The sequence below is a fragment of the Pagrus pagrus genome (assembly GCF_965226575.1).
Source record: "Pagrus pagrus genome assembly, chromosome: 16".
Lineage (NCBI taxonomy): Eukaryota > Metazoa > Chordata > Actinopteri > Spariformes > Sparidae > Pagrus > Pagrus pagrus.
This window is the reverse complement of record NC_140200.1, coordinates 8,556,256-8,617,203: the sequence shown is the minus strand read 5'-3', so window position 1 is coordinate 8,617,203 and position 60,948 is coordinate 8,556,256. Positions and strand designations below refer to the sequence as shown.

The 60,948-nt window shown below is 41.7% G+C and overlaps 3 protein-coding genes across 5 annotated transcripts; 2 read left to right on the top strand and 1 right to left on the bottom strand.

Moving 5' to 3' along the window:
• Positions 1-959: 959 nt before the first annotated feature.
• LOC311271349 (zinc-binding protein A33-like) lies at positions 960-13,380 on the top strand (the record flags this gene model as incomplete). Its single annotated transcript, XM_084376964.1, has 7 exons — positions 960-1,069; positions 8,906-9,215; positions 10,268-10,363; positions 10,450-10,680; positions 10,775-10,797; positions 11,516-11,634; positions 11,792-13,380. The coding sequence occupies 7 exons, from the start codon at positions 960-962 to the stop codon at positions 12,304-12,306; spliced, it is 1,404 nt and encodes a 467-aa protein (XP_084233090.1). The 3' UTR covers positions 12,307-13,380.
• Positions 13,381-14,152: 772 nt separating this feature from the next.
• LOC311271754 (zinc-binding protein A33-like) lies at positions 14,153-21,209 on the top strand. Of its 3 annotated transcripts, none has more exons than XM_084377573.1 (6): positions 14,153-14,670; positions 14,801-14,896; positions 18,684-18,914; positions 19,001-19,023; positions 19,480-19,598; positions 19,786-21,209. In XM_084377573.1, the coding sequence occupies exons 1-6, from the start codon at positions 14,272-14,274 to the stop codon at positions 20,292-20,294; spliced, it is 1,377 nt and encodes a 458-aa protein (XP_084233699.1). In that variant the 5' UTR covers positions 14,153-14,271; the 3' UTR covers positions 20,295-21,209. The 3 variants fall into 3 exon arrangements, with proteins under 3 accessions (XP_084233699.1, XP_084233700.1, XP_084233698.1); XM_084377574.1 differs by lacking the exon at positions 18,684-18,914 and adding an exon at positions 14,983-15,213; XM_084377572.1 differs by lacking the exons at positions 14,153-14,670; positions 14,801-14,896 and adding exons at positions 17,624-18,366; positions 18,502-18,597.
• A 20,820-nt stretch (positions 21,210-42,029) lies between these two features.
• On the bottom strand, positions 42,030-43,618 carry tcf21 (transcription factor 21). Its single transcript, XM_084377334.1, has 2 exons — positions 43,133-43,618; positions 42,030-42,532 (listed from the first exon to the last, which is right to left on the bottom strand). The coding sequence occupies exons 1-2, from the start codon at positions 43,544-43,546 to the stop codon at positions 42,443-42,445; spliced, it is 504 nt and encodes a 167-aa protein (XP_084233460.1). The 5' UTR covers positions 43,547-43,618; the 3' UTR covers positions 42,030-42,442.
• Positions 43,619-60,948: the final 17,330 nt, after the last annotated feature.

Genomic DNA, 60,948 nt, shown 5'->3' with positions numbered 1-60,948 from the left:
AAAGTGAGAGTGGAGTGAAAAGGAGGCTGTCATATTAATTTTCTTACCTCAGCGCAGCTTTTACCCTCACTCCTTTCATTTCTCTGTCCATTCATTTTCTTTTTCCATGTGTCTGTTTAATTGGGTGCTGGGGAACATGGATTCAGTATTAGTGATGTCACCCGCACATTAGTGGCTGGATTTTTTGAAGACTCAACTTTGGGCTGCCACTATCTTGTCAAATATTGGGAGAAAGCGAGTTCGAGTGCGGATGGAGACGAGGCTGGGTGAGTATCTCGCAAACCACATGGCGTTAGGCAACAGGTCCTTCGAATTAAATGCCAGAATACATCGTTCGACCACAGTGTCTAGACTAAGACATGGAGGAGTCTTCTGATCATTCGTCCCTGCCTTTCAAAACTCTCACTGTTGAAAAAAATAAATCAGTTTTATGAGGTGACAATGCGATGGTTATGTTTTGGTTGGGTTAAGGCGCAAAAACCATGTGCATGTGTTTGAGGGAAGATTGTGGTTTGGGGTAAAATGACGAATCTGTTAAGGTTAGTGGAGCTTCGTTGTCATCCTTCCCATGTGCGACCCATTTTCGCTCTGTGGCCCAATAGCAGTCAAGTAAGCTTTGTACTTGGATGATGTCCGGTCAACGTTCCTGTTTCTTGTTAAACTTATGTGTGCTTGTTTATGTTGAAAAGGAAAAAAATTAATAAGATGGTTCAAAGATGTTAATGGGGGATCTCTAAAAGCGACACGTGACACCCTGACCATGTGGAGGGCGTTGTGTTTCCATAACCGGAGAAAACTTTTATCCATTCTGTGGTAGTTAAAAGATAACATTGTGATGTGAAGTCATAGTATATTGACACCACAATCTTCACGGACACATCCCATTGTATATAGTCACATCTCACGCTAGCTAACTCGCTACCTAACTGGCTAGCTAAGGCGACGTAACAGTCAGCACCATGGTCTGTGGTCAGGAATACATAGAGTTTCTCAAGAAGGGCAACAGGGGACCTGGCAGTGCAGGAGCGATGCTGACTGATAATCTTGTCATCCTTGGCCTCTACGCAAAGTATGTGTGGCCTCTCCCATTTATGTGCAGACTGAAATGACTTGGCCTCAATTTGCGTCATTTAGCCTTGTTCATAAAACTTAATATTGTGACGATATGCTTTCATTGCATACCGTAGTCCTTGCTATGGGCTTCTTGAAGCTATAATGTGTGACGCCCTGAAAGTATCTAATGTTATTGTTATTTTCACGTTTGTCCGAACTAGCAACAGTAACCAGGGTAGGGGGGGTTGGTCAATAATAAACACGTGGCTAAGTTTCAGGATCAGCTTCTGGTAATGCTAACACCTATTTTGACTGGTGGAAACAAACAGCGGTCTCCGGTGTTAAAGTCTGATGTTACTCTCGCAGAGGACGAGGTAGTGCGTGGAAATGATCCCTCTCTGGCTTCCCACCACGATGGAAATAGGCTTTAATAGCCATTAGGTGTGATGAGCGAAAAAATCAACGTAGGTATCAACTGCTTCCTTTGTAAAAAACAATATTATTATCACATTTGCAACCAACCCACACATAAGTGAAAAGTGAAATTATGTACAAATGATATCGCCGAATGGAAATAAATATTTAGTTTGTAATTCCAACTAAAGCATTTCTTAAAGTCAGCGTGAAGCAGCCATCACAGACATTAACGGTGAGTTCTGCACTGGGTGGAAGGTGACAAAAGACGGGCTATCAGCTCATCAGCAGACACAGGCTGAGAGAATCACTTTGCATCGCACAGCTGTCTTTGGACCCTGAGAGGACGACCCAAGTGAAATTAGGGAGGGATGCACATTCCACACAGAGTCAGCAGAGAACTGAGCTCTGGTCTGTCATCCCACGAGGTGACACTGCCTCACAACTGAGCTTCAGCGCGTGGAATCGCGGAGGATAAGCTCTGTGAAGTCATGTGATGCCACGCGTAGTAGGCATGACATCACATGGTGACTGACGTGTGTGTGTTTTGGCACGACGTTCGGAGAGTCGAATTCACACCAGTGGCATGGCCCGTGGACAGACACTGGTATGGCAAACAGTCAAGACAGAGAGAGGGAATAATGATCAGTGTATTCACTGCGCACTGCTTGAACGAGCCTGTCCTCATCAGGACCGTATAGGTTGAAAATGAAAGCAGCTCCTTTCAACTCATACATTGTTGGGTGGTGACCTCTAGCAGCTGTAGTAATCATTACAGCTGCAAAGGAGGAAGTGAGGAGAGGTAGTATAAAGAGTGATAAGTCATGTAGGGAGGAAGGAGGGACAGATGGTCAGGTTAAACAAGTACAGGACTTTCATTCAGTGTGAAACCAGAAGTCAACGGTAAGTTCATTTAACCTAATAACGTTATGAAGTCACGTCACACACAGAAGGTAAAGTAGGGTGCATTTGTAATAGAAGTTATAGCAGTAGCTTGGTGATTTTAACCCAAACCACAATGTTTTCCTAAATCTAACCAAACAGCAACCGCACAACGAATTTCCGGGTGTTGCTGTTACGCTGGGAACTATTATATACGTCGCTGTGTGAGACGCTAACAATCGACTTATGCAGTCGTTTACGTATGAAGATGTGTTGACTTGAAAAATAAATCAAAAAGTTACTGAGACTGTCTTCATCCAACCAGTCTGGTAAAATGGCCCCAGATGCTCATCTGGGATTGTTCCATTAAGTTGTTGATGGAGTAGTAAGTTAATTTGAAGTCCATCTTCATGCAACACACTTTGAAATTCGACTCATCTCATGTCCACACTAGTTTATCACACTCATTTAGAGTTTTTGCAAAATGGAAATGTAATATTATGGCCTTCTTTTTACAAGTCTGTCAAGTCAAATAGATGAATGGGACAAGTTCTCTTTCAGCCAGAGATGTTTTTCCTCTGTGCATTATAAGTGGCTGCAATGGGACCCCTAACCACCAGGGGGCTCCGTGCAGCAGTGTTTTTTTTTTTCACTTGAGCATTTGATAATGCTCAAGTACTGTTTTTTATATTGCATTGGAATAATCTTGTAATTTACACAGAAAGGATTTGTGTCTCTTTTACTTATAATTATTTGTATTTGTGCGATTTCATTTTCTTGAACATTTTATTGAAAATAGTTGTTTATTGTCTTCAAATTAATCTGTTTTGTTAATAAAAAGCTTGTGATAGTGATATATAGTGATAATAAAGTATGACAAGTCATTCATTTTCATTCTGGGATATTAAAATGATGGGGGGGGGGCTTGAGGAGGTAGCCAGAGCGGTGGTGGTGCCCCAGTGTACAATGTTGCTTGGGGCCCAAAAAATGTTCAGAGACGGCCCTGGTTACAGCCGCATTTTTAATCTGTCATCTGTCTCACGCACGTCTCATGGAAGAGTTTCCTTTCTAATCATTGCACCTGTCCACATAGGGTGTATAACGGGTTGCATTTAACCACAATACGAAGCCTCTTATAGGCATCAGGTCTATTTTCTTCCATTTTATGCTCATATCTTCCGTGACTGTGTGTTGGCCTCTGAGCAATAACAAAATGCAAGTGACCTGCTGTTCCTGAACGCATCCTGTGTGAACTCTGATGGAAGACTGAAGCTGCTGCTCTGGTAACACGCTGTTTTCAGTATACAGCCTGTGTAGACATTGTGTTAAATTACTCGTACGTGCCGCCTAAAAATAACTCTTTTAATGAGAATGTTTCTTGCTTTAGGGCCATTAAACCTGCCATCAGTGAGCGTCACGGAGGGGGCATAACATGCAGTAGCCCCGATGTCCCACCCAACTTTCAGGCAAATGTCACAGCCATCTTATAGGAGTCACTAGGGCTATACTGGCTTCCAGCCTTAAAAATAAGTTTTGCCTGCTTCTCAGTATCATGAATACATTTTGTCAACATGGTCAAGAAGAGTTTTGGAAATTCCAATAAGTAGATGAGTTTCCGTCATAACATCAGCGTGTTTTAGTCCTGTTCGACTCTATCAATAAGGTCTTCCTCCCTCCCTCTCCCTCCTGCAGCAGACCTCAGGCCTGAACCTTGCTGCTCAGTGATTGACACATTCTGGCAGAATAAATTAAAACCTCAAGCTGTGACAGAGCCCGAAATAGCAGGAAGCTGTCGCTGACCTGCAGTCTCTAGTGCCACATGTCAGCAAGCTTAAAAAACTTGGCAGAACATTCTGCGCAAAGGAAGCATGTACAGGTGTTTGTGCATTTCTGGTGTGTGTGAGCGAGTGTGTGTGAGCATTTACATGAGTCAACAAGCACTAATCTATACTGATGCTTTAACTACAGCTGCAGTGTCCGACATGAATCCTACAGGTTGTCGTAAACCGAACCAGCATGTGAATGTTTGCCTCTTTTTAGCAAAACTTCTGAAAACCGATTTCAACTCGTTTAATTAAACTGAAACCACTTTGGAATTTGAAGGCAGTGGCAGATGGATCTATTTTTTTAGCCAGCTGTTCTCTGGAGGGTGACGCCGGGGTGGGGGGCTAAGCCCCAAGATGTTTAGTGGCGTAGGACTGTGGGTCCCTTTGCCAAGTCACAGAGCTCCTGGTTCTTGCCAAGCAGGGGGTGGGTGATAGAAAATGCCATTTAGCTGGCTGGTATTTATAGATATGTGAGGAACTTGTGCTCAGGCCGGGCCGAGGTGCTGACTACGTAAAACGAGAGGACGCTTCCAGAAGTCGAGTGTCAGGGCACACAGATAAAAATACCCGGTGAAAGATGGGGCTGGTCATTAGTGGCACAGTCTGGCATGTGACATGGCAGCATTTCAGAGGTGATTTATGATTATTACTACAGCTAACCTATACCTCTCCCTTTCCTGCCCCCACCCTCCATCCCAAATGGGTTTGCCAAATGGAATGGCGCAAGGGGTTTATTTCAGGGGCCGAGTATGCAGAAAAAAAGTCTGTTGGCATTTTGGACTTTGGCAAAGTGCCACGGTTGGGCTTCAGATTTTTACCACAATATTGAAAGGAAAACAAAAGTGATATTAAAGCAATCTCTGGTTTTAAAGATGGCGGTGCACGAGTGAAATGCATGCCTCTTTGTGTTTCCGTAAGCAAGACAAAGATCTATGAATGAGAATGAATCTGTGAACACGTTAAAATGGTGTTGATCACGTCGCGTATCGTATGATTTACCGCAGGAAATATGAATCCGTCAAATAATTCTGCACAACAATCATGTTGGATGAAGACACAGAGAGAGGGGCGGGGGGGATAATGAGCTCATTGCAGGCCGCTGCCTTCCCTAATTGCCAGAGTGAGCTGCCACAGGGAGGAACAAAGGAAACATTTAACACATCGTAAATTCCTGTAATGTTCTGCCGAGGAGCTGCCGCTCCGGTTACACTTACAACTGTTTTTCGCTGACTCTCTATTAGTGTCCGGTGACGGAAAGACACAAACATAATACAGTTAAAGACAGTTATAGCACAAATATTAACTATGTTTTTTCCAGCATGTTAAAAGTTTCTTTGTGGGCCTCCTGTGATCGCTGCAGTCAAATGATCTCTTTATTCACCCAAGGGCATCAGATGAACAGACAGTGGTTTTAGTCCCAGGTGCTTCTAACCTTCAGGAAAAGCTGTTTAAATTTCAAATTAGGACATTTAACTTTTTAAAACCATGACATATGCTTTCACAAACCCCGTTCAGACATAATCGGAGAAATTTATCACATAAAGAACACAACTGATGTTTTCTCCTCTTCATTCGAAATAGTGTACGTTGAATATGGTGTCCAGATTTGGACTTGTATAGTGTTTCTTCTGTTTCACAGACAGGAAAGCTGTGCAGCTGAACGCTAATACACGGCACTTCTCTCCAAGAGTCTGCAGAGAAGTGCTACAGTGTCTCGCTGAATTTCTTCCCAGTCTTTTGTCCCTCAAGGCAAATGATGGAGCATATGCCTTACTCTGTGAGATGGTGATCAAGTGAGTGTGAGAGCAGTTGAGGGAAGAGATGGAAAGAGGGAGAGAGAGAGAGAGAGTGAGAGATTTGTCCCACATTTACCGTCCTGAGAGACTCCTCACGTACTGTATAATATGTGTGTTCCACACTGTGTGTGTGTGTGTGTGTCAGTGTGTGTGTGTGAACACAACACGTACCAACAAAATTAGTTTACCATCAGCTGTGCTCTGGCTCTCATTCGGTCCCAGCCTCTGTCCAGTATTTCTTCCAGCTCCCTCCACCTAATGGCGGCTCAGGGCGGTTTTACTGCGCCACCCTGGGGAGGCTACTGTGGCCAGATCCAGAACACTTGGCTTTATGTGGATTGAATGTTTTATGGTTATGGACATAATATTTAAGTATAGGAACAGTCTCACAAGAATCCACCCCCGCACCACTATCCACAGCCCTAATAATTACACCAGCGCAGGGAATGTAAGTGGGAAAAGTCTATATACTGTACGAGCGACGTTATGCAACTGAGCTGTCTTCTGTGAGAGATATGGATCGACTGTAGGTTTGATAGATAACCCCAATACTGATGGTGGAGGTTTTTACACACTGACAGCAAACCACATAGAACCAAATTGAACCACTGAGAACCACTTTTCTTTCTTTGCTGTCTTTTTTTTTTCTTTTGCCAAAAACACACAATATTTTAATAGAAGTGTGTTGGAAGGATACAGAAAACTGCAAAATGCTGTTTCTTCTTCTGAGGCAACTTTCAAGTCAAAAGTCAAAACAGAAGTGTGTCTAATTCCCTCTTTTTGGTGCAGAAACGATAAAAATAATGTTTAACAATTAAGCTTTTATCTATATTGATTATATATTTGTCATGCATTCCTTGTTGTGTTGGTTAAGCAGACTAAAAGAGACCAGATTAAGACTAAAAGAGGAGAGGAGAGAAAGTAAAGAGCAGCAGGCCACATGGTGGTGTGTGCTGTCATGTTAAACCAGTCAGCCTTTGATAGCTGTCGCTGCAGCGGTCAAAGGTCGAATCACTTGTGATTTTCGCCGCTGGGAATTTGATGTGTGTACCTTATGCGTGAGAGTACTGTGAATAAAAAGATGCACAAATACGGTTAAAGAAATGTACTGTGTGTGTGTTAAAATGAAACAAAATCTTCTCGCATTTCCCCTTTATAGTTTATCTCCTCAGAAACATCCGGTATGATGTCCTGCCATGAGGAATGTCCTTTACACGTAATGCTGTGTCAACAGGATTGTAAAATGAACTTGTAAATGATTCATGTGGTGCGTTACAGGTGCGTAATGGACTGATTTGAAATCCTGCACTCATCTGCTCCTGCAGGTTATTTGACCTTACTGCCTGCTACAGCGAATGTACCACCCTCTCCCACAGCTCCGCGTTGATGAGAGATCTTACAAGAGTTGAATACCAGGAACTGAGGAATTGCAGTATCTCATGGGAATTCTTTGGTTAAGGTTAAGGTCACATTTTTCTGGGAAAAAAACCTGCTGGAGTCTGCTTTTTTTTCCATATGCAATAACTTTCACACTACTGGACACCTCCTGCAGATATACTCCACACATACATATCTGTGGCTGCAGTAAACTGACTGATCACCTTTCACCTGCAATGGTTTCTTCTTCTTTTTAAATCAGACTAAAATGTCTGTCTGCGGTTTTTTCATTGTGAAATATTCAAAATGTGTAAACATAAACTATGCTGCTTTTCATATAAGCTGATCGACTTCACGATTCAGAGCTAGAGCTGATCGCAGAGTGACATTCAACAGGTGGAATCCAGTGAAAACAGTGATATACTATATTTCTGGTAATACTGACGGACTCAGGGGGCTGCAGGGTTTCAGGGAAAAAGTTTTTTCAACTCTTTTGCTGTTCAATAAGTAATTTAAAGCACCATTATATACGTTTTTAAACTTAAAATAACAGCTTCAAAGTCATGTTGATGTTACAGTGTCTTGTAACAGGGTGAATGGTGTCTCTGTCTCAGCCACTTGGCCCCCCCATCACTTGTTTCTGCTCTATGTAACTTCAGTGAGAGGGTTGGATCACAGCGTTACATACATGTTTACTTCAGGACATAACATTGTTATGATGTAATGAGTTTTGTTTGCAGTCAGCACCTACATTACGTCCGACAAATTGTCACAGACCTGGGATTTTAATTTACGACAGGAACTGTGGGGGGCGCCAAAAACGCACAAAATGTGAAATTCTACACAATGTTGCTTTAAGTAGAGAATAAGTCCCAGGAGAAAATGTCAGATGTGTCAGAAGTGATTGAGAACATTTCTGTTTGTGAATAAAAAACGTTATTATATATTCTCGTGACACGGTTGCGCTCACTGTTGGTTTCCCCTTGAAATAAAGTGGAATTTGGCATACACGTTGGCTTGTTTCCAACCTGTCTGAATAGTAAAATGTATAAAACAACTGAGAATACTATCCCCCTTCTAAAAAAAAAAAATATTACCATTGTCTGAGCTTCGTTAGTCATTGAACACCTACAGAAAAAGTGACCTTTCACACTGTTTGTGTCTGCACTTTTCAGGTCACTGTTGCTTCTACCATAAACTAGTTCAGGTGTTCAAAGGTTATATATGATCTATAAGTCTGCCATTTTATGACACACAACTCAATTAGATAAGCAGTTTTTCTCTCTCTCAGATGAGTGTGTTACTAGTCATTGCACAGGGTGGAGATCAGAAAGCAAAAACTCCTCCTTGCTCACTGGGAGAAGTGACGGGAAGTCTGCAGCTACCTGCTTGTGGTAATGTTTTTATAGGCAAGAGTAAAGATGACAGTTTAGTAAAAGTTCAGACAGCCACAGGAGAAATGAACAGAATGGCTGCATCACCGTCTGAAGTGGAGTGCACCTGCCCTGTGTGCTGTGATATCTTTAAGGATCCTGTTCTCCTGTTGTGCGGTCACAGCTTCTGTAAGTCCTGTCTTCAGAACTGGTGGAGAAAGAGTACACAGCAGACATGCCCGGTCTGCAAGGAAATCTTTCCAATGGGTCAGCCTCCACGTAATCTGGCACTGAGGAACCTGTCTGACGCCTTGAGACAAGAGAGGAGTCAGAATGCCGACTCTACATCTACAGAGATCTGCAGTCTACACAGTGAGAAACTAAAGCTCTTCTGTCAGGACGATCAACAGCTCATCTGTCTGATCTGTCGGGATTCACAAAAACATAAGAAACACAACTGCGTCCCCGTCAAAGAAGCAGCAGAAGCCCAAAGGGTGAGTGAGCAAATATATGTGTTGTTTTTAGACTTTTTAATGAGCACAAGAAATTATCACTCTTAGATTTTGAGCACAAATTTGTTAAATCCATGTTAGTGAGCACTTCTCTGTCAAGATGAGTCATCCACCTGACAGGTGTTGCCTATCAAGAGGCTAATTAGACAGCATGTTTATTGCACAGGTGTGCCTTGGACTGATCTCAATGAAAGGCCACTCTGAAGGGGCAGTTTTGTCGCACAGCATAATGCCACAGATGTCACTAAAGTTTTAAGAGAGCGTGCACTCGGCATGCTGACTGCAGGAATGTCCGCTGGAGCTGCTGCCAGTGAACTCAATGTTCATTTCACTGCCATGAGCTGTTAGCAATGACATTTCAGAGAATTTGGCAGGGCATCCACCGTCCTCACAACCGCAGACCACATATAACTACGCCAGTGCGTCGTCTAAGACCAGCCACCTGGACAGCTGATGCAACGGTTGATTTGCACAGCACAAGGAATTTCTGCATGGGAAAATGCTCACCTATGATGCCGCCTTGCACTTTCGAAAAAGCGCTCTCTTCACTGATGAATCCCGGTTTCCACTGCACCTTGCAGATGGTAAGGCGTCGTTTTGGCGATCGGTTTGCTGATGTCAGTGTAGTGAACAGAGTATCCCGTGGTGGCGATCAGGCTATAGTATGGATAAGCACAAGCTGCAGACAACGAACACAGGAAATGTGAATGCAAAGAGATACCATGATGAGATCAAGAGACCAACCATCCTGCCACTCATCCAGCGCCATCCCTTGCATCATGCATCATCTGCATAAGGCAAATTGTGGTCACACCATACACTGATCCATGCCCCCTTCCCACCCAACTCATTGTTCTTCAGTGCGCACCGGTGCACTAATCATGCAGTTTAATTAGCATCTTAATATGTCACACCTGTGCTCAAAATCTGAGAGAATAACTTTTTGGGTGCATAAAAAAAGTCTAAAAACTTTGACTTCAACTTCTGACAAACTGTTTACCATATAGTTAATTATATGTCCCTTTTATCTGAAGACCCAGCTCAAGTTTCAACTGATGACCTTACAAAGCAAACTGGAGTCATGTAACAGAGTAAAACACACGTGTGATAAAATGGAGAGCCACATCAAGGTAAGTCACAGACATAATGGTCGTGGAGGCAGAAAGCAGCATGTTGCTGTATGCTTCGATCTAGAAGTCAAACTGTTTCTCCTCAGCTCCAGGCGCACCAGACTGAGAAGACGATCAAAAAGGAGTTTGAGAAGCTTCACCATTTGCTGCGAGCAGAGGAGGCTGCTCGGATTCAAGAAGTGAGGAAAGAGGCGAAGCTCAAGACTGAGGCGATGAAGATCAGGATTGTAAATCTGACTGCGCAGATATCTTTGGTCACGCACAGAATCAAGACCATAGAAAATCAGATGAGGGTCGAGGACGACTCATTCATGCTGGTACTCAGTAATCAAATATTCTGAGCTTTATAACGAATACTTAACAGAATTAGAGGTGTTGATTTGTTTTCTCTTTTTTCTCTTTGTTTGACAGAATATCAAATCCACTATAGAGCGGTAAGTTGCTTCCCGTTCACTATCGAAGCATAATTGAGTGATAGTCAGCATTTCAAAGTGTCGACTTCAAAATTGCCGAAGCAGGTTGATGGTAGTCTGAGATTTTCTCATCCACTATGTTGGGAAAAAGTCCTGGATACATCTCCAAAAAAGGTATAGGGGAGAGGGGAACTGCTTTTTCCCTGCTCGACTGAATGTAGGGAAGTTAACCCGACACAAATTAGATAAGTAAAACATCCAGTTTGAAATCTCTTCCAATAAATATTAAAGCGGCTGTAGGTGATATCTTTTAAAGAAAATAAAATAAATAAATCAAAGTAAGTGTTAAATGGAGTGTTTGGTCTGTAACACGTCTCTCTCCCCTAAAGAGAAAAGACATTTTCTGGTATCGCTGCCCACTTTATCCAATTAGGATAGAGAACTCCATAAGCAGAGAAGCAGGATCCCTGTTTGTCTGCTGTGTCTGGAGATTGCAGCCGCCCGTTCATGTAGTTACGTGAAGAGGAGCGAGTGGATCGCAAACTCCAAAATGCACATGAAGTTAGCTAAAATGATGACAACGCTGTCAAAAAGTATAAGTCATCATCTGTAAATACATTTTCTAAGCAGAGAACCTTAAAAAGCCATGAATAATATAGAAAATTGTTTTGATGTGAGCCATATTTAAAAGATTATAGCTGTGGAGTGTATAAAAAAAATTATATTCTTATTCTTTCAGATCACTGTGCAACCTGCCAGAGCCGGAGGCTCCTTCAGGAGCCCTGATTGATGAGGCAAAACACCTCAGGAACCTGCTGTTCACAGTCCTGGTAAAGATGAAGAATACAATCCAGTACAGTAAGCAATGTTATGTTGGCTATGCATCGCCATGTTTGGACATTTTAGTGTACGGTAACATGTAGAGGCAACTGATAAACTGTAATGACTTCAGTAAAACCTTTACGGTTGCTTTATTAAACATCTCAATAAACTTTTGTTTTGTTTCTATCTGAAGCTCATGTGACTCTGGACCCCAACACTGCCGACTCGCTATTGACTATATCAAAACAGGCGACTTGTTCAACAAGAAGTGACAAGAGTCAGCCGCTTCCTGCGAATCCAGAAAGGCTGGACAGCTCAGACGTTCTCGGCTCCGAAGGCTTTCGCTCTGGAAAACACAGCTGGGATGTGGAGGTGGGGGGTTATTGGGCTCTCGGCGTGGCTGCTAGAACCAACAATCAAACCTCTAAGCCCTGGGGCATCTATATATGTAACTGCCATGTCTGGATGCATGAACTTACGCCAAGAGATGGTAAATGTGGCGGAGATGTTTTATCAAAAGACTTATTTCCCCAAAAGGTCAGAGTGCAGCTAGATTATGACAAAGGAAAACTGTCATTTTTCGACCTTGATAGGAAAAAAAATTTACACACTGTGAAACACACTTTCACAGAAATGGTCTTTCCGTACTTTCGTGAGAATGCAAAGATCCTTCCAGCTGAAATGTCATTGATCATACAAACCAGATAAACATTCTGTATTACTGCAGAGGTCGAACAATCGACCTGCCTTAGCAAATGTTTAACTTGTTGCTATATTAAATGTGTCAGTTTATTTAATATTTCTTTTCATTTTGAGTTTATGTCAAATCAAATCAAATCAAATCAAATTTTATTTGTATAGCCCAAATTCACAAATCACAGTTTGCCTCAGAGGGCTTTACAATCTGTACAGAGACGACACCCTCTGTCCTTCGACCCTCGATTCGAGTGAGGAAAAACTTGCCCCAAAAAAGGCCCTTTTAACAGGGAAAAAGTTTGTCAGATTTCACTATAAATCTCGGCCTATTGAACGTTACCTCCGCTTTTGGGCTTCAATTTCTAACAGCCTGCATTACAAACTGAAGGGGTGGAGTTTAAAGACACAGACAGTCTGATGAAAAATGCTCTTGATTTGCATTATGGGAAATGTAGGATCCAGTGCTTTTTTTTGTTTCACCCATACAAGGAAGTGAACTTCTTATTTTAATGTTGCTCTTGTGTGTACCCCAACTTTATGGAAGTATAATCACTGAAGTATATGTATTTTAACACATTTTAACCTATTTTATTAAATGTTTTAAATTATTTACAGGCTTGAAAAAATATGGCCAAATACATGGATCTGTTGAAAGTTTGACTTTTTTGGCATCATTTCTAGTTTCATGTCATGATGTATTGTAAATGTATAAAATGATTGATTTGATTCTATGCATCAGCTGTTTTTATGGCTAAGGGAATAGACTTTTAGTGATTAATTATGTGAATATTTTTAATAAGAGTTAGAATAATTTTCCTGTTTCCATAACTTTGATCTGTTTTTTTTTCATATCTTAACTGAATTTCTACAGAGAGAGGGTCCAGTGATCGAAGAAATATTTTGAGGCAAATGTTTGATTTTGAGTTTTGTTCATGAAAATGATTGTTTGCGCTTCAATATCAAAATGTATATCAAGTCAAATGTATTTTACATAATTTCTCAGAGAGCTGACATTGTTTTTTCAGGTTCATGTCGGTTTAATTTTTGTGAAGAATGAATAAATATTAAAGTTGTGTTATGCTTTCATCTTATGTGCTATAAATACTGTAACCAAACATGCATGGACTCCATAATTACTATTATTCCCATAATGCCTCATGTGGCTGATGTATATGCATAGCACAATGATGAATCGTCAGTTATTATGAGGCAAAGCATCTATAATAGTGGAATCAAGAATTCAGCAACCATGGTCATACAGCCATCAGTAAACATTTCAGCAGATTAACTATGTAGTGTCAGCTCAGCTACCCTCGTCAGTTACATAATCCTCACCTTGGAGGTTGCAGTAGTCACTGGAGACTCTCCCTCACAGTTACAGACTGATTTCGTGGTTCACATACCTAGAAACTGGAGAGGAACCGGTGTTAACAAAGACGACAGGCAAACGAAATAGTTCCTAAATAACTACAGGGTGGATTAGCGATTGACTTTGGAACAAACAGGTCAAAAGAAAAGAGCGTGGTCATGAACATATCTGGGTTGATTTGCACAATAGCCAAGTCAAAATGAGATAAGACAAGTTATGAGTGATTTCAAAACTTTGAAACACAGCATGTGACAGGAAAAATACTGCGTTCACTGCGCAGGACAGGACTGCAGAGATAAAAAAAAAAAAAAAAAGGGAATAAAAGGAACAACTCCTCCCTCTTTTACCAGAGAACAGGAAGAAATCACAGGCAGTCAGCACCAAAGGCCGCTTGTGGTGAAGTATTTGTAAGCAAAAATAAGGAGGACAGTCCAGTAAGTAGGACTTTTATTTTTGTCACTTGGAATTTATGAGTGTTTGTTGATTTGCAACAAAAAGTACTGAACCTGAGCACTGGCTGAGCAAATAACAGACTATCTGTGAAAGTGAAAGTAAAGTTGTCTGTCTGAGACAAGAAAGACCTGACAGCCACTGGAGAAATCAACAGAATGGCTGCTAACACGTCACCGTCTGTAGTGGAGTGCACCTGCCCTGTGTGCTGTGATATCTTTAAGGATCCTGTTGTGTTGCTGTGCGGTCACAGCTTCTGTAAGTCCTGTCTTCAGGAGTGGTGGAGACAGAGTAGACTCCACACATGCCCGGTCTGCAAGGACATCTTTCCAATGGGTCAACCTCCACGTAATCTGGCACTGAGGAACCTGTCTGACGCCTTGAGACAAGAGAGGAGTCAGAGAACTAACTCTAAAGAGATCTGCACTGTGCACAGTGAGAAACTTAAGCTCTTCTGTCAGGACGATCAACAGCTCATCTGTCTGGTCTGTCGGGATTCACAAAAACATAAGAAACACAACTTCATCCCCATCAACGAAGCAGCAGAAGCCCAAAGGGTGAGTGAGCAAATATATGTATTTTAATAAAAACAACTGAGAGAGGAAGAATTCTTCATATTGCACATATATTGTAGCAGGCAAATGTGTTGTGTATCTAACTAACTGTATTATTGAAATGTCCCTGAAGGCCCGACTCAAGGTTCCACTGATGACCTTAAAAACCAAACTGGGCTCATTTAAAAAAAAAAAACTCAACTATGATAAAATGGAGAGCCACATCAAGGTAAGTCACTGACATAATGGTCGTGGAGGCAGAAAGCAGCATGTTGTTGTATGCTTCGATCTAAAAGTCAAACTGTTTCTCCCCAGGTCCAGGCCCAGCAGACGGAGAAGACGATCAAAGGGGAGTTTCAGAAGCTTTACCAGTTCCTGCGAGCAGAGGAGGCTGCTCGGATTGATGCAGTGAGGAAAGAGGCGACGCTCAAGACTGAGGCAATGAAGATCAGGATTGTAAATCTGACTGCAGAGATCTCCTCCCTCACACACTCAATTGAAACCGTAGAGAAGGAGATGAGGGCTGAGGACATCTCATTTATGCTGGTACTCAGTGATTAATTCATATTCTGACATTCTTAATATTGCATATTAAACAAAGTTAGAGGTATTAATGTGTTGTCCTTGTCTTCTTTTTTTGATAGAATATCAAATCCACCATGGAGCGGTAAGTTGCTTCCTGAATGACTTCATTTGAAAGTGTCGACAGCATTGCAGAAGCAGGTTGATGGTAGTTTAGGACTGTGTCACCCACTGTGTGGGCTTTGATTGACTGAAGGTGGGAGAGTTATCCTCATAACATTTTAAAAGTAAAACACTAGTTTCCAATAAAGCATTACTCTATTTTATAGCCATATGATAAAATGACAGCCCAGATTAATACAGGAAAATACTTAGATATGATGAAAATCCTGAGGATTGTAACTTTGAGATATTTGCAGTTTAGCACCAAACAAATATGCTCCAATTGAGGTGTAGAAAAAAATTATATTCTTATTCTTTCAGATCAAAATGTAACCTGCCAGAACCGGAGACTCCATCAGGAGCCCTGATCGACGAGGCAAAACACCTCGGGAACCTGCTGTTCACAGTCTGGAAAAAGATGAAGAATAAAATCGAAACCAGTGAGAAACCTGCACGTTGTTTCGGCCTAAATTTGACATTTCAATCTGCAGTTGCCTGTACTGGGAGCACGCTTATACAATATTATCAGTAAAACCTTTAGATTAATAAACATCTCAATGAGCTTTCTTTTTTGTTTCTATTTTTTCTCTGAAGCTCCGGTAACTCTGGACCCCAACACCGCCAGCTCACGATTGACATTATCCAAACATATGACCTGTTCGACAGAAAGTGACAAAGATCAGCCGCTTCCTGAAAACCCAGAAAGGTGGCATGATACAGACGTTCTCGGCTCTGAAGGCTTTCGCTCTGGAAAACACAGCTGGGATGTGGAGGTGGGGGGTTTTTGGGCTCTCGGTGTGGCTGCTAGAACCAACAATCAAACCTCTGAGCCCTGGGGCATCCATAAAAGTCTCTGTGTTTGTATGCATGAACTTACACCAACATATGGTAAAAGTGGTAATGGACATGTTATATCTGTAGACACATTTCCCGAAAAGGTCAGAGTGCAGCTAGATTATGACCGAGGTACTCTGTCATTTTTTGACCTCGATAGGAGAACAGTTGTACACACCATCAGACACACTTTCACAGAGCCAGTCTTTCCATATTTTGATGCAAATGCAAAAATCCTTCCAGCTGAATTCTCAGTGGAAATAAGACAACCCAGATAAACATTGTGTATTACCACAGAGGTCAACAAGATGAGGCTTTGAAACCTTAATGATTCACAATGTGACCTACCTTAGCTAATCCTGGACTTGTTGCCACATTAGGTGTGCCAGTTAATATTAATGTATAATATTTCTTTTTCACATTCAAAACTTTTCCATATCTAGTTTGTGAAAATCTTGGTCGATCTCTGTAACGTTTTGGTGTCATTGACAGATAACATGAGTACTTTAGACTTCAGACCTTTGAATTTTGAATGTAAGATACTGTTGAGTTGCATTATGGGAAATGTAGGCTCTAGTGTTTTTGGAGGTTCACCCATACTAGGGACTGAAAGTCTTCTTTTAATGTAGTTCTTCATAAAATTAATCTAACTCACTGCATCATCATATATCATGTAGTAACATATTCTAACATAATTCATTGTACATATGAAATGATTAACAGGCTGGTGGATGTAAGGCCTAATATATGTATCTGTTGGAAGTTTGAGTTTAAACTTTTTTTTTTCTAGTTTCATTTTATGACATCCTGTACATGTATAAACTGTTATGTTATTCAGCCGTTTTAAAGGTTTAAGAAATAGTCTTGTGGAGTTTAACCATGTAAATATTTTTGATCAGCCTAATACTAAGAGTTTTTCTGATGCTAGAGGGTGTTCAGATTGAAAATCTGGGGGCGAATGTGTGATTTCGGGTTATGTTAACGAACATGACTCAACTTGTATATGCTTCAGTATCAGCCAAAATGTATATCAAGTCACATGTATGTGAGCTGTGGTGTTTTGCAGGATAACTCAAAGCTGACATGAAGCTGAGGAAATAGTCAAAGTTATTATGTTATTGTGCAGTTACCAATCATGCACGGAGTCCAGGGTGTCTGCAGTAATATGGCTCTTCTGATGTATGTAAATGAAATGTAAAAAATAAAAAAAATATTGCAGCACACAGTCAGTCTGAACATCTTCATTAGGAATCACCAGTTTTCCCATGATGCCCCTGTGTGGCTGCCTACATGCACACATAGCATAGAGATTAATCATTATGAGGCAATGCTAATTGTCTCCAGTGTACTGCCATCTCTCTCTCTCTCTCTCTCTCTCTCTCTCTCGCTCGCTCTCGCGTCAAAATGAGACAAGTTATGAGTGATTTCATGACTTTGAAACTCAGCACGACACTGGAAAACTGCTGCAGGACATGACTGCAGAGATTAAAAAAAGGAAAAAAAGGAACAACTCCTCCCTCTTTTCTCGGAGACCAGGAAGAAGTCACAGGAAGTCAGCACATGGTGAAGTGTTTGTAAGCAAAAATAAGGAGGACAGTCCAGTAAGTAGGACTTTTATTTTTGTCACGTGGAATTTATGAGTGTTTGTTGAAACTATTTGCAACAAAAAGTACTGAACCTGAGCACTGGCTGAGCAAATAACGGACGATCTGTGAAAGTGAAAGTAAAGTTGTGTGTCCGAGACAAGACCTGACAGCCACAGGAGAAATCAACAGCATGGCTGCAAACACGTCACCGTCTGAAGTGGAGTGCACCTGCCCTGTGTGCTGTGATATCTTTAAGGATCCTGTTGTGTTGCTGTGCGGTCACAGCTTCTGTAAGTCCTGTCTTCAGGAGTGGTGGAGACAGAGTAGACAGCAGACGTGCCCGGTCTGCAAGGACATCTTTCCAATGGGTCAGCCTCCACGTAATCTGGCACTGAGAAATATTTCTGACACCTTGAGACAAGAGAGGAGTCAGAAAGCTGACTCAGCATCTAAAGAGATCTGCACTGTGCACAGTCAGAAACTAAAGCTCTTCTGTCAGGACGATCGACAGCTCGTCTGTGTGATCTGTCGGGATTCACAAAAACATAAGAAACACAACTGCGTCCCCGTCAACAAAGCAGCAGAAGCCCACAGGGTGAGTGAGAAAACATGTAGTATGTATACTTTAATAAAAACAACTGAGAAAGGATGTGGAATGATTTTTTATGTTGCACATAGCAGGCAACCTGTGTCTAATCCACTGTTTAATATGTTTATTATGTCCCTGAAGGCCCGACTCAAGGTTCGACTGATCACCTTAAAAAGCAAACTGTGCTCATTTAAAATAAATAAACTCAACTGTGATAAAATGGACAGACACATCAAGGTAAGTCACAGACATAATGGTCGTAGAGGCAGAAAGCAGCATGTTGTTGTATGCTTCGATCTAAAAGTCAAACTGTTTCTCCTCAGCTCCAGGCTCAGCAGACGGAGAAGACGATCAAAGAGGAGTTTCAGAAGCTTTACCAGTTCCTGCGAGCAGAGGAGGCCGCTCGGATTGATGCAGTAAGGAAAGAGGCGACGCTCAAGACTGAGGCGATGAAGATCAGGATTGTAAATCTGACTGCAGAGATCTCCTCCCTCACACACTCAATTGAATCCGTAGAGACGGAGTTGAGGGCTGAAGACATCTCATTTATGCTGGTACTTATTGTTCTTATCTTAATATTGAATATTTAACAGAGTTAGAGATGCTGATTTGTTTTCTCTTTTTTCTCTTTGTTTGACAGAATATCAAATCCACTCTGGAGCGGTAAGTTGCTTCCTGTTAACTATCAAAGCTGAATGTCAGCATTTCAAAGTGTCGACTGCAACATTGCAGAGCAAGGTTGATGGTAGTTTGGGACTGTCTCATCAGCTGTGTAGGAAGAATTCCTGGATGTACTGGGGAAGTTAACTGTTAGGCATATCTACTGTTCTCTGTTTCCATTGTTTTAATTGTAGTCAAGCCCCTTTATCAGTATGAGTTTCTAAAGCATAAATGTCACTCCTGTGTGGCTTTTCAAAAAATACTGGTCATGACTATCAAAGTAAATTGTCATAAAATAGTGTTACCCACATATATATCAAATGAGTTTGATATGATGAAAACCCAGTGGATTGTAACTTTAAGGTACTTGTAACCTTCTGCCAAATAAAAACCTTTACAATGTGGGGTATTTTAACATACTAGTGACTAGTAATGTGTAGCTGCCTGATATCCTTTCAGATCACAGTGCAACCTGCCAGAACCAGAGACTCCGTCAGGAGCCCTGATCGATGAAGCCAAACACCTCGGGAACCTGCTGTTCACAGTCTGGATGAAGATGAAGAACAAAATCCAATACAGTAAGAAAAATTATTATGTTTCTGCCCAAATGACATCTTAATCTGCAGTAACAAGTTCAGGTAACTGATCAACTTTTTCGTTAAAACAAACCACCAGGCAGTTCTATGAGCACACTGCAATGCTTTCAGTAAAACATATAAAAAACCAATATATTTTCTCTCTTTTGCTTCCATTCTTTGTCTGAAGCACCTGTAATTCTGGACCCCAACACTGGCAGCTCACTATTGACTATATCAGAACTCATGAACCGTTCAACAAAAAGCGCAAAGAGTCAGCCGCATCCTGAAAATCCAGAAAGGCTGAGGTCCGAAGACACTCTTGGCTCTGGAGGATTGAACTCTGGTAAACACTGGTGGGATGTGGAGGTGGGGGGTTATTGGGCTCTTGGTGTGGCTGCTAAAACCAAGCCAATCTCTCCAAAAATCTGGGCCATCTACATGTGTGTTTGCACTGACATTCTGCGTGAACTTACTCCAAGGGATTATGTGAAAATTGTATCTGAAGATTCATTTCCCCAAAAGGTCAGAGTGCAGCTAAATTATGACCAAGGAATACTGTCGTTTTTTGACCTCGATAGGAGAAGAGTTGTACACACCATCAGACACACTTTCACAGAAACGGTCTTTCCGTATTTTAAAGGGAATGCAAAAATCCTTCCAGCTGAGTTGTCAGTGGGAATAAGAAAACCCAGATAAACATTCTGCATTACTGCAGAGGTCAAACAACAAGCTGAGGCCATGATAGCCTTAACGATTCACAATGTGACCTCCCCTAGCAAATCTTTAACTTGTTGCCACATAAAGTTTATATTATTGTGTGATATGTATATATATATTTGAACTTTTCCATATTACGTTTATTTTTGTCAGATTTCAGCGCAGACGAGTAAAAGTTGGCCTATCTCTGTAACCTTTTGATGTCTATGATCGTTGATATGATTTTGCACATAAAGTTCAGGTTACTTGCCATGAGGAGTACTACACAGCGTATTAAAACAGAGTTATAATTTTTGCTTTAGTTCTGGAGGAGTTTTCTAAACTCTTGTGACTGCCCAGACATTTTGGAAGTGCAGTATAATTGTACATCTGTTTGATATAATTTAAAATAATTCAGTGAATGTTTTAAATTAATTACAAGCTGGCAGATGTACAGCCAAATGTAAGTATCTGTTGAAAGAGATTAGTCATGTAAATATTTTTGATCAGCCTCATATTAAGCTATCATATTTAATTCAATATTTCTCGTTTTTTTTATGTTTACTTGATTTTTTTTTTTTTTTCCCAACCTGAACTGTTTGTTAGATGAAAGAAGGTGTTCAGTTTGACAATTCCCTTTGAGGTAAATGTGTGATTTTGGGTTGTGTGAATGAAAATAATTGTACATCCTTCAATACCAGCCAAAATGTATATGAAGCCAACTGTTGTTGAGCTTTGGTTGTTTTTCAGGTTCATGTCAGCTTAACTCTTGTGCAGTGGAGTAAATAGTTAAAGTTATTATGCTATCGTGCAATTACCAATCAGTCCAGGGTGTCTGCAGTAACATGGCTCTTCTGATGTATGTAACGTGAATGTAAAACTAAATAAATAACAAAATAAAAAATATTGCAGCACTCTGAACGTCTTCATTAGGAATCATCAGTTTTCCCATGATGCCCCTGTGTGGCTGCCTACATGCACACATAGCATAGGGATGAATCATTATGAGGCAATGCTTAATGTCTCCAGTGTACTGCCATCTCTCTCTCTCTCTCTCTCTGTGTTAGCCGCTGACACACACACACACACACGCACACACTCACACTCAAACACACACACACACGAGTCCGAATCCCCACACTGATACTGAATCTCACTGGTATTACAGCTGGAATGCCTGCTATGTTTTTTCAACTAATGAAAGAATGAAGAAAAACAAACAGAGGGGCCAAATTAAAAGAGAAAAAGGACAGAGAGACGAAAACACACTGAGGGAGGAAAGGAAATAGAGGGAGAAAGTGGCGCACAGGCGTCTCTCATCCACTCTGTATTCCTCTGCATGTCTCACATGATGAGTGTTTCTGAGGGCAGTTTTTCTCAGGACTAATGAATCAGAGGCCGACTGACTGACGGTGTTCGCTCAAGCGTGGTTATGAGGGCACTTTTCCTCTCCTTAAGACAAACTTCAATCTTTAGAGAGAGCTAGAAGAGAAAGAGTGACACTCATCCATGAATTTAATTTTACCTCTGTCCTAGATTGAATTCATGTCAGCTTAATTTGATGTTTGTGTCATTTTATATGGTGTTTAAGTCAAAATTGATCCCTGAGCGGGCTAATTTTAATGCAAGTGAGCAACAATCTGGCAGATTAACCATGTTGGAATCACACCCGTCTTCTTGCCGTTGTCTTTTTTACTTTTCTGTCTACAAACAGTCATTTGTCTTGTATAAACCATTACTTAAGCATGAAGGAATGACGGCAAACCAGCATACCCAACTTTCCTTTTTTCCCCTCAAAATCCCCTCTAAATGATCAATCACTGGATGTTGACCAGAGAGCACCAAGGAGCCGCTGAGCACAATACGTCAGATGTTATTTTACTGAAAATCCCATTTTTCTCCTAATCAGATGAAATAAACACATTCATCAGAGGTTTTCTCAAAGCGCGGGACATTGTTTTTGTTACCGTGAGGAAATCAGTTTTGTCCCGAAGCTTTACAAAGAGAATCAATCACATTTAACATCAATGATTTTCAATCCATGAACGAAAAGGCCTAACAGCTATTTGTGTGTACGTGCTGTGTATTCATGTGACTGTGCTGCGCATAAATCACAGGAGTGAGTGAGGAGGACGCTGTAGATGAACGACAGATGAAAGGGCGGAACATCTCCTGTTATGAGAGTGCCAACATGGCTGTGAACTGGAGCCAGAACAGTGAGCAGATATCGAGTTAAGACACTGTTAGAGAGAAGACGAGAGACAAACGGGACAGGAGAGATGTGTCAGTGGGCCAAAGGCTTGAGGCAGAACAAATACATAACACAGAGAGAAAAAAAGGGGATCGTTACGGGTTCTCTATAGAACCCTAAGGTGGAAGATGGAGGTTGATACAGGCAAATGGCTTACTGTATGTTATTAAACTTGTATATATTATTATTATTCTATTTAAATTAGCCGTAGTGGAATTAGCTTAATATCATAGCAACTGCAGAATTATTAAAACATAATGCGGCCAACCGTGGCAATAAAGGGTTTGAGATATTTACGTACAAAGCTACAGAACCCTTAAAGGTTCTATACAGCACCAGTTGTTCTTTGAGTTTGTGTGTAGTGTGACTTCTGAGGGAAACTGTGTGTGCACATGTTTGTGTCTTTTGGCTTGTCGAGAAAGGATTTGCAAACGCAGACGTGGGACTGTGGAGATATATGTTACATAACGGTGAAAACAAGCATAAAATGTGATGAGCGTGTAATCAGAAATGAGCACGACATGCTGCATGAGTACGCCGTGATCATTACCTAAATTAGCGCGGAGTGATGTATAGATACAAGAACACACGCATGGAAACACACACGTGCACTTTTATGTGGCTGTTTCTCCATCTGCTCCTTGTTTTCAGGTCCCTTTTGGTCACTTTTTGCTCATGTTATTGCGGTCTGGATATCTTCAAGAAACGGACTCCAAGTATATGATGTTGTAATTTCTCTCTCTCTCTCGCTCTCTCTCGAAGGGTTTATTGTTGTGTTTGGCGTTTGTGTTGCGTTTGGAGGCAATCATTGAAGAATTTGAGCAGCACGTGTCCTCCGCAATCATAATCATGAAATCCCAACTGGTCTCTCACACACACACACACACACACACACACACACACACACACACACAGACACACTGACACACACATACACCAGCACTGGCCAGCCTAGATGGTCAAGTGCTGTGATAAAGTGCTGTCTAGTGTTCTCTCACTCTCTAAGCCCCCTGAGAGTAGATCAATACTCACTCAGCATCAAGTTACCACTAATGTCTTCATGTTTTTAACCAGTCAGTGTGTGTGTTGTTAGTGAGCCAGTGGGTGTGTGTGTGCATCTGCCCCCGGTGTGACCCAAGTTATAATTATCATTAAATGTCAATGAAGGCGATAGGAAGAGTTAGACTCGACAGATAAATCCCAAAGCCCTGACTCACAGCGCCTCCTGAGGGCGTTTATCAGGAACTGCAGCTTCAGTAAAGGATGCACTTACTTCTGTGACAGGTAAGAAGATGGATCCAGTGGCGTGAAGAAGCTGTGATGTGTGTGACTCACTACCTTCTGACATGCAACGTGTATCATTAGTGAGAAGAAAGCCTTTACCTCATACAGCCCCGCATCAGCCTCCATCAGCTACTATTGCACATCTACAATAATGTTGCTGAGTCATACAGGATAGTTAACACATAAATAATATATGTCTGTCCTGCTGAATCAACAGGTATACATTAAACTTGAATGGATACTCTAGATAGCGATCAGTGTGGTTAGTGGTTTGCAGGATTTAAAAATGTGTGTATGAGTCACATTCATGACTTAAAGGAGCATCCCACTTTTTTTTCCCCAACTTGGCTCTTATTTCTAGAGTTTTGGCCGTTGTTTCTGTCCATTATGACAACATTGTGCTCACATAAGTGATTGCAGAGATCTGGGAACACAGCAAAGAAGTTTTGAAAGCACAAAAATCTATGGTTTAGCCAAATTATCCAAACTGCTTTCACTGGTGGAGAAACCAAAAACAGGAAAATATACATTTCTTTAAGTATGGGAAGTCAACGTCGAACAAAAACAAGTCTGTCTGTCTGTAAATCACATTTTGAAGCAAACTGTTTTTCCAGTCCAGGAAGTGATACAGTCTTGTTACACTTCCTGGTCAGCCTCGAGTGGGTAGTCAGCATACAAAGTGCAGGACTTTATCTCTGAAGACCGGGGTTCAGGAGTTTGGGTAGATGTATGTAGTAGATGTTGTAGGAAAAAAGGAAATTAAAGGAACAGTTCACCCAGAAATGAAAATTTGGGTATTATCTGCTCACCTCTCTCTACTAGGCTTGATAATACACTGTTCTCCTGCTTACCTGCTTACAGATGATAGCAATGATGACCACAGATACAATATTCAAACTCAGGTTGTATAAACCTGTAATTTCCCATTGAATGTAAAATATTTAAACATAAAGTGTTACAAATATGTAGAGAGATGGAGGTCAGACAAAAACAGAGAGATTGAACAAGAGCTTGAAAATCATTAGGCAGCTACACACAATGCTGAAAACAAGAGCATAGATCATTATAACAAAAGGAAAAGTGCTTCACCCCGTTTCACCCCTCCTTTCTCTCACCTCCACCTCTCTTTATCCATTCCCTCATCTCTCCATCCCAATCAATCTCTCCCTCCCCCCTCACTAATGCACTCTTTCATGTCCTCTCCTATTTCTCCCTCTCTCTCCGCCGCCCTCTCTCCCTCACCCTGATGTCTCATGGCCCTTTTGTAGGCCCTCTACATTTTTGGGAGTAACGTGATCCCCCCCCGTTTCTCCCCAGGGTGGTCCGCTCCTCTCATTCAAACAACAAGCTCGGGCTGAATGGAGCTGGCGATGAGAGGGGAGACGGAGAAAGAGCGAGAAGGAGGGAGAGGATGGAGAGAAAGTAAAGTAATGGGCACGTCAAACAGCAATTAAATCTCACCCGTGATTCATTCATATCTCACACCAACAGGTAACGTGTTCATAGCTAATGCTTCACATCAGGTGAGTGTGAGCGTGTGTGTGTGTGTGTCGTACCTGTGTGCCATCTGTTTGGTCAAATCCTGCAGCTGTTCATCCTACAATATCAAGGCTAACCCAATATTGCCTCGACATTTCCAGTGAAATCCTCTTTACTTTTATTCAAAAACATATATCATCAAAGATGTCAGCTATTTAATGTCTTCAGAGAGGTATTTAAAGCAGCATAAATTAACTTTTTTGTGCAGGTTGAGAAGGGAGGCCTTAAAGAGACAGACACTAAAAGAAAGCTTTCAGACAACAGGTGAATAGAGGTGCTGCAGCATCAGACAGTATGAGAAAAGTGTTTTTTTTGAACATTAAACACATTTTAGACGAGCTCAATATATGTACATATCTGAAAATGAGGATTGAATGTTTCAAGATCATACGATTGTAATGACACGCTTAAGATTTGCACAATTTCAAGTTTCTTAGGCCCAGAAGCAGCTGCAGAGACGAAGGAAGGAGGGAAGGACGGAAGTGATGTGCTGACCAATCAGGATCCAGTGCTGTGACTCTTCATTTAAGACTTGAAACTTAACTCAATAATAATTCATTTTGCAACATTGAATTCATTCTGATATCTATCATTCTGAAGTGTTGGTGCAGTAGTAGTGGGACACACTTTATTCGAATCTGTTCCCTTTTTATGGCTGACGCATCGTGTTTCGATGTTCTGCTGCCCCTCTCATCATCTCCTCTCTCTTTCATGCCCCCAAATTCATTTCACCTCTTTTCCTGCCTCAGGCTGTCATCCTCCTTTCCTGTCATCCCTGAACCACATTGTCTCTTTGTCAGGGGATGCGCACTCACACACACACACACACACACACACACACACACACACACAAACACACACACTCACCTATGCATACCACTGCGGTGCCCCAGACAGCCCTCCACAATGTGGATGCCCCAAGGGAGCTTGGGTAACTTAGTCCCCTCTATCTGCCAACTGCTGTGTCACAAAGGGGCTCTCATTACACACACACACACACACACACACACACACACACACACACACAAGCACACACACACTCGTTCACTCGTTCACTTAATTAAACACAGGCTCATTCAGATGCACAAGCACATACTCAATATTAAGGCATGCAAATGCTGTTGATCATATGATTCACACACACACACACACACACACACACACACACACACTTTCAGCAGATATCAGGCCTAGTCTCTTTCATTGCCAGCTTCAAATGGGAGCTTATATCGAAGGAGAAAGAGGATTAAGAGGAGGGGGAAAAAGTGAAACTGAGCTAATGTCCTTACATACCAACAGGAAAGCTTTAAGGCCTCACACACACAGACACACACACACATGCACGTTCAGTACTACACACTCACTCACACAACCCAAAAAACACTTTCGCTCTCCAACAACGCACACTCAACGTTATTCCAAGGACACGGTCATTTTGTCACCCTGGATTAGCTGACTTTTTCATCAAATATCTTAAAAAATTGTGTGTTCAAGTGAAAATCATTTTATCCTCACTTGTCACCTCTCAGAGTGCAAATGTGTTTAACCAAGTCCGTGCGTGTGTGTGTGTGTTTGTGTGTGTGTGTGTGTCTGTGTCTGTGTGTGCGCGCTTCAGTTAGAAGTTGTTGTTATTGGCTGCAGGACTGAGGTTCAGCTCCAGTTTGGCTACGAGCTATAAACCTCAGATCTGCACACATTCTCACACACACAACCACACACACTCAACCACACACACACACACACACACACACACACACACACACACACACACACACACACACACAGTGGTTTGTTAAAGTGTATGGAGGGAATGCTGTGGTCACACCTGGGAATGCTCTTTCAGCTAACCTGCCTAACATTTGCTCTCCCTCCATCATTTCCTCTCAAGAGAGGTGGAAAGTAACAAATTACATTTACTGATCTGATATTTACTTCTACATTGAGGTCGGCTTTAGTTATATGAATAACCATATATAGCAGCTTTAGTAGTACAGAGGTCTTCATAAAAGCTGTGTTAGGATACATTTTTGCTAATTTCTCTGAAATGTATTGGCTTTCTGAAAACTTTTACTTAAAACCACGTTGACCTAGTTTGGTTCTTATCATAAACTCTATATGATTCGTCATTTTGGGAAATTGATTTACTGGCTCTCTTGCCAAGAGTTAGACAAAAAGATCAATACCACCTCCACGTCCGTGCAGCTACATGCAGCAGCTGGTTAGCTTGGTTTGGCACAAAGACTGGAAACAAAGGGAAACTGTTAGCCTGGAGCTCTCCAAAGGTAACAAAATCTGCCTTCCAGAGCCTCTAAAACTCACTAATAAACACGTTATATCTTGGTTTTGACAACTTAACTTTTTTTAGTCTCTATGCTAAGCTAAGCTAGCCTGCCGCTGGCTCCAGCCTCATGTTGATGAGAATAATATGTAAATAGTGGTATCAATCGTCAAGTCTGTCAGCAGGAAAGCCAAACAGCTGCTTGGGGTCTCTCAATCAAAATAAAGCAAAAATACATATCAATGGTCTAGTTTTTTTTTGTTTTTTGTTTTTTTTTGAGAAATGTTACATATTGTATCTTTAAGTCTGAACTTTATTGGTAATACGATCGTTTCTATTAAGGGTACTCAGTAATATCTCTCCTCCCTCAATGAACGGATTACACCATCTAGAGGCAAACAGGAGAGATTATAATGTTAAGTTACCTCACACACACACACACACACACACACACACACACACACACTTAGTCAGACAGTTTAGCACACAGCACGCTGCTGTCACAATGTGCAGGGTGCACAGTGTCTCACAGTGTGAATTTTAATTCTGATTTGATTGGAATTAAAGTGGTTTTAAGCCAGAGTTAATGGGTTTAGTCTGGCTCTAATCCTGGTTTAATGAAGGCCTTGGTGGGCTTCTTGCCTCTTTCATCATCCTGGACTTCAGCCCATCATAATCCAAGTGGTGAATTAATCAACCACTTTACGGTAAGTGTAGCACGTGTGTGTGTGTGTGTGTGTTTTGTAAAGCACATAGGAAACAAATACCTGCTTTAACAAGGTTGTCGCTATTAATTTTTTTGGAAAGTTCTGGTCTCTAGTCACTTAGAGAATAGCTGGGTCATGTTTGACTTTCTTTCTCGGTTGTGTCCATGCTGTGTGTGTGTATGTGTGTGTTCTTCAACGTGCACACTCGGGTGCGTGCACGCTCCCCCCGCTCCCCATCCCTATGTAACTGGAGCCAGCCCTCCCCTGTCAAAAATAAAAATCATTTGTCCGCTGCACGAGTGTGTCCATTAAAAATGCATGGTGGAGGGAGCTGGGGGCCGCTGGGGAAGAAAGCTGATACTCGGCTCTCCGGAAGGGCATCAGAGTACCAAGGTGGACAAATGGCATCTAGAGAGAAAGAAGGGGATGGAGAGGGAGAGCGAGGGTGAGGGTGAGGGTGAAGTGAATGGGTGAGGATGTCTGTGTTCTTTTCTTTTTTTTGATGATGAAACTCAAGTTGTGGGGTTGTATAAAGTCTCTCTCTCTCTCTCTCTCTGTGAGCCTCATACACACACATGAATATATTAATCTCCAGATCTATCACAGTGTGAATTTAATACAAGGATATGGGAGTAAATTCGTCTTTATTTAGAATATAATCACGCGGACAAGAAACCCTCACGGTTTTATTTTTATCTCGCAAAACTAGCAACAAAACTTTTCTACATTTGGAAATACATGAGATGATAAGATAATACTACTCAAAACAATGATTTTCTTCTACAGTCTCACTTAAATCAATTTCTGGGAGGAAACTTGTATCTGTGTTCTACTTGTTAGCTGTCATAAGATGATTTTACCAGCAATGTAACAGTCACAATGTTGATTTAAACACTAGAAGTCAGACGGTAAGTATGTCCCCATATGTGCAGGTGCCATTGTAGCAAAACACGTAATATTTTTAAATGAATACCAAGCACCACAAAAAACTCACAAGAGCATAAATCTAGATAAAGTTTAAGAAGTTTAAGAAGTTAAAATAACAACCAAGCTAAGAACATGCTAGTGCTAGTCAGTCACATTAGCTCTCTGAGCTCTCTGCCTACTGGGTCATTTACTCACCCCGGCCTTTTCTTTTTTTCTTCATCTCAGGATTGTCCATCATGTCTTTCCATACAAACCCCTGTAGGTGTATTCAATACCTAGATGGCAAGTTTGTTAGCTCGGTCGCTGTTAATAGGGTCACACAGTTTATTCATATCTGCACCACTGATTCCTGCCTCAGTGCTGCAAACCATTTAACCAACCATCGCAGTACAGCTGATACGTTACAGACGCCTATCTTCCTACATTTCACCTCACGTTCACTTCACTCAGCACTGAAACACAATCAAAGCTAGCTGTTTTGAATGCTTGTGTAACTGAAAGCTTGAGATTATGGCTAATATTAGCTTCATACCCGCTCTGCGACCGCTGTAAGAGAAGGCAGGGGATTTGTTGGACAGCTATAAACATGGAAATGTTGCTGACGGGAAATTTTGAGTGAAATACTGATTAAATCTGCATGAAGGCACTGCAGAGTGTTTTTCCTACACAGGAACAAACTCTTTTATAGTGTTTGACCTTTCTGCTCAGTTTTTATTGAATCTGTTTTAAGTTTTGGATCTGCATCTGGTGGGAAACACAAACATGCTGTGGAACTGGAAAACCAACGCACAATAAAAACCTCGGTAATAGTAAAGAAAAACAAGGCTGTTCCTGAAGTCCTCGTCAGTGTTATGTGTTGATGCCCTCTTAACTCCAAAAGGATCAATTATCCACCTAATTTGCACGTGAAATAAGGCGGCATGTGCGAACTTTTGTTGCACTCTTGATGCAATATCTGCACTTATTACAGTGGTGGACGGAGGATGTTTGAGGGACAGGGGCGAAACAAATAAAAGGGGCACCACATGTATGTGGGGGGGGGCACCAGTGCACAGAAAGTCATGATATATTTATAATGAAGAGATGCCACTTCACCACGTTTTCTCAACTGGAAAGGCACCCTCAATGGCAGATTTGCTGCATTTTTTTCAGCATGGGGGCACCTTGTGTTGCTTGATGTGGCTGAATTTAATGTCTTCGCTCTCCATTTCCTCCCCGCCTTTGTTTTGCGTGCAGTAGTATCGCACCTTTTCTTTCACTTGCGGCCACACAGAGCTGTCACTGGGAGAAAAGTGCTGTTGCGTCACTCGACTCACCAGATAAATCTGTCAAAATACAGGTGTGTGTGTGTGTTAGTATATGAGTGTATGGAGAGTTGTGGTTTTTCAAGGTGTCAAACTTGTGGCCCTTGCATGCTAAACTCATTAGAAATGAAGGTGATGATACTTGAATTTACTGTTCAGGTTCAGTGTACTGTAGTCTAATTCTTTCATTCACATATTTTTGATCAATAAGTTTGAACATTTTGTCTTTTTCCCATATTCCTATAACACATAACTCCACATACTTCACTCTGAACTTCTCTCTTCCTCTCTTGTGGGACTCACTGTTTTTCTTTCCTTGGTCCTGTCCATCTGCTTCCTATAACACTGGAGCAGTCTGATCTGGTTTGCAGAAACCCCCTCTGAAAAGTCCGACATTTATTCACGTACAACCAAAATACTCCCTTTTTTTTCTCAACAAAATACCCCCGCTTCAAAAAAAAAAACTGTCCCGGCCCTGTTTCAATAGGGTGGTCGAATCTGGACCCAATTAAAACGGGGACCCCCTAAATTTCCTTCACACCCAGCTTGAGGAAGACCCCAGATTAGAGGAATATTTTCCTTATTGACGACTTTACTTTGCGAGGAATTCCATGGGATAATAATTGAGCCCATGTGTGCTCGGTATTCAGAGGTATTCCCGTTTTGGTGGAGTGTGGATAAAAATGGCACGTTGTTAGAACCATCAGGGCGGGCACAGTTTTGACAAATCTGTTTTTTTTTTTCTTTCTTCCTCTTCTTCTTCGTCTTCTGGCCTCTAGACCACAATCCTTGGAACGATGTTTGGTTATAATAGAAGAAGGGGATTTTCCTTTTTTTTTCTCAAAGTCTCTGTCAGGTTTCCATGTGGGAAGAGGCGGAGGCTTAATTAAGATCAAATAAACAAAGTCACCTGTGAGTGATTTCAGCTTATAATGAGACACATGTTTGCTAATTCACACATGCTCTCTCTCACACACACACACACACACACACACACACACACACACACACACACACACACACTACCTCAATTTAATAAGCACTAAAGCAGGTGTTTGTTTCACTGCCTCAGTGAAATCCTGCAATGCCTCCACACAAACAGACTGGCACTGGCTTTTTGTCCAAACACACACACACACACGCACACACACACATGCACACACTCAGCAAGGATTAGCCTCGGCTTCTCATAAACTCCATGACTCAACAGTGAGAGCTTGTGTTCTGCTCCCCTATGCAGTGACCCATCATCGTGCTCCCTTTGGCTTTGTGAGTGCTCTGAATGAATAGCCATTTGTTAAACAAACCCGGGACGTTCCTGAGGTATCATAGTTGTCTGCACATTATTATTCTAAGTGGTAATAATAAAGAAAAGCATCAGGAACGCTGTCCGACTCTCCGCTGCTCAGCTGACGGTTCTCTACCTGTGAGCGGTCTGCGGAGAGAACTGTGGGAGTCTGACTTTGATTCATGTCTTCCTAATTGTAATAGACCTGAATCCTCTAAAAACAACATGTGGATAATTCTTATGCACACGCAGACGCACACACGCGGAAACACACACACACCGAGGCTTGTGTGCATGCACCCACAGGAGGACACACACACTCCGCACGCAGGTAATTGTGGCCACCTGGGAAAACATCATTTAGTCAGGCGCCCCTTCCTTTTACTAACACTGCTCTTATAGCATGGGTACGAGTGTGTGTGTGTGTGTGTGTGTGTGTGTAAGAGCGACCTCCTTTACCCTTTGCTTTCCAAATTGCATTTGACTATCAACACTCCCTAAGCCCTAAACCATCCAATTACAAAACTGTATTTAAGTTTAGCAGTTCAAGGTTTTGAGGAAAATGACTGTGCTTCTCTATACAGGCCTAACAACCCGCCAAGCTGTAGTAAAGTCGACTGTTCTTCCTCAAATTTCCACATATCAAATAAATATATGATTTAGTCTGAGAAGCACACAACAAAAACCCAGAAGCCAGAACAAATGTTGGCGATGTACGCTTCTGCAATCCACAAATCCGTCAAAACGTTACATTTCTTTAGGTTACATTTTCATTTTTGTGTTGCGACGACGCTGAGCTTGTGCTCTCGTTAGGTTAAGGCACAAAAACCATTTGGTTAGGGTAAGGAAAAGATCTTGGCTTCCTGCTCCTGCTGTCACAAACCTGGCTGGAAATATCCCAACGTCTTGTCAAAATGTACAGTGGTTTCACTTACAAATTTTGAAATGCAGTATCGAAAAGTGCTTGGCAGCCGTCTCGTCCAGCTGTCATTCCATCACCGTATCCTCCTCCTCTCAAAATAAATATCAGCTTGTAAACATGTAATCTGAACTTGATATGACACATAGTGTAGAAATGTTGTACATGATATGAAACGCACAAATTTTGAACATTTCTGTGGTGTGCGTAACAGAAATGTAAAATGCTAACATTTCATTCTGGTGACCGGGCTGAAATAAAATAGCCTTCTACTGTTTCAGTTGTTTTCCTGCCGTCTACCTTGAAAAAAATCATTGGCTTCTAGGTGCAGGTTAGTCCATATATATTAGTACATGACACAGTCACCAAAACATGGGCTGACAGCCACCATGTTCAGGTCAAATTCCTTCACAGTCTGCTGAATGTGAAGTACTTCAGGCTACATAAATCTGTGCACACAAGCAAGTACTTTGAGCGTATGTGTGGGTTTCGCACTGAAATGTATTTGTTTTTCCCCTACTGTGCTGTATAACGGCTCGGGAGGAACAGAACGGTTGGAAGCACCCGGGCAGGGATGGATGTTCATCTGTTCTAGTTGTCTTCCTCACAGCTATGTGTTTGTTTGAGGGTGTGCGAGCGAAGTTGTCTGAGCTTTGATCTGACGATGACGAGTAACAGGCTGCAGCATCCGTTTTAGACCTTCAGTGTTTAAAAAAACCCAAACAATTTTAAGTAAATTTCAACAAAAATCAAAGCAATAAAATACTAATCTGTATGTTTTCATTAACTAGTGTTAAGCAAACAGGAAGATTACATATTTAAAGGAGTAGTTAGACATTTGGGGAAATACTGCTGCCACATCTGCACATTCAAAATGAAGCTGGAGCCAAAGTTATCTATATATATAACAAAACCTTTAAAACTCATTAATTAACAAATATTTTGTTCTCTAATTCAATAACAGAGAAACAGAGAAAACACACCTACATATCAAATCAAATAGATAGAGATAAAGTTTCGATGTATTCTTACATTGTTTTATACATTTTTCTATTACACCTAATCTTCTGAGATGGAGGATCAGGGTGATCAAGAAAATTAAATGGGATCTTCTAATGGGAACAGCTGTATGAAAACAAAAGTCAATAGTGAGTTATATTAACTCATATAATGTATCATGTAACATAACTTTTACGTAACTAACATACTTATCTTAACCCAAACCATGATGTTTTCCGAAACCTAACAAAGTACATTTAGTGCCTAACCCTAACCAAACTGCCTTTTCAGAACGTTAAAGGAGCACTATGTAGTTTTGTAGAAAACTTTTAATATTTACAATATTAATGAGGTAATAATACAAACTCAGAAATATTTATGTTTTCCATAACTGAATAAACAAGCTGTTCTCACAGGAAAATAAGGTCCCCAGAACACTGTTTGAAGCTAGAAAGGTGGCAGGGTCCGCCACATATAAACAACATGACAAAAAAGGTCCTGTATGTCTGTTACTGAAATTATCCAATGGTCATATATGTTGTTTTGGGAGTCACTGGCAATCAACCTATTCAGTTGTTGATGTAAGAGGGCATGTTGGGATAGACTCAATGATGGGTAAAGAAGAACAACTGTGATTTGTCTGAACTGACCCTTTAAGTCCAGTTTTGGTGCAAAAGGCATTTTCTCTCTGAGGCAAGAAGAACGTGAGAGATGAATACCGATAATTGACTGCATAGATGGCTCCAATGATGACGTAAAGGCCAGAAGTCTCATGGCAGACACCTGCTGCGCTCCTTTTAATAATCACAAACTGGAGCCAGCAAAAACACACACACACACACACACACACACACACACACACACACTAGTGGACCATGCCAATAAACATGGGTAGGTGGTCTGGGCAGACCTCAGCTATCTTTGGCATCTCCTCTGCTCTGGTGGCGGCTGTGCCAGGCTGCCATGCCATCTGATACAGATCGACACCAGCACCAGCTGTTCTCTAACTTCAGTCATGTGAGTATATCTGGCAATTTTTTAATGCATGATGGGCATGACACGCTGATGTAAGGCACTCACTAGCCTATATCAGATACCCCAAAGGAGAAAACCCAGTCAGCACTCTTTTACCAAAACATTTAAACTAATTTAACAGTTTCGACTCTTCCACTGTGACAAATCCTCAAAGACGAATGAAATTCATCTTTCTATCCCACTTTTCCCCATGTCGGTGCCTGTACTGCTTTTCTTGACAGTCACAACTTTTTATTATAGGGGATCCTCTGCTGCCATCTACTGGTCTACTGTTAAACAGTGTTTCTCCTTTTGGAACAAATTGTGAATGATTTATGAAAAGTGACGTATCAACTGTTCGATTCAATAATTGCCAAAAACATCTTGAGGTACTGAGGTTTAGGAGCAGCTGACCAGTTATGTCAATTTGCATCTATTCATCTATTGTCGTTACATTTCAGCCTCCAACCACTGCCCAACACCTAAAAATGATGTGCGTCATCAGTATTGTATGGCTGCCATCTTCTGGTTAACTTTTTAATGGCAAGTCATCAACTATGATAGATATTTTAAATAACTGAAATAATAACAATATTCTTCTCAACATACATACAGATATTTTAAAGCTTGGTGACCTGTCTACAAAGTGTTAAGTTGACCTTTGTCATGAGAGCAGCAGCATGTGTTCTTGATAAATAATTTGGCAGGGTTTCAAATTAAACATCACAGAGTAGCACACAGGTTTATAGAAAGAGACATGAGATAAAGCAAAAAAAAAAAAAAAAAGAAAAGAAAAGGGCAGTGGGAGAAATCCCAAATGGTGCTATACAGGTATACAGGGGAGAGCATCTGTTAGCTTGGAAGCAACATTTGTCGATTCATGTCGTCTAAGAAAACACACTTTCTGGTAGTAATGTTTGCAGCTTACAACATTAGGCAGACATGGTTGTACTGCGTAGGCACACTAGGAGTATATCTTTACTCTGTTGACACTTGGTTAATGAGCTACGGTGCTACAGGCTCAATGGACTTTTTCCTGTTGATGTGTTGTAGCTCTTAAAACAGCAGCAGAAAGATGCAGCTACTACAGTTTTGACCTGTAGTTGGTTGGTTTGTCAGCAGGATTGCATGAAAACTACCAAACAGATTTCCATGAAACTTAGATGGAGGGTGGGTCTCAACCCAGAATAGACAACATAAACTTTTGGTGCGGATCCGGATAAAGGAACAGAACCAGTTTTACCCACTGTCTTTAATGCATGGATCTTGATGAAAAACATCAGGCGTGTTGAAGTGGCTGGTATTTATGAGTTAGTACCAGTGGGACTGTTGGGCCTTGGCAGAGGTACCACAACACCATCCTCCTCAGTGAGGCACCATCTGGTATTTCTCACATGACCTTGTGTACGTGTCTCAATTTACCCATGTCCCACTTTTCACTTTTTTATTCTGAGAGTTTGCCAAACTGATTATCAAAAGCACATGCTACAACTTTCATGACGTCAGTTACTTTTCCGATAAAAAGAAGGTACCTGAGCCACAATCAATTCCATTTTTCCCTGAAGAGGCATTGATAGACAGCGTAATGAGGGCACGTTTACCTTTGCTGCTTTTGCTGCTCAGCCTGTTTGTTTCATGGGCTCTTGAGGTTCGAGCAAGTGAAGGAGGAGAGACCAAACCCCTGGATTTCCCACCTAACAAAGAGCAGCAACCGGACCCTGATAGCACAGCTGATCGGTCAAACTACAAGACCACCACCAACCCTGACATTTGGGCCGAGCTGAGGACGCTGAGAGACATGGTGGTGGAGCAGAAGGTGGAGCTGAGGAACGTGGAAGTCAGGCTGACGGAGACAGAGATGCAAGCGGATTTTACCAAGTCTGATCTCCTCCTCACTAACGTCAACCTGGAGGAGCTGAAGAAAGATCACGCTAATACGGAGGCGAGACTAAGAACCAGCGAGAAGCAAGTGGAGGAAGTAAAGAAAGTAAACACGGCCCAATCAGAGGAGCTGTCAGTTCTCAGGTCCAGGCTGGATGCCAGCGAGAAGCAAGTGGAAGAGCTGAAGAAAGCAAACATGAAGCTGAGGGCTGATCTTGAAATCCAGGCAGCTGAACTGTTGGCCGTTGCAGGCAGAGTGACTGTCAGTGACGGTGAGCTGCAGCTCCTGACACGCAGGATGGACGACCTTCAGTATCAGGATGAGGCTCAAGAAGGTGAACTTACATCTTTAACAGACAGGATGAACACGACTGAGCACCAAGTGGACAGTCTAATTGAAGAGAGTGCAAAGGTGGCATTTTATGCTGCTTTGACGGACTCTGGAGGTGTAGGGCCTTACAACACTCCAACAGTCCTGAAGTTCAGCAAAGTCTTTACCAATGTTGGTGGTGCTTACAGTCCAACCACTGGCTTCTTCACTGCACCTGTGAAAGGAGTGTACTATTTCAGATTCACAATGTGTGGTGAGTCAGACCATGACATCACGGGAGTTAAACTATTTCATAACGGTAAATCCATAATATTCAATTTGCAAACTGGGTTTATTGGGCATTCTGAGTACCTGTCGAATGCTGTTATTCTAGAGCTGAACGTCGGTGATGAGCTACACTTGGTCATCCCACTAGAGGCTTCAGTCTTTGATAACGTAAACAATCACAGCACATTTAGCGGCTTCCTGCTTTTCAAATTATGATGTCAGCTCACTAAAATCTGTAAAGATCCATCACAGAAGAATACATTAAACATAGAAATATATCATTACTCCGCAATTTGTGAAACACACTCAGTCAGTGTTATAATCATCTGAATAAATAAACATTCTTCATCTCTTATGCATTGTGGATATTGTCATTTTTGTCTTTTGTCAATTAGTTTCCCATGTGTTTGCTTCTTTTTTTGCCGTTTCATTGAATTATGGAAAGACATAGTGATAAAAACAATCATGAAATAAAGATAAAAGGGAAAGGTAGGCATACAGTAAACAAGTGAAAATGGAAAGTCATTTTAAGACATTAAAAAATAAAATACAAATAAATAAGAGTAGAATAGAGGACGTGATGTAATTGAAACCAAATGAGCAAAATCATTGGTGTATGTGTGTGTGCATGAATATGTATGTCTTTAAGGACGATTAATGTAATGTAATTAATTTCTTTTAACATATATTAACATATTCAATTTACATGTTAAATATTACATACGCAAAGGCATATTTCACATCTTACAGATTTTCATAAGGGACTATAATGTGTCTCGCAGTATGAAATCACATGTCAGTCTAACAGTCCCATGGGTTTATCGGGATGCCTGGAGTTTACCGTCAGGTCTCAGCGTGTCTCCAGAAACACTTTATCTTTTGTCCAGAAGATGGCAGTCTCAGGACACTGCGTGTACAGACAGATGTGCTAGGGAGGGGCCCGGGGAGAGTTTCCAGGGAGTGATGATATGTGATGTATATAGTGACGTAACATGAGAAAAGGCAGTGATGTTTCTACCACGAGTCTGATGAGAATCACATCTTCACAATAAATTAAAGAAGAGTGAAAAAGTGTCTCTTCATATTCTGTTCAATATTTATGTGTACGCCGACAAAGAGAGATGTTGTTATGAACAGTATAAACTGATGACTTAATCCTTCATCAAAACTCAATTGGCCAAACAGTCATGCCAATAATAAAGTGATCCGAAGGAACCATGAGGGCCGATGGCTAACACGATGGGATCAGCTGGAACACAATGTGATTCCTTCCCTCCCCTCAGCCCGTCGACCTTTTTCACATCACAGTTTGGGCAGCCGTCCAACAAAACAATTAGCAAGTATGGGAATCCCGGCCCTGCTCTCATGCAGACCCCTCCCTCCCTCCTCTATCTCTCTTCCTCTCCCGCTCTCTGCAGCTGGCCCCAGGAGAGAGGCGGCCAAGTTTATTTTCTCCACGGTGGTCCCTTTGAGGTGGCGGCGAGGCCCCTGCCACGCCGCCCCTGATGTATTAGGTGAGGGTCCTTGAAGAGACGTCGGTGGGACTCTTTTATTACCACAGCACTCAATCTTACTGTTCCCGTGAAAGGATGGTCGGTGCTGTCCTTTTTCGCACCGGGCGAAGTGAGCTGAACGAGTTAGCGTGGTTAAATGCAGACACGTCTCTTCTGCCGGTCGCTGAAAAGAATAATGAAGAATAAAGCAAAAATAAGCACTTTGGCTTCAATGATAAAGTAAACATCTCCATGACGACTGAGAAAATGGTTTTGTTGGTGAAGACCGTGAGGAGCTGTTTACAGATCAGGAAAGTGGACCTTGATTAAAGTTTGTAACACCACAACTTTCCAGACTCAAGAACGAAGTTTCATACTCAGTTTAAAGAAATATTGATTATTTGAATACAGAAAAAGTCATTCAGATACACTTTTTTGTGTTTATCATCGATGGCAGACATATTCAGATTTTTTTAATTCATAAAAGTAGAAAAATCTGAAACCCCATCACCACCATCCCTGATCCTCCCTTTTAGTGGCCACCCCAAGATTTTCAGTGGCCCCTTCTGGCCCCCCTGTTGAAAGATTTCTTGGGGCGCCCCTGCTGTTATTACTGGATTATCATTACTGAGGCATTATTGTGTAAGCAGCCCTTTAACATTTTAATGCACACCTGTGCCATAGCTACCTCTGAGGTAACATCTTCTACTGTATTTGCTCTGTAATGACCTGAAGAGAGTTTGCACTGTACATTTGAATTGACACTGACTGAATTCAGGATGATTCCTAGATTAAGTATCGGTGGCAGACATTGAAATCGGACCCCTTTTAGGTTTTTTTTTTAAAAAAAATCTCAGCTTTTGTAATTTCTATATTCTTGACTACTGCCCTGACCTCGAAATATTTAGCGACAATAATCTCAGCTGTGGTCGAGAGCTTCTTTTTTGGATAGTTTGCATAAGTGTAATTTGCACTGGGAACGCTGGGGATGTGTCCACACCACTTTATGAAATGGTCAGTTTTGTCTCAATCACTTTTTAAAAGCACTATTTCATTAAAGAAAAATTGGCTGCTGCTGATCCTGGTGTGAAATATGACAAATATTCAATCCAGGACTGAATATGTACATGTGATAGCAAGGCTAAGCAACAGCCAACATGTGCAGGAGAACAGTTATTGTTTATCTGATAATATCCACATATGTAATGTTATATATCCATACCGTAATTCTCTACTCTGACCACATTCAATCTCAACCATTACATTGCCTACATTTCCATTCATTTTTTGTCCTCACCACTTTTCAAAACAAAGTGGTAGTTGGTGTCAGTGCAATGATGTAACATATTTTATTAACTCCACATAAGGTTTGCATGTAAAATGTAACTAATAATATAATGGATAGGCTAAAAAATGTGCCTCTGAAATAACAATGGAGCAGAAGTAGCATGGAATAAAAAATATTAAGTACCAGCAGGTTACATGTACCTAAAAATGTACTTAAGAAAAAGAACACACTTTTTAAATGTGCAAACAAATGCAATGTCACTATTAAAAATTACAGATGTGTTGTAAATAAAGGTCATACATAAAAAAAACAAGTAAAAGTCACCCATACAAATAGTTTGTGCAAAGGCTAGTAACGTGTTTGATATTAAATGTATTTAGGTTGGCTCTCAAAAGTAATTTTCTCGCAGTGAGAAAGGCATAAAAGTAATTAATACATATATTTACATGTACGTTGTAGATACTGTATATTCTGGGTCGACCAATTACCCGAATGTGTTTTTCTTGTTTGTTTGTACATGATTTAATCAGATAAATCCGATAAATAAATTCATTTAAATGCAGTAAGTAATCTAAAAAGTAACTAGTAACTGCAGTAATAAAGGGGCACTATGTAGTTTTGTAGAAGAAATCCAAACTCATAATTTTAATATTTACAATATTAATGAGGTAATAATACAAACTCAGAGATATTTATTTTTTCCATAACTGAACACACAAGCTATTCTCAGAGGAAGATAAGGTCCCAGAACACTGTTTGAAGCTTGAAAGGTGGCAGGGTCCGCCACATATAAATGAGGTAAAACAGGATGAAACCATGTTGTCCTTTAAAGTCAGTTTGTTGATTCAGGAATGAAAACGAAGGGAGTTTATTTCTATAGTTCATTTAGGAATAAAAAAAAATCAGTCAATGAAGATTTTTCTCCTGTGATTATTTTTTTCCCCCCATAAAACTACATAGTGCACCTTTAAATAAACGTAGTGGAGTAAAACGAGTACAATGTTTACCTTCAAACTGTAGCAGGGCAGAAATATGAAGTAGCAGAAAATGCAAACACTTAAGTAAAAGTAAAAGTACATGAAAATTGTACTTCGTTACATTCAATCGCTGGATTTATCAGAGCACAACTCCACATGTGGAGCTACAGGCAGGCCTCAGCATTCTGGAGAGGAAGAGAAGGCTGGTGAGGGAGAAAGGTGTAAATACAAATGGTGATCTGCCATGCGGACACTTCTGCAGCAGCATCCATCTCCATCTTTACCTTCTACCCAACAGACCACAATGAGAGAGAGCGAGGGGGAGAGAGGGGGTGAGGGGGGGGAGGCCGTGTGTCAGAGCGCATAAATAACTGTCGGCCTGATGTAAACACAGCGGTCACAACCCGAGCGAATTAAAACAACTGGCCTGGGCGGGATTAAAGCCCAGCGCGCAGGGTTTTTTTTGTTCATAACATGACCTCTGGCAGCTCCGCTCCTCACCTCTGATTGGCTGAACCCTAAATAGTCGATCCAATTAGCGAGCGCACGACGGTTAATCAGTCCAAATGTAATTACGCTGCGTAAAAATCACATTTGACGCTTGTTTTGCGGTGATTTAGTTCCAGAAATAAATGACCAGGCCTGAATTGTGATATAAAAGAGTAAAATGTTTACATATTTTGTTTTAGCCTGTATTAAAAGTTTAAATTTGTGTTCCATCAATGAAACTGGCGGGGAAATAAACTTAATTTGACTTTGTTTACATCTGCTTTTCAGGTGGATAATCTTTGAAGGCAAACGTTTGTTTATGTAAGGACAACCTCGTCCGCGGTTATCTTTTAGAAACAACAGAGGGAGACTTATCTGCGCTGGTGGTGCTCCGGCTCTGCTTTTTTCTGAAGGAGCGCGGCGATAAGAGGAGGGTCAGCGGGTCAGGGCGCGCACGGGGCCCACACACGGGAATAAAAAACATTCAGCACACAAGGTGTAAAAGTGATGCAAATATATTTTATATACATGTAATCTGTACAACCATTTACTTCCATCCATCACAGTGCAGCCGCCAACAGGCCTGCACGAGTAAAAAAAATGCATCTGCAGAGTATAAAAACCAAAAAAAAAGCGATTTAAAGCGCGCAGTTTATCTTTGATCCAGCAAAGACAACAATATGTGACAGAATGCATTTAAATAATATTCAATTTTCTCTTTACGGGAACGAAGGAGAGAGGATAATCTCTCTCTCTCTCCATTATTCCCACTCAAAGTCAGCGGAGATGAGACGAGCATTTCATTTCAGTCACAATCCGTGTTTCCTTTTTCTTTCTTTCTTTCTTGGAAAAAAAAAAAAAATCCCTGTTTCCTTTTTAAAAACGCGCAGAGGGGTGTCCGCCTTGGTCCCGTCAGGACGCCGTCGTTCCACATAACCTCGTCGTGTTCAGCATCTCCTTCAAGTCGTTCTCCGGTTTACCTGCGACCATGAAAGGCCACGTCTGCGGAGAGAAACACAGGCACGGTGCTCAGATTCATCAACAGTGAAAGTCAAACAAAAAAAGAAAATCAGAGCAGTTAGGAGTCGATTAATCAACACAACCAGATGTTCATGCACTGAATTAAATAGAAGAAGTTTCCAACATTCCAATAATTGCGTTATTGCGCAATTATATAAACTCTTTCCAGGTAATAATTTGAGGCCCAGTGCTGCGCTGCCTGCGCTGCATTATTTTGAAATTATTCAGTGAGATGCAGGCCTATTTTTTCTCTGTTCTGATCACAACTTTGTCTACAAAAGGCCTCAAAACAGTCTGCAGAAATAGGATTTGTCGCTTGTGGCCCTCTCATGCACCTGCTTCACAGCGCCATCACCCTCATTTGACACTTGGGTGCTCTTACCAAGACAATGAGGCCTTACAATTGAGAGTCTAAAACCTTGATAAAATCTACACATTTCAGTGGTGTGGCCTCTAATAAAAACGAACCATCATCGAATAATAAAAGTTGAACTGGGCCTATGTTTTTATCTCCACTTAACGCCCCCTCCATATAAGCTTTCTGTCTATATAACACATAATTGTTCCTCTGTGTAGTCTCACCAGGTTAACAGGGTGGATAAATCCGTTTTCATATTTGTCGTTGGCCAGTATCTGCCGGAGGTGCGCGATGTAGCTGGACGCCAGGCGCAGCGTGTCCAGTTTGGAGAGCTTGGTGTCCGGCGGTACCCAGGGCAGGGTGGTCTTCAGCCGGGAGAAGGCTTTGGACAGGACGCGCATCCTGGCTCTCTCCCGCGCGTTGGCCGCGTTCCTCTGCACGTGCTTGCCCTCCTGCTGCGCCACACCCTTGGGTGCCGTTTTCCGGGACGCCTTGCGTTTCTTGCCCGGCGCGTCGCTTGCGCCCTCGCAGTTGGAGCTCTCCTCCGTGCTCTCGTTGGAGTCTTTACCCGAGGAGCCGAACTTGAGGATGCCGTCCAGGAGCTCGTCGTCGACATCGCTGAGAGACCCGGTGGACATGGTAGACTGTCTCCGACCGGAGCGGGATCACAACATGGAATGAACAGGGTGGACGAACACACACGGATCGGTGATGAGTTCATGAACTGTCTATCTGTGCGTGAAGGGAGCAGAGTGGAACAGTTTTTATCTCCATGGGGAGAGAGGGCGTTGCTTCATGCTGGGAGGAGACACTGGTGCTGAGCTAACATGCTGGTTCCCAAAGGGTTCCAGGACCCCAAGGGACCCTGGATGGTTCCCCAGTTAAATGTGGAGTATGTAGTTTATTTTAACTGCAGTTTAACTCATCAATCTTTGATTCCGTTTGGAAGATGAACAACTGCAAAAAGATGGATTAATTACTGAAATGTATTTTTCAACATATGGAACACCTTTTTATTGATTTTACTTTATAAACCTTCAGATTATTAATGATGTACCTGTAAACAAGTGTGGGGCCTACATTAGGAAACACACAGGCTCATTCAGTATTATTCACATGTAACGTTTTTAGCTTTTAACCTTTGTCCATCCAGATTGAAGGCTCTTAGTTCTGAGATAAGAGGCTACTTAGATGTAATTTAAAAAAGGCATATAAATATGGGAGTGATAGCAGGCCCAGACCCAGCAGAGGAGGACAATTTGACCAGATTTTGACAGTAAAGTCTAAAAACAAAGACATAATCATAATAAAGTTTAATATAAAATAAATGTGCCATTTTTCATGTATAATCATGTAGATGAAGCTGCCATAAAGTGATTTATTCTAATAACCGAGTACTGAGGTATTTACGTAGGTGTGAATATCTGCAATATTCATATGTAAGGTTTAAAGATTGAAAACTCATGTGGTTACAATATATCAGATATAATATGTTACTAATAAATAAAATATAGTGATAGCAGGTTTTAATGATGTTTAAGGTGGTGGCTGACCCTTTTTTGTTGTAATTTTAGTAGCCCACCTAAAAAAAAATGTAAACTGGAGCAAACATGTGAAGTAGGTCAGGTTGACACACTTATTCTTTTCAGCAAAGTCTAAAACAAAACCAGTAATTTAAATACAAAATCAATAGTATGTTCTATGTTCACCCATAGTCGATGTAATTAGAAATAAACACATTACATTACTGATGTCACAGTGTGTTAAGGTATGCCAGGTTCTCATAAAGTGTTTAAAACAGGACTTAACAAACTGGTGGAAAGGTCCACTTATGTTGCCCCTTTAGTACCTGCAAAAAATACGTGTAACCTGAGCACATGTGTAAACGAGGTCAAGTACGCACACTTTTTCAGTAATGGCGAAAACAAAAATCACAAGATGGTTCAATAGAAAATCAGTGGAACATTATTCTCAGCTATCATCTTGTAGATGTTATGGGCATTAAGACTTTTATTCTCATCTCTCTGTCAATTCTAATAGAAAGCTCATTTGGCTACAATATATTACTGAAGTAAAAAAAAAAAAAAGCAGATTCATTTTGGAGTGATAGCAGTATTTAATGATATGTTTTGAATTGGTGGCAAGGCCAATTTTTGTTGAATCTTTAATAAAAAAATACCTGCAACCTGGAGGGCACATGTACAACATGCAAAATCACAATAGGTGCAATATAGTAGACTGACTGTAACTATAATATAACTTGACTGAGAAAGGTCTAGCTGAAAATTAAATGCCTGAAATGCCACAATCAAATGTATCATTGCAGAACAGTGTGTGCAATAATACATAACAACGTTCATCCTCAAAACCTAGATCTGAAGTCAAAGATTTGAGTAACTTGAGTTTTTTTAAATCTTTAATATTGTGAGGAAATTATGCAACATAAAACAATACATTTACTTCTTGTAGATTTTGCCTCGCAATTAAAATCTATTTGGTATTAGCCTCTTCCGCTCCCAGGGCCCATGCAACTTTCAGCAAATCATGCCAGTTAACAGGATAAAGTGCAAGGACAGGGGGGTGTCACGTCTCAAATGGCAAACTGGCGCCTTGGTCCCCTCTGATGTAATGGATACCCGTCACCCACAATCCCCTGTTTGGCCTTCCACATCATTCCACACCGATGCTCCATGCACCGGACCACTCAGGGCCAAGTCCAAACAACCAAGTCTCTGGAGCTCTGTGGAGTGGCTGCACCAGGAGAACACTGATGATTGTCATGTACATCTTGCTGACTTCTTTTTTTAAATATATATATTGTTTATTATGAGGGAAACTGATTGTGCACGTGTACTTAAAGCTGTACAGTTGCGTGAAGCTGCAGATCTTTCTTGCTGGGATGCAGGATTGAGTGTGTGTGTGTGTGTGTGAACTCAACGTCTTTGCCTGCACAGCTGAAGCGTGTGCAAGGATAAGAGGTGTGTCTCTTGAGAGCTGACCTTTAACCCCCTTTGCTTCCGGTGTCACAGTGCACTGAACAGGCACTGCCACACCATTTTATCCACGAGGATCGAGGAGCTGCGTTTTGCATCCAGTTGGAAATAAGCTTAAGGAAGTTTTTCAGGAAAAGAGAGATACGGCGCAACGCTGAGCGGACGGAGAGAGAAAGAAAAATAATAGATAGGTGAACGGACGGAGGGAGAGGAAAGGGAGGAAGGAGGGGGCTTGATCTCCTGGGTGGGCTGGAAATCAAAGCACTTTGTGGAAAAGTAATAATAGAGTCTGTTAGATTGATGATCACCTCTGAGATACATGGATCCACCAGAGAGTCAGGGAGAGGGAGATGAACTAAAATAGCTCATGAAACAGAGCACAGCCCTTATTCTCTCCCCTGTGTGTCAATAAAACACAGATCCTGATGTAATACTATCATAACTTTATATGTATAGTTATTCTCATGTGGCCTGTACTAGATTAAAGTTATGTCTGTCAATTAATAACAAAATATCTGAGTGTTCCTGCACTAAGCGTGTTTAGTCACCAGGCACTCCTTCGTGTGAATGTTAAAACAAAGTACCTTCCCTGTGACCGTTTTTCCCTCCCAGAGCCTCGGTCACACACAAACACAGTGACATGAGGCAACAGGTGGAGAGGGGGGTCAAGTGAGAAAGATGGAGAGAGAAAAAAAGAGAGGGACCCAGGCAGTTATGGAGGGACATGCTGCTAATTAGCCGGTCTGGAGTCAAAGGTTAGGCTGGTTGTGTGATGTCACAATGAGGGGACGGGTTCCAGATGTTGCCCGCAAGGCCACCGAGGGGGACACCTGATGCCTCGGGTCATAACCATTTCTCTCACTGTCACACACACAAACACCTTTGTTAAGTGTTTAAAGCAACTTCAAATGTTTGGAAATGGTGCCATTTGACATTCTTGCGGGAAAGTCCTGTTTATATACCTCCGACATTCGTATACGTCCAAGGGTGTGTGAAGTGAAACCGACAGACGCGGCCACTACTGTCATTTCTGAATGGTGTGATATCTGTGTGGACGCAGAATAGAAGAAATAGTTTGTATCGCTTCAACTCCAAACAACACAGGCAGATAATCAGCTGGTTGCCAACACTGTTAACAGTGTTAGCTGCATTTTGGCAAAGAAGAAGAAGAAGAAGAAGAAAAGTCATTGTTTTTTGTTTCTCTCCTTTGCTGGAGTTTGGACCCCTGCTACTCAACAACAATTTGTGGCAATGATAACTTATTAACTTCCCTCCATCTCATCCATTCTGCTTTTCGCTTCTGCCCTCCATCTGAATTTCAAGCGTGACTGGGATCGTGACTGCAAGCAACCTATGCAAATTTGTCGGCACAGTGAGTCCTCCCAAATGTTTAATCAGTAACGGTACACAACTGAGGCTCTGTGAGCTCGTTTCAAAAGAAGAACAAATGTATTGTTTCACCATTCACAGGCCATAGCTAGTAAAATATGCATAATAGCTGCACGGACACCATAAACAGGGAAATGGTTAAAGGTATTTATTGAGCATGATGAGATGACTGGTGGTAGAGGAGGGCTGAGGCTCAGGCTGGTGGCTCCGCCGGGGAGGAGAGGTGACTCACGGCTGCACTGGCTGAAAGCTCGGGTTTGTGCGACACAGGGAATCCACAGGTGGAGCAGGCTGGTGGCAGAGGTGCGGGAAGCTGGGTTGTGGTGAGGCCAGGAAGTTTATCCAGGAGTAGACTGATCATTGGAGGAAAGACGAAAGAAAAGACACAAGAGGCTCAAGAGAACGAGTGTTTCAAGAGGAGACCATGTACCACGTCTGGTGGAAGAAATAATCTGGCAGCGAGTGGAGTGGAGACCAGGGTATTTAACCTGCCGCTGATTGCATCAAAGCACTGCAGGTGTATGACAGGTATCAGCTCCGGCCATGCAGGAAACCAGGCACGGCAACTCCACAGCACCTCTGGAGCACACACAAGCACAAAAAAGCCACCGACAAGCTACAGCAACAGTCCAAGTGTAACACTGATTATGAAGATTCACTTTGACCTAGATCAAATCAATTTCTTTAACTAGACTCGCCACACATTCTCACTTTCACAAAATGGGCTTCTTTCCTCAGCCATTTTTTCAAACCACATGAGCGCTAACTGAAAAAGACCAAGAAACATGGGGACAATACATTATGTGAGCGAAAGGGAGCATACTCTGAGGCATAATATTGTTTTATTTATTAGCAAAACATTCCACTTACGAAAAAAAAATGAAATAAAAAAACAGAAAGAAAGAAACTAGTTGCTTGGTGGCTGTCAAGACCGGAATGAGAAACTGTAATCTTGGAGTGAGGCTTGGGGTGAGAAAAACATCATCCATCTATGTCTTAGCACTCCAGTTCCCTGTCCCTTATCACAGCCATACTCCCCCTGCACACACAAACACACACACACACGCACACACGTATGCACAAATTGCTTTTTGCCTTAGTTCAAGTACCTCTAAAAAAAAAAGAAGAAAAATCAAAGTAAAACAACTAAAAGAAAGGTTGCAGAAAGTGCAAAGATGCAGGAGGGAGTGGAGAGAGCCGGGGCAGAAAGGATCTGGCGGACAAACTGGGCAATAAGAGAGAATTATGAAGATGTTTATGGGAGTGGAAATATCATATTATATTTCAAAAAGACAACAATCCTTTGATATTCAGTGACAGGAACATCCGGAGGGAGGCAAACAGTGATTCGCCAGAATGAGACTGATATTCTGTCACAGTGTAGGTTAATGACCTGGAAGTCTTGTCCTTACTGTGTGAGGGAGTTGGAGAGTATCGGTCTCTGGAATGTGCGTACACATGCACACTTATGTGCGTAAGTGTGTGCATCTGCGGTACATGTATTGGGTTTAGCAATGTCTGTGACGAATGGTTATGGATGTTGTGGAACGCGTGTGAGGAAATCTTGTGATATCTTGATGAATGTCGGGATCTGTGAAGTTCCCCTGCACTGCTAAACTGTTCCTCTCCTCAACTCACCAATCATCCAACAACAGGCTCGTTTGACAGGGACAAACCTGGGATGTGACCTGTGTCTGAAGACGGATAGTGCTGAATATTTTACACTTACTTATTTATTTTTGGTTGTTTTTGTGACAACACATCCTCACACCTAAACGACTGGACAGGTCAATTGCCAGTGACTCCCAAGCAACATGACTGTTGCAGCAACAGGTGTACCACCTTTATAGCATGCTGGCAGTTTGGTTGGGTTCAGGCAAAAAAACTACTTGGTTAGGTTTAGGCAAGGACACTACTTGGTTAGGTTTAGGCAAGAACACTACTTGGTTAGGTTCAGGCAAGAACATTACTTGGTTAGGTTTAGGCAAAAAACCCCTTCTTGGTTAGGTTTAGGCAAAAAAAACTACTTGGTTAGGTTTAGGCAAGAACATTACTTGGTTAGGTTTAGGCAAAAAAAACCCAAATTGGTTAGCATGCTAGCAGTTTGGTTGGGTTAAGGCAAAAAAAACTTCTTGGTTAGGTTTAGGCAAGAACACTTCTCGGTTTCTACATTCAGGCGGCTTTTCAGTCAGGCATTCATGGTGTATAACTTGTGTGTACATACATGAAAGGCTGACGAACACCAAAAAGAGTAAGGGAGCATGCAGCATTAAACGGCCAATTGTTTCATGGACATGGTCCTGTTTTGGGGAGTGGTTTCAGACGGTGTTTGACAATCAGACAAGCACTTTATTTATAGCACACGGACCCATTGAGATGGTACATAAAGCTGCTCTTGATTACCTGCTGCACAGCTACTGAACTTGTCATCGTCGCCCAAATGCATTTTCAGATTTATCCAGTCTCACAGCTGCTTTCGAAAAGTTTGTTTTCAGGCATGACAAACCTATAGGGGCGGAAGGCCAAAAGCAGGAAGAGGAACTTGCACTTTTTAGATTTGGTCAGCTCATTTGAGGTGTCGCAAATCAACACAAAGAGTTCAAAGTGTTCCAACTAGGATGCAGCAAAATATTTTGATGTATGAATCTGCGTCATTGAAATTCAGAGACGAGCGGGAAAAGGAGACAGGCTGAAGGAAAATCATTTGTGGTATGTTCCTCTACTTAAAGAAGAGTTTCCAGTTGTTGCCCTATAGAGAAAAGAAAATGTGTCAAAGACAGACGGATGGAGGTCAATAACAAATTAACCTTGGGAAAGGAGAAGAGAGAAAAACAAGGTAAAGGGAAACTAACAAAGACATTAACAACATTTTTAACTGAACTTATGGCTGAATGTCAGAAGACACTGCTGTATTGATGGCTCTGCTCAGAATACACACACACACACCGTTACTGAAGTTGAATTGGCTTGAACTTGAGTTGGCTGAGTGCCCAAAGTGGCCTGTCGGAAGTAAGTGAGACGTGATGCAGCTGCAGTTGGAGTGTGTTTGTGTGTGAGCATGTGTTCTCCTAAAGTGTGACACTTTTTTAACCTCTGCTGCAACCTCTGGTGTAACTTGTGGCCTGGTGATCGGATGCACAGATAAAAACAGGTCGAGTGTGTGTGTGTGCGTGTGTGTGTGTGTGTGTGTGTGTGTGTGTGTGTGTGTGTGTGGCTCTGTGTAACACTGGGCAGTAGGGCAGTGGAGGACAGTGCTGGGTTTCAGAGTCTGGTCTCTGTCACTGTGATTGAGGGTACAGTTTATAAACAGAGAGAGGGACAGTGCTCAGTTTTATATCTCACACAGTGGTACCAATGGATGTGTGTGTGTGTGTGTGTGTGTGTGTGTCTGGGACCAGAACTCCCAGCAACCCACTAAATCCTTAGTCTCCCCCCTTGCTTCCTCCTCCTCACCCAGTTTCGCCCCCCTCCTCTGTTCCCACTACCGACTCCTCTCTCTGTTGTTGGATGTCTGGTCAATACCGTCTGGCCAAAACAAATAGAGTCAAAACAGTTCAGTGAAAACAAGCTTTTCAGCCAAGACGCAGCCACGCACTTAATCCTCACACAGTTAGCTGTTTTTCGAAGTAGTATTCGGCTTTAAATGTACAAGCCTGGTTAACCTGAGACGTGTGGTTCTTTGGCTCACACTCAGTCAAAGTGGACGGACAGTGTTTACCAGATGTCGAACTTCTAATGTGAAGGTGCCAACATTATCATCACCTTCTTGTTGCTGCTGTTTACATACACCCCACTGCAAATTCAGATGCACAATGTGTTTATGTGTATTTGTATATAAATGTCTGTATATATGTTCTGTGTTTTGTGTAGCAGTTTTTCATTTTCTTCTGCAACCGTGTGTTGTATAATGACCAATAAAGTTTGTACCTTGTACCTTGTACTTCAAAATATGTTGTATATGACGTACTAGGTATCTCTGGAAAGATGCATGTTAGTGACTTACTTTTCTTTTCAGCCAGAAGGAGACCATCGTGTTATCGAGGGGGGCGACGTGCGATGGTATCCCTTTGAGCAGCTTTGTAATCCAGCCTTGTACAGCAGTGTCTTTATGGAGTCTCATACATCTAACAGTCAATGTATTCTGTTATTATCCATTTTCCGTGTTGAAAACAGATATTGATGATGTTAGCATGATTGTTAGCCATCAACTGGCATTACCATGATGCCTTGGGTTGAGTCTGTTGACCAATGAGAGGGTGTGTTCATACCTTGTCGATCAATCAGAGGCAGAGTAGTGCAGGTCTTTTCAAGATTAAGCAGTGGGATCCATAAAAATGCAGCTATATGAAACAATGCATGAGCATTGTTAACTATCGCAGGACTTAGCAACGCTTACGTTCATGTTCATTAGTTCATCCATCCATCAATCCATCCATCCATCCATCCATCCATCCACAATTGTAGAACCACATTGGAGGCTTGCAGGGGGGATGGAGCTGATCCATATGTAATATTACGAGTGGTAGTTTTTATGGTCTGAAATGACATTCACATTTTATTTCAAAGTTTAAAGGGTTAAAAAATTAAGTTAAAACGTTAGACTTTGGTCCCAACAGTTGAAACTAGAATCAAAAGTTTAAAAGTTGATATTTGAATGGCGATTTTTGCATAGGTGTTATGAAATTTCAAATTAAGAGCTTTTCGACATTCAACACTGCTTTTAGAGATTGCGTTTAATCGATTTAAGATACAACTGATGTCCAAGTGTTGGAACAAAGTATTTTCAAAGTAATTTCATACGGCTGTACCACTCTAATCCCTGACTGATCTCTGTAAATGAGGGGAGATATAATGTCAGGATTATCCTTATGCACACCTAATTAGCAGTGTAATGCTGGACCGTCGCTCATATTATTCACACCTGATTAGTCAGGCTGCTGTTAACATGGAGGGCGATGATGGAGGGGGATGATAAACACTGCGGCGCTCTTATTGGTTGGATCAGGTTCTGGCCTTTGATCTTCTTCCTCCTCATTACTCAGGAGGGAACGACAGGTGTGTGTGTGTGTGTGTGTGTGTGTGTCTGTTTATACATGTGGACACTTTTGTAACACTTGAAATAAGGTGCACAAAATCATGAGTAGCAACCAAGGGGAACAATCTGTTTGTGGAGAAGTCTGTATCTTATTTACTGCTGGAATTTCCACAACTTTATTATTATTTTGAAAAAGGAACATTTCTTTCCCCTTGCAGATGAAATGATCTCACCACATCATATCTCCTCTGTCTTAGCTCATAGTTGCACACTCACAAACAGACCACTGATACAGACACACACACACACACACACACTGATTATCTATAACTTTCTATGGCACTCAGTGGTAATACTGTAGCTCACAGTGCACAGGGATAGTATTATCAGACCCCAGGGAGGGAGATAGGAGCGATCCCTAAAGACTGGTGATACACACCCGAGCTCCACTGTGAGTAGTGTGTGTTTTTACATTTATGTATTCCTTCGCATGTCTCTGTGTAGGGGGGTGTGAGCCTGCTCTTGTCTACATGAACAAACTCCAGGCTTGTGTAAGATACACCCACATAACCCTCCGATATCTCCGGATAAAATATCCAGAGCTGCTGATAGCACAGCGACGTGTTGACTACCCTGAATGCAGGGAAAACCTCTGCCTTCCTGGGCGAAGACATTACGCATATCCCCTCCTCCTCTCCGGCTGCTCCCCTCCAGCACTACAATCTGCCTCCAGGTCCCACGGGGAACCGTCGTCCCCGCCAGGGCCCAAGATGGAGGCTCCTCCTGGGCTACTCCGCTGATACTCCCCCCCTGAAGTACAGGGAGGGAACTTGTACAAACATTGCACATTTGAGTTATGTGTACAATCTCTTATGGACACTAACATAAGGTACACCCACAGAAAAGCAGCACAGGCATAGAATATACAACAACAAATCTCCTACGCTCTTTAATATAAATATGAAAAAACATTGGCAGTATTTATGACAGATGTGTGGGACTGGAGAGAGGAAAAACTAATAAAGGGAAGACAAAGAAAGGAATGTGAAATTATGAAATGAAGTGGACTTGCTTGGCTCTTAGTTACTTATGATTTGGCAACTGATGGTGTGTGTGTGTGTGGGTGTGTGTGTGTGTGTGTGTGTGCGGAGGATTAAGGTAGCTGACCCTAGCAGCACCTTCTCTCATCTCATTTCAGGCCTAATCTGTTTTTTGCGCGAGTGTGTGTATCAGTTCTCCCATGAGACACAGACCTAAAGCTACCGGAGGCTAACAGGAGATGACGAGGAGGTGAGATGTGAGTTGTGATAAAAGTGTGCCTTACACACACACACACACACACACACACGCAAACATCTAGCACCAAATCTCAAGAGACCTTAAAGATCCTCCGAACCCCAAAGTCCCAGGGCAGGAAGCAGACAAGTGTGTGTTTGTGTGAGTGTGTATTAGCTCATTAGTGTGCGCATGTATTTGTTTGTGAGCGTAACCCTAGCTCCGGTGCAGCTAACAGACAGGTCCACTTAGTAGCAGAGGACAGACGCAACAGCACCGCACCTTTAAGCGATAATCACAAACAGATGTCTGCCGACCTCTCCGCTAATAGTTAGCATTTGACCATTGTGCTATCATGCTAAATACCCAGTGCATGTTCTTGCATATTTCTCTGATGACACCAAACTGCAGGCAGTTATGAGAAAACACAAAAATAACTGTAGGCCTACTGATCGTTTCCAGATTCCTGATGACATTTTAGACTTTTAGCTACGGCTGCCTCGTATAAGCAATTGAAAAGTTGAAAATTGAAAAAAATGTCAGGACAGACACAATTCCACGTATCGTTACTATTTTTGGTAGTATTCTTGATCCCGAGTGAGTGGAGAGTGCCAGAACAGATAACAGGACTTTGTATTTCTTGCGTTAGCAGCAAGGAAGAAAACAAAATGATTAGGAAATGATCCGTTGTTTGTCTGACAGAAAAAAAATGCAAGGGCATTCCCCGAGAGTCATCGTGACCACCATCCAGAGGGATATCCATCTACAGTCATTATGTTAAAGAGGTAGGGGTTTCTTACTCTACCAACCAAAGAAGAATGCAGCCATGTTTGCAGACATGTTGCAGTTTGCAGAAAACTTCCCCTTTATCCACGTTCATTTATTCTCTGTTTTTGTGTGTATCTCTCAGTCTTTCTCTCCTGCTGCCTTTCTGCTTGTTTTCTGGAAAGGTTGTTTCCAAGGTTGAGTTGTTTGTGTTTCCAAAGAAGTTTGATAGAAGCTGTGTCAGCGGTTAATTTCAAGTATAATCACTTACAGTTGCGTAGTAATGATGAGCGCACACACTACGCACAGGCAAATTTGGTCTCAACATGTCATCTTCCAAAGAAAAGCTGTTGCTTCTGAAACACACACACACACATTTTATACACATGAGTGTGTATATGAGTCTTTCTTGCTCTTCCTCAAAAGCTCAGGCACAGTTACGCAAAAAGAGCTCTCTCACTGTGGTGCATCAGCTGTTGTGCAGCTGTTTGATGTGTATTTATTTTCTGGCTTATTTATTTGACAGCAGCGATCTGCATCTTAGGAGGTGACGAGTGTGTGTTTGTGTGCGCTTGAATTACTCTTAAAGCATCATAATCCCTGTCAACTTCTTTGATTTCTAATTTGTAAACACATGTTAGTCAGTTCTGTTTGCTTTATCAGGCAGGGGGTGGTGCACATACATTTCCTTGGATAAAGTCACTGAACTTTTTGTCCATGTGGTTTAAACGTGACCAACTTTGCACCAACATAAGTTTTGGGTTGATGCTTAAATAAATAACTACTTCTGCTAAGAGGCACTAAAACTGCCATTTAACATTTGCTTCTCATGCAGGTGTTCAGGTGTGTTTAGCTAATTACAGCAGATGTGTGTTCGGCAGTCGGTCACAGTTTCAGAGTCAGAACAGATTGCGCTGGATATACAGTATACTCATCCACGTCGAGGTAAAAATAAAGGTGTAACTGGAGGCATCTGGGCTTTTCCAGGACTGATGATACTTCTCGGTTTGGAGGGGGAAAAAAACGCACATAGATCCATCAGCGAGAAGGTGGTCCTTATCTATCTTTTTCGCCTGGATGCTAATTAAAGATAATAAACCTTGCAGATCATTTCTCTGCCGCTTTAAACTCACCGTCACCTCTGCTCCTCTCACACATGCACATTACCAGATGGGGTGAAACCACACACACACACACACACTCGCCTAAAAACACTGTTGTTGGGTTTCCCTGATGCAGCAGGTGAGCGTAAACTGAAAAGCTGTAGATAGTAACATAGGCAACACTGAAATGCATGTTTAAATAAGCACTGAATGATAAAAATAGTGTCATGGGGCTTTTAAATACACATAACGCTTCCATCTTTCAAACACATGCCTGCGTAAACACAGACACACACACACAGATTAATTTCTCTGTAAGTCTAAGTTTAAACCCCTCATTAATTTTCACTCCACGCCTTAAACACAGGTGTTTGGAGAGCTTACAGATGTGAGTGCGATGCCAGATATGATATCATGTAACCGAGTTCGAGTTCTCTCTTTCACACAAATTTTTGTTTCCCACCGAAAAAAAAAAATCCCCCCACTACTTCACTTATCACAAACACAGACTCTCTCCAGCGTTTCCTTTTCCCCTCCACTCACCAGCTCATTCAATACGCAGATATTTATTTAGCTCAGAGACAGAGAGTCTCATGAGCCGACCGGCCTGAGGATTTTTTATTGAGCAAGAAGATAAAAAGGCGAGTTCTGCTCTGTGTCCATTAGGACTAAAATGGCCAGAAGAGCGTCTGATGAAATGGAATAAACTGTTGTGGTTATCATCCCTGGCTGCTGCAGTGGAGGAGAGCCAGAGGGAAAGAGGCCACATGCACATGAAACTGCACATTACACAAAACCATTCACACACACAAATCTACCCCTCCTTGGTATTGCCCAGGTCTGTATTTATCCCTAACCATAACAGAGCAGGCAGATAATGGCTGATGGGACTGTCGTAAAAATAACCTGGCACATGTCTGTTTGGATTAACCTCGTCTCTTCACCCCATCCCACCCCACCCCCGCTTCTTCACCCCTCCATCATGTTTTATTGCTCTCTTCTTTCCCAACCATTAATATGCTATCTATCTATCTATCTATCTATCTATCTATCTATCTATCAAGAAGAAGTACGTAATACTGAGGAAAAACACACTTGAATTCCACCAAAATTTCCATGAATAGCACATTTTTTTCCAGCTTGATTACTAATATGTTACATATTTATTTTGGAAGAGCACGAACTGTCTTATCGACAGAAAAGGAAACAGGGGCTGCTTATTTTCCCTGCGAAGGAGCCTCTCTCTTTGCGCAAGATATAAAAGGCTTGTCTGAATATGTTAAAAGCTGAATCCGAGAGGGAAAAAAAATGAGACAAGCGGAGAAGAAAGAAACGGCATAAGTCATCACGAGCACTTCCCTCGTGTGGGGGTTTGGACTGCACCAACACACAACAAATCAAGTGATCTGAGATTGAGTACAAATTAGGTAACTTCCAAAGGAGTTCCTGCGAATATGAGTCACGCATTGATCCTTAATATCGGTGGGAAAATATTCATGCATACTTGCCTTAATGTGTCCCCTGGTGAATGTAAGTGCAATATTCAGTCGCTTTTAGCTCTGGTTTTGGTGTCCGCCAGTAGTGGACGTTTGAGGGGCAGGGGCGGAAAAAATAAAAAAGGGCACCAGCTGTAGGCAGTGGGGGGCACCGGTGGGGTCAAAAGAGTATTAAGCAGTCATCAAGTCAGTCTTAGACACAGAGGGAACCAAAGTTGTGAACCTAATGGTAAAAGATGAAGGCCTGAAAACCGGATGAATGAGCTGAAAGACAGCTCTACGCTCTATAAGCAGCTCTTTTCATAAGTGATTCACTGTTGAAGGGAAGCAATATGGCAGATATAAAATCAGCAGATATTTCTAGTTAGTTTACAAACCAAAACACAAAACCTTACTGTTTGGGTTCACTCTGCCAGCTCTCCTGAGCCTTGTTTCTGCCACCGTGCAGCCAAAAGCAGCAGACAAACAAAGTTAGCGACTAGCTTGTGCACATATAGCTAGCTGTCTAAGGTCTGTCTTTAGCTTCTTATTGAATTATTTTGGTGTCTTTTAGCCCATTGTATTAGTTTCTAACTCTGCAAATCTACAAAATATTTCAGTCTCACCACTCTCATCAACCCCATGTGCAGCTGTTTCCAGCAAAGAAGCTCTGATGAACCCGATGTTCGCTGGGTGCTGGCACCAAACAGCAGACGGAACAAAACAAGTCACACAATATCCAAATGAACTTCATACGCTGGGATATGAAATATGTGCCTGTTAGGATGTTTTGATGTTTGTGTGCCCCCTAGTGGCCAACATTTGATTTATGCAGCTTTAGCATGGCTAAAAGAAAACTTTTAGGGGAAATGCCAGATCAGGACCCTTCCCAATTCAAAAGAATTGTTCTTTTAGTGTCCAGAAAACAATCACCAAGTGAGTGCTGGAGTTGTTGACATGTTAGGACACATTCCCACATTTAAAACCTATGAAACCCAGCATGCCCCACTCTTATGAGTCATGCTCAATAAAACCGGAAACAATTATGTTGAAAACCAACAACAAGACAGTTGATAACTTCAGTAAACTCCCTGAACTCCAAAGGAGGACATTGTGTGCCTGTAAAATGCTGATCCCCACGTCTGATGAGAATGGGAGGCTAATATTTTATATCTCTGTGGAGGACGGGGATACAATATATCTGACACAGCTTTATTGGCTTACTCTTTAATGACTTCCTGCGCAGAGTGAGGCTGAAGGAGACGGAGGGAGTCTAACTCGCTGAGAATCGAGATGTTTTTTCCTTTTTCTTTCTCCTCTTTCTTGCTGTTTTTGGACTTTCTTTGAACCGTTTACCTCATTACCCGTGCCCCTGCTCCTCACACCAAAGGCTGATTCCCTGTTCCTCTCCCTCTATCTACCACTTTAATGGTCATTTGGAGTAGACTGCAAAGTAAATGCCTCTTCAACATGATAAGTATATGACCTTGTCCATGTATTCCTCAGTGTACCTCTCTCTCCCTCTGGATGGCTAAGATGGGGTTACTAATGAGCAAATGTTCTGATGATGAAGCCTTTTTCCAAGAATCTCTTCTCCCAAACGCCCGTGGCCTTTGGATGACTCCCCGAGGAGACCATTAATTTAGATATCAGTATGTGTGTGTGTGCGTACATGTGTGTGTGGGCATGTGTGTGTGTGCTCCTCGAATATGAGTGGGAGATTTTTTTTGTTGCTTTGTTTTATCACACAAAGACGCAAGCGTGAGCAAAAACAGATCAATTAGAAAGCGCGCGCATGTGTTGCAAACACGCAACGACTCTCAGCCGCTAAAACACAACACCGCCCTTATCACGTGTCCCTCCTTCCTATCATCATTCTGCACCTTCATCCCAGCTCGCTCCCCAAACGCCACCCCAAAACATCCTTCCATGTCAACACCTCCAACATCCCCCCTCCACCCAATCCAGACCGGTCCAAGCACAAACTTTAGGAGACACCTAACACACATTTACATGGAGGTACAGGAAAAGAGGGCCACAATTTTGACTTGCATTTCACTCCTGATCGCAACCCGATGTGTAATTGAAGGGATCTCTGATAACCCCAACTCCCACCCAGCCGACACTTGTGGTTTTCCCTCAGACGGACTCCTCCACGCTCTTACAGCAGTTTGTTTTTGGAGCGCTCTGTTTTCTAGTAAGAGAGGAAGAATCCACTCCACAAGGCTTACAACAACTCCTTCTCGTGCCAAACACTGGCTGTCTGAGGTGCTGACAAAATGGCCTGCGGGGGCCCCCGGCCGCCTCTGAGGCAGAAATGTGTTGTTTGTTCATGTCTGTCTGTAAGGAGGAGGCTTTGCCATCAGGGTCTTTCATGTAATTCCCCGAAGCATTTGTTGTATTTAGCTTCATAGTCGAGCTAATCAAATTTTTCTAAATAAAAAAATGGGATTACTGTGATCAGATGACAACCCTGGATGAAGAATCCCCTTTCTCTGGCTCTTTCTGAGGTTTATACCTTTTTTTAAATTTTATTTATTCATATATTTATATATTTTACCAGATGATAGTTGTAACCATACAGTAGGTGTTGTTTGGGTTGCTGGGTCAGCCTGATGTGTATGTCCTTTCGGATCCTGCTACGGTATGTTATTTGTTCTGTGCCAGGTTTTTCTTTTAATTGGTTTCCTTGTGTAACTGTTTGTTCAATTTAAAAAAGACAAGATTGTGAATCAAGGGAAATAAAAAATAAATTAAAGGTTAACAGAATGTGAAACCTGTCCTGAAGTTATTTAATTGTATTGAAATCAATTATTTATTGATAAAAACAAGCTTTGTTTGCTGTTGTTGTTGTTTTGTTTGTTTTGAAGTTAGGGGAGATCCATACAATGGTATTTTTATGATACAGATTGGATATATTTATGCTAGTATAACTTTACCTGTAAATGATCATATTGAAGCCTCAGATCAAGCACAGTGAGATATAAAAAGTATTGAAAAGGTGTCTTAAATAGAGGCCAATATATGTGCTGTTTGCATGTGAATATTTAAAACAACAACAACAACAACAACAGAGTTCAGAAATAAATGGATCTATATAGCACCTCGAGTTCATCATGACCCAGCCTCCTCAGCATTATTTCATCGGGCAGGTGCTTTCTCTGCGGACTGCATAATGCAGATAATGCTCGTGGCAGTGTCATCATTTCCCAAACCAGTCTAAACACGGCTGAGCAGGGAACTCCATAACATTTTTGCAGGTGTGTTAATGTTAGGCCAGTAAATCTGGCACGATGAGCGTTGGGAGTGATGGTCTCCGTCTGAGCTCGGCCGTGATGGGAGGGTGAGATGATTTCACCTCTTTTGTGGGAACTCTTTTTCTACGGGTTGAATGTCAAAACAGCTTTTTTATTTTATTTTGCTTTGATTAGCTCTGTTGTATGTTGTAGAGCGCAGGGTCTCCTGGAGCACTGCGGCATCCTTTATGACCTGACTACAGCAGTATAAAAATGATATTAGTGTCTGAGGATGAGTTTAGATGAATCGTGTGACTGGTATTTTCCTTCCAAGACTAAAAACCACATGTATAAACAAAATTCTGTCATATTTACAGAAAGGTGCAGAGTTTATATTAAGCAACTTATTCACCAGACAACCCTACAAGTCTTACTCAGTACATTTGTCTTGTTTCTCGTCAAAACTATCTCGTTACACTTAATATAAGACACAATTATCTAGAAGGCAGCGCGTTAGTGAGACAGAGACTTGATTTTCACTCATAACTAAAGTTATTACAAGCAACAGCACAGTAGTCATAGTTTATCTATTTATTTTATTGTTATTATTTTTACTTATTTGTGAAGTTTTTCTAGTGTAGTTCTGAGGATACTGGAAAAGAAAGTAAGATTTTGAGTTTTTGCAGAGTCACTGCTTCCTCTCTAAATACTATTAATATTGTTTAGAATAGATTAAATACAGTATCGGCCTAAAAAGTGGGTCAACTGA

What these genes read in the sequence shown, in the direction of transcription:
- LOC311271754 (XM_084377572.1), top strand. Translation starts at nt 17,962, where the DNA reads ATGGCTGCAAACACGTCACCGTCTGAAGTGGAGTGCACCTGCCCTGTG. An exon ending in AAGCAGCAGAAGCCCACAGG is followed by an intron (nt 18,367 to 18,501) that starts GTGAGTGAGAAA and finishes ATGTCCCTGAAG; the next exon opens with GCCCGACTCAAGGTTCGACT. An exon ending in GAAGAACAAAATCCAATACA is followed by an intron (nt 19,599 to 19,785) that starts GTAAGAAAAATT and finishes CTTTGTCTGAAG; the next exon opens with CACCTGTAATTCTGGACCCC.
- tcf21 (XM_084377334.1), bottom strand. Translation starts at nt 43,546, where the DNA reads ATGTCCACCGGGTCTCTCAGCGATGTCGACGACGAGCTCCTGGACGGC. An exon ending in TTATCCACCCTGTTAACCTG is followed by an intron (nt 42,533 to 43,132) that starts GTGAGACTACAC and finishes TTCTCTCCGCAG; the next exon opens with ACGTGGCCTTTCATGGTCGC.